This window comes from Pinus tabuliformis, chromosome X (assembly GCF_031772625.1).
Source record: "Pinus tabuliformis cultivar Carrire ecotype Pingquan chromosome X, CPIR1, whole genome shotgun sequence".
Taxonomy (NCBI): domain Eukaryota; kingdom Viridiplantae; phylum Streptophyta; class Pinopsida; order Pinales; family Pinaceae; genus Pinus; species Pinus tabuliformis.
In genome coordinates this window covers 527,141,146-527,213,234 of record NC_142308.1, presented here as the reverse complement: position 1 = coordinate 527,213,234, position 72,089 = coordinate 527,141,146, and the positions used below count along the sequence as shown (strand labels likewise).

The window sequence follows — 72,089 nt, the reverse complement described above, 5'->3', positions numbered from 1 at the left end:
TCATACATCCTCTCAATTTCTTTTTCAATTGCAGTTAATATGATAATATTAATCCTTCTGAGTTTTTGTTTGAAAGGCTTTTGATTCTCTTTTATAGGAATGGTGTGTTGTATGATGTTGGTGTCATAGGATTTGAGGTCCTCATAACTCCAAGCGAAGACATCTTGAAACTCTTTCAATAACTCAATGTATTTCACTTTTTCAGTTGGAGGTAATGATTTTGAAAGTTTGATCAATTTTGGATTTTCATCAGTGCCTATATTACACTCCTCTATATCAAATTTCAAAAGTTCCATTTTAGGTTTCCTAGGAACATCATTTGAATCAAATAAATCTTCCAAAGGGGTTAATCCCTTAGGTAAGAAATTATCTTTGAGATTAATTACTTCGGTGTCTTCACTGATTATTTCATCAATCTCAACTTGCTCTAGGTTCTCTACATCTAACTTAGTAAATTTAGTAGGATGAAATCTATCTATTTCTTCACCTTCTATCTCATTTATTTCTATCTCATCTTTAGTGTTAGGATCTATTGATGTATCAGTATCTATATTGTTATTTACAAATTCTTCTTCTGAGATTAAAAAGTTGTTTATTTGTTTGTCATCAGAAAATATTTGCCAGTTCTTCAAATTATCTGGAATTGCAGGTCTGTGCCTAACTTCAGCGGCGTATTGATTGTTAGGTAGGAAGGGTAACTTACAGGTGCTAGAAAACATTGCTAAACTATGAGCTTGCATATTATGTTTTCTAGGAATTACTGCAAGCTTGGTTTCTAAGAAAGTGTTAAGTATTTCTACAATAGTTCCTCTATAACAACTTAATCTAGGGTCCTTTGTCATATATACAACATCAATCTGTTTTATAACTAGTTCAGAGTCTCCCATGACATAAACTCTTTTAGCTCCTAGATTCCTAACTAATTTAAGACCTAAAATTAATGCTTCATACTCAACCATATTGTTAGTACATTTAAAATCCAATCTGTATGCATCGCCTTCTGAGTGATTATTCTCCAAATTATATATCCACACTCTTGCTCCTGCTCCAAACTTATTTACTGACCCATCAAATTCAAGATGCCATAATATCTCATGCTCATAATTTTCACTATCTGGTGCAACAAACTTTTCCTCATTTATAGCAATTTGGCCACCTTGTTTATTGGAAAGTTCTGAAGTTTGGTTAGTTTCATTTTGTATAGAAACTGCAATTTCTTTTGGTTCTGTATTAATATTGTCTAAAATAGTTTCTTGTGTTTGATCAGCATTATACAGAATAAAAGAATCGATGTCTGAATGTATGGAGTAGATGGGAAAGTTTTGAGGCCGATCCTGGCTACTTACCATATATTTCATTAAGGTTTCTCGATATAGTTTCTTAGGTTGTCCAAAAACGGAGATTGTTGCATATGACATATCTAGTTATAAAGATCCCTGAAGTTTGGCTCCCCATGATTTGGGTAAGAGCATGTCATACTTTGGTGGGATGTCAGCAACCACAATATCCATAAGGATTTTTTTGGCAGGATATTGAACTAAAGTAACACACATGTCTTTAATCAATCCTAGACACTTTACTTGACTTGAGTCAAATGAGAATAAGTCCTTGTAAGGCCTTGTAATGTCTAGGTTTAATTTCTCCATTACTAATTTGGGCATTAAGTTGTGGGAGTCCCCAGAATCCAACATTGCATTATGTAGAATTTTGTCATGGATACTAAGGCTAATGTAGAAAGGTGGCACTCCTCCTTCTAGTGATTTGCCATTAACATCTGGACCAAATATAAGTTCTGGTTGGTCATCAAACACGTTGACCGAATCCTCATTTTCAACAATGTTTAAAGTCTGGTTTATCTGTGACTTGTAGGTTTCATTCTTGATTAGTTATATTAAAGGAACTGAAATATTTAGCTTTGCTACCTCTGCTCCCAGATTGAATGGAAAAGAGGCTTTTTCTGTTTGAGGGTTTTCAATTTTTGCAGCAGGGATTAGAGCAGGGTGGTCTTCTTTTCCTTTATTGGGAACCTCCTTATGTGGATTTTCAAATCTGGTGTTTTGAGCTTTGTCCACTGGTTCCTTAGGGGGAATTGAAGTGGATGGTTGATCATCAAAAGGTTTATTAGGGGTTATATCTACAATGGTGGGGCTAGAAGGATTCTGGTTCTGTCTAGGGAGAATCTGGAGGATTTTTGAAACAGGGGCTTCTTTGATTTTCTTGGGTTGATTTTGCACTGTTTTCTTGGTTTGGTCAGGGGCATCAGTGTTCTTTTTACTTCTTAGGTTATATTGTTTATGCACTTCAAATATGGCAGAATCATATCCTTGTTTAGAATCAAATGACTCTCTAGACTGGATTTGCAATTGCTGCAGCATATGCAATTCTTGCTCATCTTAGGTTAGAAAAAAAGTATCCTCATCATCTAATCCCATTAAATTGATCTATGTATCTTGTTCTGGATCTTCGGGATGGGATGTTTCTACATAACTTTCTTGAGAAGGAGGCCTAATGTTCTGATCCGGTCCATTTTTTCCAATGTTTTGGTTTTGGTTTTTTCTAAAATTTAGGTTTCTAACTGGAGGTGCTTGTTGGTTATCCCATTGAGGTTTCCTCTCCATGTTGTCTATTCTGTCCATTAGTTTTTCCATACTTTTGGCTAAACCATCTATTTTGAGGTCAGATGGTGAAGCTTCATCTTTTGCGGTTCCTCTCCTTTCATTCCTAACTCTAGCTCTTTTAGCTAACAAATTGGCTTCTACACTAACTGCTACACTTTTCATTTCCTCTAAGGTTGGGGGGTTTCTTTCCCTGAGTTGGTATGCCATGTCTGTGTCAAAACCATCAGGGAACTTTATTAATGCTAAGTCAGGTGGGGGTCTAAGGTTAACTAGGATTGCATTATATATATTATTGAATCTAGTGCAGTAATCTTGTACAGTTTCATTAGGTCCCCTTCTAATATTCTCATATTCTGAAAGGATCTGTAAGGGGTTCTTTTTCTTTTCCCATCTATTCAAAAATTGTTGGTAAAATATATCTAAATTATCAATACTATTAGCAGGTAACGCTCTAAACCATTTCCTAACATCACCAGCTAAAGTCTGAGCAAATAGTCTCATTTGAACATCACCAATATCAATTTCATGTAGTTCAAAATAATATGTCATCTTGTTGACATGGTGTTGTGAAGTGTAGATTCATATGCCATCAACTTGAAAATTTTTACTTTGGTGTTCTACTAGCATAACACCAAGTGGGGTAGGTAATACAAGAGGAGCATATCTATTTGCCATGGTTGTAAGTTGGGAGAGGCTAAGATGTGGGGTTGAGGTACTTGGAGATGATGCAGTAGTGGATGACGAACCAGGACTGGTAGGTGGTGAATGAGCAATGCTAGGTTGGTGAGGGAGTGAAGGTATAAATGATGGTGAAGAATGGACTTCAAAAGTTGAAGGGAACAATGGTGAACTAAGAGTAGTGGAGAATTGTCTAGAAAGCTCAGGGGTCTTGGTAGTACTAAGGGATGATTGTGGAGAGTTCAGAATGTATTCATCAATTGACTTGTTGGCCTTTTGGACTTCAAGGTCTGCAATAAACTCAGGGTCTAGAACAATTTTGTCAAGTGCACTTTCGGATTTTGTTCTAAATAATGATAAATCAAATGGCACATCAAAGGGAAGTTCTTCTAAAAATAACCACTCATCAGGACATGAATCTACTTTAACTAATGGTATTTGGCTAACTGAACTTTCTTCTTTTTTAGATTTTCTTGAAATTAGGTTGGGATTATCAACTACTGGGGTAGGGTTTGGATCTGGATTAGCCCTAGTAAAATGAGTTCTCCTTGAATTGAATTGTTTTTTGTGAGATTTTTAAAAATAAATTCTAATAAATTACTTTAAGAGGCTCAAAATATAGATTTAAAATTTCTTAAAGCTTTATTAGGACTGAGGGTTTGAGGTCCCCAGTATGTTCACCACTATGTTATCACTCAGAATTTTTCCCTAGAAGTTATCAGAAGAAGGAAAATACCGAGGTAACCACAAACCAATCTTTTAAGCATAGGCTCTAACCAACCTATGGCTCAGAGAGGGCTCTCTCTATATGATTTAGCTTTGTTTGCTGGGATTTTAGTCTAGTTCTAAATGTTCAGGGGGTTTTTTTATTTGTATTGAAGGTTGGGTGGTGGGATTCTTGGAATAGATGGATAGAATGAGGTCTTTAGGCTATTAGGCTATGGAGTCAACAAATGGATAGAAAAACTGGATCAATTCATTAAATGGAATGTCCACAGGGCAAGCTAGCAAAGTAAAGTGAAAGTTTTCGATCAGAGGGGTGGAATGGTTTGAATCAGGGTGAGAGAGAAATTAAGAATTCTCAGACCGGGATTTAAACGAGAACGGGGGGTAATCGGAAACAAAGGGAAATTAAGAATCCTTTGCTATAGATTATTAAGAAACAACCTAAACTAAGGAGAAATTAAAAATTCCTTACTTAGATATGAGAACAAAACATTCAGTATGCATAACAGTTAAAACAGAGTGCAATTAAGCAAATTCTAAAATATCATTCCATGTTATAGCATTCATATTTTTAGAGATACAATAAATATTGTGGAAAACTTTAAGGAAAATAACATTCAACGTGAGAAAATACTTATTTTCACTTCACTTTACACATGAATCCGGTGAAATATCTGGTCTTTATTCATTAATCCAGCTTGTTGGTCCAGTCAATGATACAATAGATTTACAGACCTAAGATCAAGAATTCTATAGAAATGTTTTGGAATCCACCCTACATACTTTGATTTATACAAAAAAGTATTACAAAATATCTCAAACTAACTTGAGATTTAATCTAGGAAAATAAAATATCTTCCAGCAGGAAGATAGAGACAGCTATTGAACTACTTTGATGATGTCCCCTTTATTATGGTACTGCTGGCCTTTATGGTTGGTTTTAGCCCTTTTAGCTGCCTTGCTGTTTGATCTTTCACGTATGAGAGCCTTATTAACCTTTGACTTTCCTCTGATACTCTTTGACACTGATACACTTTGGCATGTTGACCTGTCTTCACCTGTTTACTTGGTTGTTCCACTTTTCACTGTATGGTAACCTTTTTACTGTAAATTTCTTACAGTAAATCAGTCATTTTTTCCCACCATTCATCGTTAGGTAACTTGACATTCATCATCCTTCGGTATATCTCATCAGCTTCAATGTACTTGGAAAAATTGGGCTCGGTGATGAATAAGTGTTTTGCCTCATGCTGGAGGAAAACAGGTTCTCAAATGTGTTATATAAAACTTTGCCTGTTGGCAGGGCTTTTATTGCTAAAGTGCTAGCTAGTTCTTTAGCCAATTGCCTGAGTCTATTGGCATAGTCCTATTGTGTCTTAAGCTTGTCATTGATGACCAATATACTAGGCAATCCTTTCTCCCTCAAAATTTGGAATTTGGTCATGAATCTATCAATGGCCACCTACATGTTCTTGCACTTTTCCTCCAAGTTTAGCATTAGGTTCCTCTTGGAAATAATCTTTCTTATTTCCAAAATAGTTTCAGTTATGTCTTCTATGTCCAGCTCATGGAGTTCATACCTGTTCTTGATGTTGAGGAAATGGATGAGTCTATTGGCATCCTCAGGCATTTCTCCCAACTCCTCCTTCACTTTCTAGATAGCTTCTGTAGCTATCTTTATTAATTATGTTTGTTCAAAAATAACTTGAATTGATGGCCAAATATCATTAACAGAGTCAATGATATTGGACCATAACAGTTCCTTGGCCTGTACAAGGTGTTTTTCTAATGTTAGGTCCTTTTCCAAGGCTTTGACCCTTTCATTCATCCTGTTGGCCTTCTGAGTTTCTTCTTTTTGCATAATTTGGGAAAGTTTGTAGTCAGTTTCTAAACTTGCCACCTTTTCTCTTAGTCTATTCATTTCAGTGGCATGGATGTACATTTCATTCATGGCCTTGACTAATTTATCTACATCCTCTCTTGGTGTACCTATTGTTGTAGACTCTGCTGTGACTGGAAATGATGTGGCAGGTGGAGCTGTAGATGTCAGTGAAGCTGCCAATGTGGAAGGAACTGATGTAGACACTGTAGGGATGACGTTTGCAGAAGTTGATGCAATGTCAGTATGTTTCACTTGGATTAAACTATCCAATTCTTTCTCGGTTTCCTTTAGTTGATCGTTTAATTGGACGACCAAGTCCATCAACTCCTCATGCTTTTGTTGGGTCTCCAAAACTTCCAGCGTTTGAGGATGTTGCAGCTGGGGAATTTTCAATTGCTTCCTAAGTGCAGCAATATCATCGTTTTTCTTCTTTGTGAGCTACTCTATAGCTTTAATATCCTTGGGATCATGTCCCAATTCAATAATTAAGTCTTCCAAAGACTTAATCCTGGTATCCTTAGCCTGTGAGGAGGCCTTTTCCAACTGAAACTGTGCTGAGATATTATTCAATGAACTTTGTAAATTATGGGCAGCTATGGCTTTACCTATAAGGGTGGAGTATATCATTTCTCCAGCCTATTTATGAAATTCTATTTGGTCTATGGGATGAATATCCCTTGCCAATACTTCAAAGTCAACTCTTTTGAAATTTGATGATGTTTTGGGTTGTTGTGTTGTAGGCTTGATAAAGGACATCTGCAGCTTTCCCTCCTTGATGTCAAAGGCTGACATTAGCCTTGTTTGATTTGTGGGAGTGAGCTTTAGGTATTGAGCATATGTTTGGGCTTTAAGCTTCTCATTCCTCATTTTGATGTCTTTATACCTGTCTTTTAAGTCCTTGTCCTTATCAGCAGGCCTGTTGAGTGAGGACACTTCTAAACTTATCTGCCTTTCCAATAGCTGAGTCTGTGAAGTGGAAGGCTCCTGCATGTCAAAAGAAGGAGAGGTGGCCCTACTTCTATCTATTTCTGTGGTGGTCACCTATACTGATTCTTCTGTATTTTCCTGTTCAGTGACAAGATTGAGTCTTTGCCTCTTGTTATGACCAGTTTCACATTATGCCTCAGATGTATTCATAGGTGAAGTGGAGGCTTCTTCTTTGCTTCTCTTAGGATTTTTCTCCTCATTCTGAGGAGTCTACATGACTAGAGGGGTGCTCATGGATCTTTCTTGCTATATTGGTACATGCAGAAAAGAGCTCTCATCAAGCTGCTTTTCCAAATCAATCAGAGCATTTTCTACATCTACCCTTGTGTTGTCTCTGTCTACTAAGGTATTTTTCACCCAGTCTATCTGATTGGCATATGCCTCTATTTCTGGAATGGGGTGGTGGATAAAATGTTTTAGCTTGACCTTTTGCCTTTTCTTGGTAATGAATTCTAAAGGGTCATATCTCCATACAAAATTCCTTTGGAATTTTATGCTTTGCAGGATCAGGTCCGCCACTTTCCCTGCCTCTCTGGAATTGCATATGAAGGGACCTAACTAGTCTTTGATTTTGAAATAGGCCTTCTTCTTGGCAGTGACAAAGTTGACTTCATCTGCATTGATGATCTGTCTATAATATTCTAAGGCAAACAACCTCATAGGGAGGTATCTTGGCAACTTATATGGTGCAGGAAGGAAACCATATATTCTGATTTCTGTGTGGTTTTGGTAAAGGTACCAATCTACCACTTTGGTTTGCTTGGAAAGTTGGAGGAATCTTTTTATGTCTGGACTTCTCCTAGGTGGAGGATTTCCAGTGAGCATAGTCATGATTGGATACACAAAAGAATCTATGAAGTCTAAGTATGTATATGGTGATCCAAACTCATGGAAAAGTGGGGTCCAAGTGTGGAGTGGTAATGGGTCTAACGTCCATGGTGATAAGGGCAGCCATAATTCAGTTTTTGTGGATTTGAATTAGGCTTTGGGGGTTTTATCAAAGCTTTTGGGACTTTCAGAGGGTTTAGGCAAGCAGCTCTTAAATTGGTAGCATTCTTTAATCATTTTTTTTAAATTAAAACACTGCACATGCTAAAGGTTTCGAAATTTGCAGGGGTAAGAGGTAATTCATGGTGAAATAACTGGAATTGGGTGAATTGGCTCTAAAAATGATGGTTCATGATAGCTGCAGTGGTTGGCGTAGTCCTGTTACAAACTGAAAGGTCAGTTGGGTTGTCTACAACATCTTCTAGAGCGGACTAGGAAGTGTGTTTGGTAAATTCGGCATTTGCATGGATTGCAATGATTCACAAAGTTTACAAAGAGAATGCGTGAAAAAAGGGTGAAAGAGGGCTTCACGGCCTTTTATGGAGAAAATTATTAGTTTTGGCGGGTTCACTTTTGGATGAACACTTGACAGTTTTTTGGTTAAGTGGGGAAGTGGTTTTGGAGGGCCATTGCACCGCTTTTGTAGCACGGGAATTTTTTGGGAGGGGACGCGCGATGTACCTTACAACATGACATGTAGTATTCGGGGGGTCGAGGAAAACCACTTTATCAGGTGGTTAACGTTCAACCATTGGGCACGGCCGATATGGCTATGTGTTGTTGGATGGGGGAGGCGATCATCAAATGGTAGTTAGGCAGAAGAGTTGCGTGGGGGGAATGAACGAGAGTTTATGGGGTGGCCCAAGTGTTTAATCACGGTGGTTTTTGGATTATTTTAGGGATAAATTACATGTTTAACATGATCAGACCAGGCTTAATGAGGAATTAGGAAGTCGGGTGAGGTTAATACCGAGATTAGGTAAACTAAGTAAGGTTATATCGAGGTATGGGTAATTTCTATTAGTTTTTATTAAAACCAAAGGTTGGGGTATTTTATATAGGGATTTAATTATTATATGGGAAAAGGGTTTATAACGGGATTTATATAATAATGTTAGTGATTAATATGAAAATGCGATGGCAGAGTGGGTTTTTTCTTAGTACAAGGGTAAAGTAAAACATTCACGCACTTAGCTTTATACTTAGGAAAAAAAGGCTTTTTTTGTGGGTTTTTTGTGCGAAAGGGTTTTATACGGGGGGGGTATTACTTTTCCTAGGTAAAAGGTGTTTAAACCTTAGGAAAATGGATTTTCTTAGGGTAATGAGGGGAAATGGATTTTATGAAGGGGGAATATGTTTTCATGAAGGGGGTTCTAGTACTTGTCCCCCTAAGTCATTAAGCCGAGGGTCCGGTCCCTCCAGAAGTCAAAGAAATGCTCTGAGCCTTTTTGACTTAAAGGATTTTAAGTACTTAGAGCATCTTGATGGCGAGAATTAATAAGTAAAAGGGGTGAGGTGAGTGGGGGGATGTTAATTAAAACATATTTGAAAACCATTGTGCCTGCTTTGTTTACTGTTTATGCACATTGAAAGATGTATCTAAACATGACATAAGTGCTTTTTATGTAGTGAACTTGATATTTCTGCAACCTTTCTTCTACTTACCCATTCACTTACCCTACCATTTTTTCTTCACTTTATTTGGGTGCATTTAGGCTAGCAAACCCTTATCAATCTTTTTCTTTTCTTTTACAAATTAAACTATTTAATTCTAACCTTATATCATCCAAAAGCTCAGATTAAACTGATGAGCTCTTTTTATTTTCTCTACCTATCTAATAATATGCCAAGGTTAAACTGTTTGGTTAGATTTTATTCTATAACATTCAAAGCATGAAATAGCCAAGTTTAAACAATTTGACTATCATGGATTTTGGCATAAGTAACAAGCTACACACAATCATTATTATGCATAAAATTAAATAGTAGTGGCATTTCGACTTGCTCCCTTTTATGGTCTCTTTTTGTTTTTTGGGCTTCATATATTTTCATTTTTTTGGATCTTTTCTTATTCTTTTGTCCTTTAATTTTTCTTTTAGGACCCTCTTTACATTTTTTAATTTTTTAATATGGAAAACATTTGCAGAAAGCAAAGGTATGTACAATGTTACAAGCTTAACATTAGTCATTCAAAATTATGACTCCTATTGGTATAGGAACCTAACACTACACATTACCCTTTTCCACACATTCATTATTTTGCACACTAAAAACATCTAACCTTTCACATTTGATAAGAAAACGCATATTTTGTAAAATTAAAATTAAAATAATAAAAATCATTTTCATCTTACTAAATATATTACAATATCAAAAAGTAAAACACTAATTCATTTGTTTTGAATGAATCTCCATTGAATAATTGTATTGAAATAATTAAAATTATGCTTTCATTGAGCATGGTACGGAAGTGAGAAAGAAGATTACATAGCATGGAGCATGAAATAAGCACAAAGAAAGCTTCGTTCACATTTATGCACTCTGTACAACGAAATTAAAACAATTAAAAAAAATTGATTTTAACAAAACATTTCTCAAATTTAAAAGATTAAAACATAATCAAAATAATAAAACTTTCCCTACATTATATCTTTTCATTGGATTTTTTTATTGCCTAGTGCAAGAGCTTATAGTGATGGATATTGAGTGCACTGCAGAGCGATTAACATCCATTATTAAAAAATTAATTATGGCTTTCCCCTCATACTCACATAGATTAGAATAATTTTAAAATCCACTTGTGCAAAATATAAGTGGAGGTTAGATCCTATTTATATTATTCTAACTACTTATATATAATCATGGAAAAATAAAGATGGTGTATAGACCTATGCAACATGTGTGTGGAGTTGAAAATGTCTATCGATATTTAGATTTCCAATGTCATTTACATATAATAATAAAAAAAGGAACCATGATAATCTTGCTCATTTGTTAATGTAATAATAAAAAAGGAACCATGATAATCTTGCTCATTTGTTAATGTATATTGACATATGTTGCAAGTGCCTCTACTCAAAAAAGGTTATTAACACTAACATTGGTAACTAAACTCTTAACTTTCATATATAATGTAAAATTCAATGTGATAGGATCTTTTTAAAACTTTAAATCTATTTATATACTGAAAAACACATTTTTAAATAACATATCAAAATAAAAATTATTTTTCCAATTAATCCTTTTATAACTTAACTCTTATCTATTTATAATCCATATAAAATATATCAATTAACACTTTCACAATTTTAATCCTCTATATTTATAAGCTAAATAAGAAGAGTTGTGGTGCAACACGTCCTTGCCCAAATGTCCACTCGCAGCAGGAGGAAAGGATTGTACAGATTTAAACTCGGCCTTGGCATCATTATAAAGATTCTTCTGGCCACGGTATGAATACATGAAGAAGAAAAAAAAAAAAATCACACATGCATGTTATTAATAGGTATTCAAAGTAATCAAAGCACTTGAATATTTTAGAAATGTGTGACCAAGATAGAAGTTTAAATGAGCAAACAAAAGGACGAACGACGGAAAAACGAAACGAGTCTCCCAGGTTTTGATCAAGAGACCTCCGATAATCATGCAGCCTTTCTTCGTTAAGGGTTTGGTTGGTAGAAACAATCGCATGTAGGTTTCTGCATCTCACTGTGCGGCGTCGGACCAGAAGGACAGGCTCCTTGGTCAGATCAAAAATCCCCCGCAGCTTTTGAGGATCATCTGCAGCCCTTCCTCTGCCCTGTCTGTGGAGATCGCCGGCAGGCACGCTCTCCTCTTCGACGATGATTCGACTGTGGTTTTCACCAGTCCACAGGACGCCCTCATGCCATGGATCGGCGACCCTAACCTCGTGATAGACCGTTTTAATGCCAGGTTTTTGCTTCGAGATCTCACCGTTCTCTGGAGAAAGAAGTGCGTCGAGACACCGTCTGTTTCCGTTTTTTCCGATGGTACCCAGGAGGATCTTGATGTAGAGCGCTACAGAGATCTCCCCAACACTAACAATGAACAAGTTAGGGTCGAAAGGCGGATTTCCCAGGTTTCGATTTTGAGACCACCCTTTGTCAAGCTTCAAATCTTCGCTAAGGGTTTGGACGGCAGAACAAAATGCATGCAGGGGTCTACATCTTACCTAGCGGTCTTGGATCTGAAGGACAGGTTTTTCGACCGGATTAAAGTCCCCCTGCAGTTTCAGAGGATAGTCTTGGGCATCCGCCAGATTGCAGAAGACGCCCCTCCATTTGCTGGCCGCGTCGGCTGGTACCCACAAAGCCATCGCTTGAGAGGGGGCAAAGGGGGTTCGGGCCCTATTCAGAGGGGCGCGGGCATGCATGCAGCAGATCTACCCCCTCTTACAACAGATCGGGCCAAATATTGCAGATCCGGGACGGATCTATCCGACCCGTCTAGTTACAGGCAACAGATCGGTGGAAATCGGGACTTGATCAAGGTAGATACAGCGGATCTGAAGCAAATCTTTATCAGATCAACAGAAGGCAGACACGTTTGTGTGCAGATCTGGGAACGGATGAGTGTATTGGAGTTAAAAAAAGAGATCCAGGACAAACTGGGAATTCCAGTTGCATTACAAAATCTATTATCTTCAGGGCTCTGCTTGCAGGATCAATACACACTCCAGCATTACAGGGTTGCAAAGGACTCAACTATTATCCTCAATCTCCGATTGCGAGGTGGATCTAAGGGAGCTTCCTCAAAACCTTCAGGTACCTATCGCGATGCAGCCAAAGGGAAAGAACCCCCAAAGGGGAAAGAATCTACAGCTGCTAATGTACTTCCAGGGCAGTATATCGTGGATCAATCGCCAGAGAATCCCTCCATATCCCTGGATCTACCAGAGGTAAAGTACATATTCTCAGATCTACAAAAAGATGTTGTTATTTGTAGATTTAACGGTTTTTGGCCCAGAACCGATGCATTACACCAGTGGATCCACACGGTCTGGACAGAAAACTGCCAAATACACCTTTGCTCTAAGGGCTTTTTCATAGTAACTTTCCTCGTAGAAGAAGAAAGGGAAAAAATTCTCAATCAAGGGCCATGGTTCTGGGGCAGTGCGGGACTTTTTGTTACCCCATGGTTCCCGGAGTTTGATGCCAATACTATGGTGGTATCAAGGATGCCAGTATGGGTTAGGCTGCATAATCTCTCGATACATTTTTGGCACTCCAAGGCCTTATTAGTTATTGGGAATACCCTCGGGAGAACGTTAAAGATTGATACAGAGAGACACATAAAGGGAATTTTTACTTTTGCTAGAATATGTGTCGAGGTAGGTCTTAGCTAAGGATTACCTGAAAGCATCATTCTGAACTTCAACAACTCACAGTGGAAACAATCTTTGGACTATGAGAATACAGCTTTCAGATGCATGGGATGTCAACAAAAAGGTCATCTGTACAATGCATGTAAAAGCCTCAACAAGAGCAAGCCACAACAAAGGAAGCCCAAAGGATGGCAGAATATAGATGATGTCGCAAAGAAGAGAGCCTCGGAAAAGAAAGCCTCTTCGATATCAGAAGACGAAGAATCAGAAGCAGAAGAGGATGATACCATCATAGAGGAAGCCGAAACAGGGAATCAGAAGGAAAACATATCAGAAAACAAGGCTCCACAATTTCATCCAAATCAGGCAGAGAAGATAAACGATGACCAGAATATGGGAGGGATAAAACGGCACCACCATTCAGACACATCAGATTCAGACAAGGAATCAAGCTCACAGAAAGCTGAAACACAGTTAGTTATAGCCTCGATCGAGCCCACCCAAGGAGAGTGGCGCAAGGTCGAAAAGAAAAAAGGAAGAAAAACCTGAAGTGTGTATTTTTCAGTTTTTCTTGCTTTCATCACTCTTCCTCTCTCTCTCTCTCCCGCTATTTTCTTCTCATCATTTTTTGCACGTTAGTCATGTAACGGTGCGTCGGGTGCCATGGCACTGGAGCCCATTGGGCAGCTTAGGGAAATGCATCATGCATCTGCAATTGTAACTTTTCATTCTTTAATAAAAGGTTACAGATTTTTCCACTGGAAAAAATAAAATGAGCAAACAAAAATCCCAACAAATTTTATGTTTCAATGTCTGTTATAGACCGCAAACACGCAAACACGTAGTACATCGTCAAAGTGTTTTTTAATCCATGAAGCAACCATTACTCTTTTAAATTATTAAACAATTATGGCTTTTAATTTAAAATTTGACAGCCTAATGAAAAATTCAATAAACGCATAGTACACACATTATGTGTTTTTAAGTGAATAAATAATAATGATATATTAAGGCAATCCATGCATAAAGATATGATGCATTACAAACAATGCATGTACCATTGAACACAAACTAATCATCAGCCTCCACAATATTAACAATGATGTAACATTAAACGCAAAATAGTCCTAAACACCTTCAACAATACAAACAGTGATGTAACATTAAAAGCAAAGTAGTACCTAGCACCTTCAAAACAGTATAAAGAATATATTACATTAGCATTTATTGTTGCATCATATTCACACTTTTTTCTTATTTTCTTACAGCCCAATATTGAGTTAGTATGAAAAAAATACCACCAACAAGATTTAATTCACGAAATGTGCTTGCTAACCCAAAGGGTGAATCTAATATTTCATAGAAAAAAATTACGAAAATATTCAATGTTATAAAACTTTACAGGTCTTTTATGGACAAGAATACATATGATTGTTTGCAGATATTAATTACGCCCTAAGGCATTTTTTCTTCGTAAGGCGTTTTTCTTTGAAATCGACACCCTCAGCTGCTACCGTGTAGAATTGTCCACCCTTGATTCTTGATGTTAGACGATAGAACTCTCTTCCGCACAGCGCTTCATGTTTCTGCCGAACGTTGCGTCTCGTGAGTAAATTATGGTTTAAAAGTTTTCATTATACCTTTTATGCATTTTTACAGTATTTTTCCAGTTTCTACCTATCCCCTGGTGTATTGGTTTCTAATTGAGAGCTCCTGTGGTGGCTCCAAAGTTTCATGGTAAAAATGTGTACATTGCCATGGTTAAAATGTGTAACTTGCCACATTTTCTGAACACATAAAATTTTAATATTACACATTACCAGATTTAACGCATAAGATTTTTTGCACACGTATTCGACGGAGGGAATCAAGATATTTTCCTGTAAAACTTATCGGTAGGTAACACTATTTATAACAGAGGTTTCAATTGATTGGCATGATCAACAGAGGAGGAATATTTTCTCTATGGAATATTATTGTCATAATTTTCCTCCATTTCTCAGTAATATTTTCTCTATGGAATATTATTGTCATAATTTTCCTCCATTTCTCTACATTCCTCTTCAACAGAAGAATGCTTAAGAGCTTCTCGCAATCCAAGAGATTTAACAAGGGAAAATTATCTCTGCATACATGTGGTGATTAGATGATTCCTAAAACCCGTGTTCGAGAAGGTGAATTTTTGACGAGGAATTCATCGAATAGGGGGATTTGAGATGGTGTCTACAGGCAAAGAAATGGTGGTCCACTATGGCCTATTAAACCAGCGAGCTCGTATCTTCCCTTATCTTTGATGAGGACCAACGATAAGTTTTCTTCAACAATGCACTTCACTCATATGACACATCACCTATAAAATTTTGTTTAAAAAAATTATTAGTTTATTTTGTTCAATGAGCTGCAAGATTATATGATTAACGGTTATTAAATAAATATGTGAAAAGGTTTATGATAGTGTTAAGTCACATTCATTAAAATTTAAAAAAAAAAAAATATATTTGTTATTCATTTGTACTTTTGTTCTTAATGGAGCAAAGTGTTATGCCTAAATTATATGTGAACTCACTCTTTACAAAAGTTATTACTATTTGTAAATCATTAATAATTATAAATTTTTAAGTTTCTATTATTTGTAAATCATTAATAATTATAAATTTTTGTTTTTGTTTTTAACATTGCAAACAAACATTTAAATTGTATGTGAACTCACTGTTTGTAAAAGTTATTACTATTTGTAAATCATTAATAATTATAAATTTTTATTTTTGTTCTTAATGCCACAAACAAACATTTAAATTGTAGGCGAACTCACTGTTCGCAAAAGTTATTACTATTTGTAAATCATTAATAATTATAAATTTTTATTTTTGTTCTTAATGTCGCACACAAACATTTAAATTGTAGGCTAAGTCACTGTTCGTAAAAATTATTACTATTTGTAAATTATTAATAATTATAAATTTTTATTTTTGTTCTTAATGACGCAAACAAACATTTAAATTGTAGGCGAACTCATTATTCGCAAAAGTTATTACTATTTGTATATCATTAATAATTATAAATTTTTACTTATGTTCTTAATGCATCAAATAAACATTAAAATTGTAACTCACTGTTCACAAAAGTTATTACTATTTGTAAATCATTAATAATTATAAATTTTTAAGTTAATACTATTTGTGAATCAGTAATAATTATAATTTTTTTCCTTTTGTTCTTAATGCCGCAGGGAAACCCACTATTCGCAAAAGTTATTACTAGTTGTAAATGATTAATAATTATAAATTTTTGCTTTTGTTCTTAATGCCACAAGCAAAAATTTATATTGTAGGCGAACTCACTCTTCGCAAAATTTATTACTATTTGTAAATCGTTAATAATTATAAATTTTTTATTTTTGTTCTTAATGCCGCAAACAAACATTTAAATTGAAAACGAACTCACTCTTCGCAAAAGTTATTACTATTTGTAAATCATTTACAATTATAAATTTTTGAGTTATTACTATTTGTAAATCATTAATAATTATAAATTTTTAATTTTGTTCTTAATATCGCAAACAAACATTGTAATCATGCTAGATGAGGTTATTGAATATGTGAAAATCAATTAGAAAGCAAAAGTTATTACTATTTGTAAATCATTTATAATTATAACATTTTTGAGTTATTACTATTTGTAAATCATCAATAATTATAAATATTTAATTTTGTTCTTAATGACGCAAACAAACATTGCAATCATGCTAGATGAGGTTGTTGAATATGTGAAGATTAATTAGAAAGAAGTCCAAGTATGTAGTTTGTTGTTGTTTTTCAATTTTATACATTTACAAATCTTTAGGTTTGGCAATTACCTCTTTTGGTTAAATTATCCAAAATCTAGTTTGTCTACTTGATGATATTGAACGTATGCTAGATGAGGTTGTTGAATATGTGAAGATATTTTAGAAAAAAGTCCAAGTATGTAGTTTGTTCTTGTTTTTCAATTTTTATACACGTGAAGGGAAATTTAAAATGAAAATCGTCATAAAAAATTCCCTAATTGCAAGCATGCTAGATGAGGTTGTTGAATGTGTGAAGATCAATTAGAAGAAAGTCCAAGTATGTAGTTTGTTGTTGTTTTTCAATTTTTATACATATACAGATCTTTAGGTTTGGCAATTACGTCTTTTGGTTAAACTATCCAAAATCTAGTTTGTTTACATGATGGTATTAAATGTATGCTAGATGAGATTGTTGAACATGTGAAGATATTTTAGAAAAAACTCCAAGTATGTAGTTTGTTCTTGTTTTTCAATTTTTATACATGTGAAGGGAAATTTAAAAATAAAATCGTCATAAAAAATTCCCTAATGGGTAGGGGGATGGATGGATGTAACAAGCATGCTAGATGAGGTTCTGGAATATGTGAAAATCAATTAGTAAAAAGTCCAAATATGTAGTTTGTTCTTGTTTTTCAAATTTTATACATTTACATATCTTTAGGTTTGGCAATTACCTCTTTTGGTTAAACTATCCAAAATATAGTTTGTTTACATGATGATATTGAATATATGCTAGATGAGGTTGTTAAATACGTGAAGATCTTTTAGAAAAAAGTCCAGTATGTAGTTTGTTCTTGTTTTTCAATTTTTATGCATGTGAAGGGAAATTTAAAAATAAAATCGTCATAAAAAAAATCCCTAATGGGTAGCAGGACCCATCAAATTTAACGAATTTAACCCTTGGATGGATGGATCAAAGATGAATGAAGTAATAGAGACTATCTACATTCACTATTTTCATGTGAGAGAAATTATGAATATAATTTACATAAGTTAGTTGAAATTTGACCCTTCGACTTTTTCGTGGAAATGGTTGCTATATACAGAGAGCAATTTCTTCAACCCACTTCACTCATATGACACATTACCTATAGAATTTTGCTCTCTCTCTTACCAACATGTGTAAAAAAAATTATTTGTTTATTTTGTTCAATAAAGTGCAAGATTATATGATTAACAGTTATGAAATAAATATATGAAAAATTTATGATAGTGCTAAGTCACATTTATTAAAAATTAAGAAGAAAAAAAAATATTCATTTTTACTTTTGTTCTTAAATTGTAGGCGAACTCACTGTTTGCAAAAGTTATTACTATTTGTAAATCATTAATAATTATAAATTTTTAAGTTATTACTATTTGTAAATCATTAATAATTATAAATTTTTGCTTCTGTTCTTAATGCCGCAAACAAACATTTAAATTGTAAGCAAACTCACTGTTAGAAAAAGTTATTACTATTTGTAAATCATTTATAATTATAAATTTTTGAGTTATTACTATTTGTAAATCATTAATAATTATAAATTTTCAATTTTGTTCTTAATGCCAATGCAAACAAACATTGCAATTATGCTAGATGAGGTTGTCGAATATGTGAAGATCAATTAGAAAGCAAAAGTTATTACTATTTGTAAATCATTTATAATTATAAATTTTTGAGTTATTACTATTTGTAAATCATTAATAGTTATAAATTTTTACCTTTATTCTTAATGCTGCAAACAAATATTGCAATCATGCTAGATGAGGTTGTTGAATATGTGAAGATCAATTAGAAAAAATTCCAACTATGTAGTTTGTTGTTGTTTTTCAATTTTTATACATTTACAGATCTTTAGGTTTGGCAATTACCTCTTTTGATTAAACTATCCAAAATCTAGTTTGTTAACATGATGATATTGAATGTATGCTAGATGAGGTTGTTGAATATGTGAAGATATTTTAGAGGAAAGTCCAAGTATGTAGTTTGTTCTTGTTTTTCAATTTTTATACATGTGAAGGGAAATTTAAAATTAAAATCGTCAAAAAAAATTCTCTAATTGCAAGCATGCTCGCTGAGGTATTTGAATGTGTGAAGATCAATTAGAAAAAATTCCAAGTATGTAGTTTGGTCTTGTTTTTCAATTTTTATACATTTACATATCTTTAGGTTTGGCAATTACCTCCTTTGGTTAAACTAGCCAAAATCTAGTTTGTTTACATGATGATATTGAATGTATGCTAGATGAGGTTGTTGAATGTGTGAAGATCTTTTATAAAAAAGTCCAAGTATGTAGTTTGTTATTGTTTTTCAATTTTTCTACATGTGAAGGGAAATTTAAAAATAAAATCGTCATAAAAAAATCCCTAATGGGTAGGGGGACCCGCCAAATTTAACCCATGGATGGATGTAACAAGCATGCTAGATGAGGTTGTTGAATATGTGAAGATCAATTAGATGTAGTTTGTTCTTGTTTTTAAATTTTTATACATTTACATATCTTTAGGTTTGGCAATTACCTATTTTGGTTAACCTATCCAAAATATAATTTGTTTACATGATGATATTGAATGTATGCTAGATGAGGTTGTTGAATATGTGAAGATCTTTTAGAAAAAAGTCCAGTATGTAGTTTGTTCTTGTTTTTAAATTTTTATACATGTGAAGGGAAATTTAAAAATAAAATCATCATAAAAAATTTCCTAATGGGTAGCAGGACCGTCAAATTTAACAAATTTAACCCCTGGATGGATGTAGCGATGGATGGATGGATGGATCAAAGATGAGTGAAGTAATAGAAACTATCTACATTCATTATTTTCATGTGAGAGAAATTATGAATATAATTTACAAAAGTTAGATGAATTGGTAAATGTAAAATATTAAAAGTCATGTGAAAGGAAATCTAAAAATAAAATAGTCATAAAAAATCCCTAATGGGTAGGGGGGCCGGTCAAATTTAACCGTTGGATGGATGGATCGAAGATGAGTGAAGTAATAGAGACACGATGACACTTATAACGTAGGTAGGTTGTATGAAGGAAATGGGAGGGACAGGATTGAGGCAAGGGGAAGAACGACCTACAACATGGTTTCTATATAAGATAAAAAAGAGACAATTCATTCTGGTTGAGTGAAAATTTAAGGATAGAAGGTACAATAGAACTTCAAAGTCACACAGGATAGAAAAAAGACTTAGAATCATAATATGGTAATGGAGGGGAAAAACAATCTTATTATGGAGTTTCAAATTAGTTGGCCCATTAAAATTAACAAGTTATTTAAATACTCTGCAACTGGGTTGTGATATATTCACAGATTAGGATTCATTCATATTAGTCCAAATGAAATATGGGGATATAATATGCCCATTGATTTAAATGCTCTCTACATATCAATCTCAGTTTTGAAGTTTCCAATTTGTTGTCCTCATTAATACTAACAAGGATTCAAAACCTTCCAACTTAGCTAACATGGGTATGCGATAATGAATATAATTCGTGCAAAATTTGATGGATACAACAACTTTTTGCTATATATTTTGGGCAAATTAAACCCATATTTAAAAGGGACAACAAGGTTTGAAAATAGTTGTTTAATTCTGTATTAACCTCCTGAAAGGAGACTCAGTAACAAACACTGCATGCAATGGGTTGCTACAACAATAACTTTGGTCACTTTAAAATCCTCTTTTAGGAGTTTGAATCGAATTGGGATTTTATTCTTCTTAATATACTTTGTTTCTCTCCTGCAAGGAGGCCACAAACCCTCTTTAGAAGCATCCGGTGCATATCAGCTTGAAGAGGATTACCCGGTAGATGGGGCCTGAGATTTGGCATTCCCGTCATGACCATGGAAATAACCTTGTTTATCTTCTTGTGTGGGACGAGATTTTACTGACATAAAATACCCTGTGGTAGTCCTCTCCCTTGATTTATCCATGTCTTTGTCGCAATGTTTCACAAGTGGAATGCTTCTACTTCTCATCAAGAAAAAAAGAAAGTAGTTGCCGATGTAGAAATGGAAGTTTTGTAGCTTGGGTCAAGAAGACAATATTTTCCTACTAATTAGTTTAGTTAAGCTCTCAATGGTCATGGCTACTTTGAAAATTGAATTTATTGGAGTCGCAGTTGCTTTCCCATGTGGCATGGTAATTTCTGAAACTCTTGGTGGTTGAAATAATCATATTGTAGGATGGGATGTACTCGAAATTTATATTTTGGCAATATAGCATATAATATCTCTACATCCTCACAACAAATAAGGTGAAATGAGTCCTTAAGTCCTATTTTTCTTTCATTTTAGTCTTGTTATTTTAGTTTTTTGCTTGTTATTTTTTATAATTCATTCAAAACTAATGTGTACCTTACTTTTCAAGGAACAAATAGTGTCTCCAGAAGCATATTTTCTCACATCACTACAATTTATCAAATGCACTTCAAAGAAAACTCTCAACAAAATTATTTTGATATAAGTTTCAGCAAATAGAAGTGATCAAAGAGATAAAACATGGACATCATCATATCAAAGAATATTTAAAATGCAGCCTTGAAGACCAACTGCAATTGAAGCAACTACACTTCAAAGAAAACTCTCAACAAAATTATTTTGATATAAGTTTTAACAAATAGAAGTGATCAAAGAGAGAAAACAGGGACATCATTATATCAAAGAATATGTAACTTGCAACCTCGAAGATCAATTGCAATTGAAGCAACTGCCATAATTGCCATTCTAGTAAGAAAACAAAAAACCATTCCAAAGATTGCATTCATTTTCCCAAATGTTACAAGTCAAGGTTTAAAATCTATGAATAAACCTATCATCCAAAAAATTGTGTGATTCATTTAGCTTTGCATGTCTTCGTCAAGAAAAAGTTAGAAGATACAAAATTTCCATAAGCTACAAACGCCTTAATCTATGTGATATATTGTCCATGGCATGCTAGAACTTGTGTCAATAAAGATGCGGAAGACGTACATGGTCATTTCCTGATCAACTGTAATTGAAGCAACTATCATAATGTTGGCATTATGATTCTGGTATGGCTCTATGATACAGATGTTGTACTTGATGGCAACACTCTCAAGTGGCAATGCTCTGATCAGGCCCTCAAAATGTTGGAAATTAAGAGGTACGCAGGAGTATAGTTCAAAAGGTGCGTACCCGCAGATACGCCGTGAAGGGACTGCGCTCATACACGCAGGTCACCCGTGCATGAGGTGCGTACCCCCAGTGCACTTACTTGAAGGTAGAGAAGTGCGCTCACGTGGGGTTTCTTATGTTTGGCCCGTGGTATTTAGCCGGCCGTTCTTGATTCTATGGTTTTGGCCCGTGGTATTGTTTTATATTATTATTATTATTGAGCCCCATGTTTTTGGGCCCCTTGTATTGGTTATCTATGGTATTGATCCATGATTTTAGGAAGAGCTTGCCTATATAAAGCAAAGGAGATCACTTGGCTAAGTATCTTTTGCAAATTGAATATCTTAAGATCTGAAATACTGGGCTATTGTTTCAAAAGCTTGATCTATATAAAAGTGAAGTTGAAAGCGAATCTATGAAGGGTGATCTCTCGAGCGCATGATCAGATCTGGGCATCTAACGATCTGTAGCACACTGGTGGACTGCCAATTCGGCCCTAACCAGAGGTACGCAGGTGATTAACAGTGCAAGTGCATGGGTACGCAGAGCAGAAGAAGGCGCACTGCGTGGGTACGCAGAGTAGAAGAAGGCGCACTGCGTGGGTACGCAGAGCAGAAGAAGGCGCAGTGCGTGGGTACGCAGCGCGACAGAGGATCAGGTGCGTAGGCACAGGGAAAGTACGCGGCGCTTCAGAAGCCACAGGTGCATAGGTACGCGGCGCGATAGCATCTGTGGGTGCGTGGCTACAGTAGCAGTACGCGGCGCGATAGTATCTGTGGGTGCGTGCCTACAGTAACAGTACGTAGCGTGATTGAAGAAACGGTGTGGTGGTACGCGGTGTAGCAGAAGGGTCCCTGCGTGTATACGCAGGGGAGCAGAAGGTGAAGTGCGGAGCCACGCAGGCCAGATAAAGAAAAACTGCGTATCTGTCTTAAGATCTTTTGTTGGCTGACTTTTCTCTGTTGATAAGGTGTTCTGGGTTTAGTTTACTGTCATTGTGGATCTGGTTACTGCAGTTGACTGGGTGATTTACTTGTACTTGTTGATCTCTTGATGTTTATGGATCCAGTTTGAAAATTTATGAAAAGTGGTCCTTGAAAGAAAAGAAGTAGGGGGTTGTAGCTCCCTTCCAGGAGAGACTGGAAAACGAGAGAGAGTTGTAGCTCTCTGCAGGTTGCAGCCTGCGTACTGGTAAAGGACTGCACCAGTACAAAACCATTGTAAAAGGAGTTTCTAATTTGAAATAAGATAGAGACATATTGCAGCAGGTGGTTTTCACCCACATTGGGTTTCCACCTTACATCCGGTGTTCTTTGGTGTGACTATCTGTTTTCTTTGTTCATGCTCATTATTTTATGGTACTGACATGCAAAAATAATTCAAAGTATAAATAAGGAATATTTATTAAAAAAAACTTGATAATACTGATTCATCCCCCCTCTCAGTATTATTTCCAACAATTGGTATCAGAGCAGGTCCTTCAGAGAAGCTTGATCGCTTGGAGGAAGATCATTCATCATGAGCAACTACGAGAGGGAAGCATCAATCAGGCCACCAATCTTTGATGGGACAAACTTCAATTATTGGAAGGTAAGAGTTACTTCCTATCTTCAATCTCTTGGTACAGAAGTTTGGGATATCATAGATACAGGCTACACTTTTCCTTCAGCTACTCCTACAGACTCGGCCGAGAAGAAGAAATATGAAACAAATGCTAAAGCAGTCAATACTTTGCTAGGATGCTTATCTCAAACAGAATTCGTAAAGGTTATGCAATATAAATCCGCAAAGGAAATATGTGACAAGATTGTCTTGAGCTATGAAGGAGATGAACAGGTAAAGCGTGCTAAACTTCAAACCCTCAGGATTCAGTATGAGAATCTCAGAATGTATAATGATGAAAGTGTGGCTAACTATTTTCTTCGGGTAGATGAGATTGTTAATTGCATGAAAAACTTGGGTGAAGAAATAAAAGAGGCTATTGTGGTTGAAAAAGTTCTAAGATCATTGTCCCCCAAGTTTGAATCTAAAGTGTCTGCAATAGAAGAAAAGGAAAATCTACAAATTCTTACTATGTCTCAGCTACACGGAATTCTAATTGCTTATGAAATGAGAAAGGGAGGTCCATCAGACAGAAGAGAAGTTGCTTTCAAGGCTTCAGGCAAAGGAGACTATTATGAAGCAAGTCACGTGCCAAAAGAAGAAGAAGAAGAATCAAATTTTGTCAGAAATCTTCAAAGGGGTATTGGAAGGTTCAGAGGTAAATTACCTTTTAAATGCTTTTCTTGTGGAAGAGTAAGTCATTATGCTGCGAAATGTCCTTATAAGGATAAAGGAAAGGAACCTGCTAGATGGAACAAGAAACAGATTGCAAATAAGAAAAGCTACTACACTCATGAAGATAGTGATGGTCTATCAAATAGTGATGAAGATGAACGAGGTAATGACTATAAACTTTTAATGGCATTTGAAGATGATGATTACATGGATGCTATAGATGTGGATAGCTTTTATGAAGAAATTTCTAGGCTCAAGACATGTATAGAAGAAAAGAATAGGATCATTGATACTCTACAACTTCAAATTGATGAAAAGGAAAAATATCTTGAAAAGTTAGAAGGTGAAATTGTTGGTCTTAGAAAAGAGATTGAGAAAACAAAGGCTATTAATCTTAAGTTTGTCAAAGGATCTGAAACTCTGGATGAGATCATCAATGTACAGCGTTCTCCTCTAAACAAGACAGGTTTGGGCTATAATGGAGAAACTTCTCAAGCATCCACCTCAAAGAGTTATCTTGATGCAGCAAGAAGGAATGAGCAAAAGCACAATGGAGATCACCAGGTAAAGCAGGGACCAATTACAAAAAAAGACTATCAGGCAAATCAGGGGCAATCCGTCTTAAGGATGAACAAAAGCTACAACCAGCCACAGGTAAAATCCTCTCAATTTGCTTCAAGAATGAATGACAATAGAAATTACAATCGTTTGGCCGAAAGATTGGATAACTGCAGAAGTTTCTTCAATGGACAATGCTTTTCTTACCATAACTTTGGTCACAAAGCAGCTCAATGTGTTGCATATAAAACGATCATGACTAGAGAAGCTCAAAAACAAAGAAGTATGATCGGGATTACAAAAAGGACCTATAAAAACTTTTCGGTTCTTGAAAATGAAGTTGAATGTTCTATTTGCAATAACTTTGGTCATGAAGATTCTGAATGCAGGAGCAGGTTTCAGCAGACAAAGGAACAAGCCTCAAGCACCAAAACATGGAGAATAAAGGAACCACAAACAGAAAGATGTGGAATAGCATTTTATGCAGAGGGACAGGAAAATCTATGGTACATTGACAGTGGATGTTCGAAGCATATGACAGGTGATAAAGAAAAACTTGAATCATATTCTGCTCTAGAAAAGGGAAAGAAAGTTTCTTTTGGAAATGATACTCCTGCAGCTATAAAAGGAAAAGGCACTGCTCAGTTAAAATAAAAGGTCAAACCTGGAAATGTTTTGTATGTTGATGGATTGAAACATAATCTTCTAAGTGTGATCAAGGAACCGAGGTGATATTTAGAACAAATGGATGTTTTGTTCGTGATCTTGATACAGGTAAAATGGTGATCAAAGGTAAAAGAACTCCAAATAATCTATACATATTTGAAGAAGGAAAAAAACAATGCTATCTAAGCAAGGATGATGAACATTGGTTATGGCACCGGAGGTTGGGGCATCTAAGCTTTTCACAAATAAGGAAAGCATGCAAATATCAGGCAGTTCGCGGTCTTCCAGATATCAAAATTCCAGACAACACCATATGAAAATCATGTCAGTTTGGAAAGCAAACCAGAACTAACTTTCCAGAGAAGGAAGGATCAGCTAGCATGCCTCTTGAGCTTGTACATACAGATGTATGTGGACCATTCAGGAAAAGGACACCTCGAGGAGAAGAATACTTGATATTATTCATTGACGATTTCTCCAGGTTTGTCTGGTTAGGACTTATGAAGCACAAAGATGAAGCATTCAAAAAATTCAAATCCTTTAAAGCCTTGGTTGAAAATGAATCAGGATACAAAATTAAGTGCCTCAGATCCGACAGAGGTGGGGAGTTTACCTCAAATGAATTTTTCGATTTCTGTGAAGAACATGGGATAAGAAGAGAATTCTCTACAGCTAGAACTCCTCAGCAAAATGGAGTAGTGGAAATAATGAAAAGAACAGTCCAACAAATGGCTCGTGCTATGCTTGAGGAGTCTGGAACTCCCGCAACTTTCTGGGGTCAAGCTGCATATGCTGCAGTGGTTATTCTCAACAAAACACATGTCCGGGTGAACAACACTCAAACTCCTCATGAGCTCTGGTATGGTGAGACTCCTTCGGTAAAGCACTTCAAAATATTTGGGAGCAAATGCTATATTAAGAATACTGATGAGCAACTTGGCAAACTTGAACCTAGAGAAGATGAAGGCATTCTTCTTGGTTATTCTCCACACAGCAAAGCATACAAGTGCTACAATAAAATACTTGGAAGAATTGTTGACAGCATTGATGTAGTGGTTGATGAGAAGGGATACATTCCTAGGCAAGTAAATCATGAAGATATCGAAGAAGAAGAAGACTACCCTCAAAGACAGAATGATGAAGAAAAAGAACCTCAAGAAGAACCAGAGGAGCAGATAAGGATAGAAGAGAAGACTCCATCCAGATATGTTCAGAAGAATCATCCAGAATCTCAGATTTTGGGGCAGAAAGAAGCAGGTGTACAAACAAGAAGAACAGTTGCAGAAGCTTCAAGCTATTTGGCATTACTCTCTTCCACTAAACCACAAAATGTGAAAGAGGCATGCAAAGATGAATGTTGGGTGAAAGCAATGGATGAAGAACTTGAGCAGATCGAAAAGAACAACACTTGGGAGCTGGTTCCTAGACCAAAGGATAAGAATGTTATAGGGACAAAATGGGTCTTCAAAAATAAATTGAATGAAAATGGAGAAGTAATTAGAAACAAGGCCAGACTTGTTTGTAAAGGGTATGCGCAGCAAGAAGGAATAAATTTTGAAGAAACCTTTGCTCCTGTTGCAAGACTTGAGGTCATCCGAATGTTCCTTGCTCTCTCAAGCTTTCAAAACTTCAAATTATTTCAAATGGAGACTTGGAAGAAGAAGTATACATTGAGCAGCCAGATGGTTTCATTCTTGGAAATGATCCAAATCTTGTATGCAGATTGAAAAAGGCTCTCTACGGTCTCAAACAAGCTCCAAGGGCTTGGTACTATCGTTTGGACAAATATCTTCATCAACAAGGTTTTTCAAAAGGATCAGCAGACAACAATCTTTATATAAAAGTTGAAAATGACAAATTGCTAATACTTGTTGTGTATGTAGATGACATTATATTTGGCAGCAATGAAGAAGCTATGAGTCAAAGCTTTGCCTTGGTGATGCAGAAAGAATTCGAAATGTCCTTGCTGGGAGAACTGACATATTTTCTTGGTTTGCAAATCCAACAAAAAGAAGGAGGGATATTTTTGTCTCAAACCAAGTATCTCAAGCAGATTTTGAAGAAATATGGCATGGAAGATGCAAAACCAGTATGTACACCCATGGTCACAGGATGTAGCCTTAGTGCAAATGATGAATCAGCAGCAGTGCATCAACCAACCTACAGATCTATGATTGGAAGTCTACTTTATTTGACAGGTACCCGACTAGACATCATGCATGCAGTGGGAATAGTTGGAAGATTTCAAGAAAATCCGAAGGAAACTCATCTTCAGGCAGTGAAGAGAATCTTTAAATATCTTCAAGGGACTCAAAATTATGGCTTATGGTATCCTAGAGATACAGATCTCACACTTCATGCTTATACAGATGCAGATTGGGCAGGAAGTGTGGATGACAGGAAGAGCACAAGTGGTGGTGCTTTCTTTATGGGTTCTAGACTAGTATCTTGGTTCAGCAAGAAACAGAGTTCGATTGCCTTGTCTACAGCTGAAGCAAAATATGTTGCTGCTGCATCTTGCTGCACTCAACTCATTTGGATGATGCAGACCTTGCAGGACTTTCAAATCACTTGTACACCACCTATCTCCATCTTATGTGATAACACAACTGCAATCAGCATTTCAAAGAACCCTGTCATGCATTCAAAGACCAAGCACATACCGATCAAGTATCATTTTCTCCGGGAACAAGTACTTGAAAAAAAGGTCAAGTTGGAGTATGTTCCTTCTAAGGAACAAGTTGCTGATATACTCACCAAACCACTGCCCAGGGAGACCTTTGAATACCTCAGGCAAAAGTTAGGGGTTTTTGATGCATCATCGTGTTGAATCTCTTCTGATGGTTGGTTGTACGTAAGGCTCATTGGTTGAAGATCGAATGGCACAGGTTCAGGGGGTGCATATAATGCATTGTTGGCATTATGGAGGACGTACAGAAGAAGATCATGGATGTTGGTCTGAATATTGCTGCAATATGTCTCTATCTCTTTCATGGTCATTTATGGTGTTTTGGTGGCTTATGGTTCTTATTTGCAGATCTGGTTTATATTCACGGGGGGCATGTTCTTAGGGGGAGCATAACCCTTTGCCCTTGATGTCAAAGGGGGAGAATGACGTTGAGGATCTTGAGGTTGCCATCAAGTCCAAAGGGGGAGATTATTGGCATTATGATTCTGGTATGGCTCTATGATACAGATGTTGTACTTGATGGCAACACTCTCAAGTGGCAATGCTCTGATCAGGCCCTCAAAATGTTGGAAATTAAGAGGTACGCAGGAGTATAGTTCAAAAGGTGCGTACTCGCAGGTACACCATGAAGGGACTGCGCTCATACACGCAGGTCACCCGTGCATGAGGTGCGTACCCCCAGTGCACTTACTTGAAGGCAGAGAAGCGCGCTCACATGGGGTTTCTTATGTTTGGCCCGTGGTATTTAGCCCGCCGTTCTTGATTCTATGGTTTTGGCCCGTGGTATTGTTTTATATTATTATTATTATTGAGCCCCATGTTTTTGGGCCCCTTGTATTGGTTATCTATGGTATTGATCCATGATTTTAGGAAGAGCTTGCCTATATAAAGCAAAGGAGATCACTTGGCTAAGTATCTTTTGCAAATTGAATATCTTAAGATCTGAAATACTGGGTTATTGTTTCAAAAGCTTGATCTATATAAAAGTGAAGTTGAAAGCGAATCTATGAAGGGTGATCTCTCGAGGGCATGATCAGATCTGGGCATCTGACGATCTGTAGCACACTGGTGGACTGCCAATTCAGCCCTAACCAGAGGTACGCAGGTGATTAACAGTGCAAGTGCGTGGGTACGTAGAGCAGAAGAAGGCGCACGGCGTGGGTACGCAGAGCAAAAGAAGGCGCACTGCGTGGGTACGTAGAGCAGAAGAAGGCGCAGTGCGTGGGTACGCAGCGCGACAGAGGATCAGGTGCGTAGGCACAGGGAAAGTACGCGACGCTTCAGAAGTCGCAGGTGTGTAGGTACGCGGCGCGATAGCATCTGTGGGTGTGTGGTTATAGTAGCAGTACGCGGCGGGATAGTATCTGTGGGTGCGTGCCTACAGTAACAGTACGCAGCGCGATTGAAGAAACAGTGCGGTGGTACGCGGTGCAGCAGAAGGGTTTATGCGTGTATACGCAGGGGAGTAGAAGGTGAAGTGTGGAGCCACGCAGGCCAGATAAAGAAAAACTATGTATCTGTCTTAATATCTTTTGTTGGCTGACTTTTCTCTGTTGATAAGGTGTTCTGGGTTTAGTTTACTGTCATTGTGGATCTGGTTACTGCAGTTGACTGGGTGATTTACTTGTACTTGTTGATCTCTTGATGTTTATGGATCCAGTTTGAAAATTTATGAAAAGTGGTCCTTGAAAGAAAAGAAGTAGGGGGTTGTAGCTCCCTTCCAGGAGAGACTGGAAAACGAGAGAGAGTTGTAGCTCTCTGCAGGTTGCAGCCTGCGTACTAGTAAAGGACTGCACCAGTACAAAACCATTGTAAAAGGAGTTTCTAATTTGAAAGAAGATAGAGACATATTGCAGCAGGTGGTTTTCACCCACATTGGGTTTCCACCTTACATCTGGTGTTCTTTGGTGTGACTATCTGTTTTCTTTGTTCATGCTCATTATTTTATGGTACTGACATGCAAAATAATTCAAAGTATAAATAAGGAAGATTTATTAAAAAAAAAACTTGATAATATTGATTCACCCCCCCCCTCAGTATTATTTCCAACACATAACTGCCAGTCTAGTAAGAAAATGAAGAACCATTCCAAAGATTTCATTCATTTTTTCCAAATGCTATAAGTCAAGGTTTAGAAGCCATGAATAAACCTGTCATCCAAAAAATTTTGTGATTCATTTAGCTTTGCATGTCTTCGTCAAGAGGAACTTAGAAGAGACAGAATTTCCACAAGCTACAAACACCTTAATCTATGTGATATATTGTCCACGGCATGCTATAACTTGTGCCAATAAAGATGCAGAAGACGTACATGGTCATTTCCTTTACAATTTATCAAATTCACTTCAAAGAAAACTCAACAAAATTCTTTTGATATAAGTTTCAGCAAATAGAAGTGAGAAAAGAGAGAAAAATCATCAAACCAAAGACAAAAAAAAAGACTCAACCTACACAATTGTAATATGAAAAATGCGGCCTCGAAGATCAGCTTCAATTGAAGTAAAGATCAACTTCAATTGAAGAAACTACTATAAATACCAATCCAGTAAGAAAACAAAGAACCATTCCAAAGATTGCATTTGTTTTCCCACATGCTACAAGTCAAGGTTGAAGACCCATGAATAAACCTCATCCATAAACATTTACAATACATCTTGTTCAGAAAATGAAGATAATTTTTTCTACTAAGATAACATTACTCTATAGACCCGTTGGGTGTTCTTCAACAGATTAATAGGTATTTAGAATACTTATTTGATTTTTCTTTATGTAGCTTACATCCAGGTTTCCAGTTTGTTATTACAAGGCCAAGAACATATGTCGGGCCAATCCTATTAAAAGAAAAGACATGGCTAAGAAATCATACATTGATGACATTTCACAATGAAGATAAGTATTTCAAAACAAGTATCTGGATTCATTGAACTAGGCGAGCAACTACTATAAGCCAATGCACGGAGTTCAAATTTAACTCATCTAAGTCTTCTTTCACAACTTGAAAGCCTTCGATGGACATGAGTTGGTAAGATTCCAGCCACAAAACTTTGCATGTACATCTGAGGTATCATAATAGAATAGATGAAAATTAAGAAGATACAAATTCAATCAAACAAATTGTTATAAGTTCTTTGAAAATGACAACTTTGAACATGAGTTGGTAACATTCCAGCCATAAAACTTTGAGGTATCAGAATAGAATAGATGAACATTAAGAAAATAGAAATTCAATCAGGAAAATTGCAATAAGTTCTTTGAAAATGCAGCCACAAAACTTTGCATGTACATCTAAGGTATCATAATAGAATAGATGAAAATTAAGAAGATACAAATTCAATCAAGCAAACTGCTATAAGTTCTTTGAAAATGACAACTTTGAACATGAGTTGGTAACATTCCAACCACAAAACTTTGAGGTATCATAATAGAAAAGATGAAAATTAAGAAGATAGAAATTCAATCAAGAAAATTGCAATAAGTTCTTTGAAAATGACAACTTTGAACACTCAATAAAAAGTAGTTACCAAACTGGGGAAAGTAGAACAAATATTATGGACTATCATTTATAGTGCCAACATTGGTGTACAAGCATGTGCAATAATTTCCCCCTGTCACTACACCTTTGATCATAATGTCACTAAGCATCCCAATCAAACATGATAGATCATGTGTGCTTTACACAAATGAAAACGATTAAAAGTTAACAACCACTTGCCATCAAATCATAAACGTCCCATCAGGAAAATATGTTGAAGTGTATGTGAGTCATAAAAAATTGAAAAGTATGAATTGCTTTACAATCAACAACCATAAAACTGTGAGAACAACACAACAACAATTTTTCTCTCGCACATCCATACGTTCCACATAGAATACACTAAATGACCAAAAAGAGAGAACCTGACATTGTGTATACTCCTGCCATGTTAATGATGTAATTCTTGAGACCCCCCTCTTTAACTAGGATCTAAAATTCTGCTTACACCCTTTGGGAACAACCAGTGATACTTTCATTGTCATTATGAAAGAGTAACAATTTAATGTTACTATTTCTTACACTACTGCCTTACTTTCATTGTCATCATGGAAGAGTAAAAATTTAATGTTACTATTTCCTACACTACTGCCTTACGGCGTTTCCTTTCCAACATCTAGTGCAATTGCTAGTTTTATAACTTGCAGTTTAAGATCATCATCTTTGTAGTTAATTTCCTATTTAGCTTACAATGTTTAAGATTAAGAGAAACCACTCTCTTGTCATTGTACAGACTAATGTTTAGCTACATCCATCGCCATCGTTCGCATGAGTCACGCTGGGGTTGTCATCTCAATATAAGTCACTGGCATAATAGATAAGCAAGTGAGAGGGTGGCATCGATGCAAGCTTCAGGTAACAAGCAATGTCGATGATGACGTAGCTAGCAATGCTGATGTTGATTACTTTACACAAATGTAATGTCAAGCTCTATTGAAAAAATATATTTTATTGAGTTATAGTCAAAACCCCTAGTTTACACCTTTCAATACTAGAAAATTATAAATAAATGGACACCTTGTTCATAATTCCCATATCAAAAAAAGCGTAAATAAAATTATAAATAAATGGAAAGCATTCATTCTAATTTTAAGTTTCAATGTAACACACTTTATTATACATTTACTTTTCTAAAAACATAATCTACATATATCTAAGAAAAAGGAATAGATGAGGAGCAAACATTATCTATCATTTCTTTTGTTTTTTCTGCTCATGTTTTGAATTTCCCGTCAACATCCACACATTATAGTATTTGATTATGTTTATCAATAAATACTTCTTGTTTTCAATGTAAGTAGTTGTTTTGGGTTGCTATTTTTTTTCCCAAATCAATCTGAGGTATCGTCAAATTCTTGTTTCTAGCCCACCCACCTTCCTGTTGTTAAGTTGCCTCCTACTATTCGATTAATGATAAAATTTTAAATTCAACCCTCTACGGAGTGAATGTCTAATTTCATAATTAGACCCTTATTATTTCATAATTAGACCTTTATGAAATTATTAGTTAGATGTTTAATGATTAATTTTGTAATTATTTTGGCAGAATTAATAAATTAGGTTTTTATAGAATTAATAAATTAAGTTTCAATACAATTAATAAATTAATTTTAGAATAAAATATTCGAAATTTTAATTCAATTATTAAAAAATTTAAGTGGATAGTAAAGATTTAATATTTATAAAATATTTATGATAGTATATACAAATTAAATGGTTCTAATTTATTTTTAATTAAGTTAGAGATTTAATCTACATGAAATATTTTAGAACATTCTTAATAATGTTCACAAATCAATGGTTCAGATTTATTTAAAAAAAAAAAAAAAAAAACCATCAACAAATGAAACGTGTAATAATTTTTTGGGTTGTTCCATAATATTATAACAATTCCTATTTACAAATTAAATATATTAATCATAAAGTAAAGATAAATTTCTATGATTTTCAAATTATATATATATATATATATATATATATATATATATATATATATATATATATTCTTAATAATAATAATTTTAATTTTATGATTTTTAAAATTTTAACAATATAAAATTATAATAAATTAAATATTTTAATTAATTTCAAATTTATATATAAAATCTATTATCAATATATTAATTTTTTCTAATTTAACTATTATATATAATGGTTCCCAATCAAGTCAATCTCCAATCAAATTAATTTTAAATATATATAAATTTTATAAAATTCATTATCAATATTTAAACTTTTCATTTTTTTTCAATGGCATATTAAATTTTTCATATTTTTTACAACATATTAACTTTTTCATATATATAAATATTTCTTATATTAATCATCTCTTTTATTATTTTATCTTAAAAAATAATAATACATATAATATTTAACCTATAAAATTTAAAAACATAAATATACATATACGTATAGTTAATCATTACATTTACTCAAAAAAATTCCATGGCATCACCCTCCATCACCGACCCACTGAATATCCTATTGACATTAAAACATAATTTCACATAATGCCTACCATCAATCTTTAAACTCTCCTTGCGTACAGAGACAAAAAGCCCAACGGCCTCGTTGCTCGTTTTGTTTGTTCTCATATCCTCCAATATCCACGTGTTAGCAATCCATTGTGCCGAAGAGTTTGTAGTTATTTCTAATTCTTTCGGACTGTTGGCCTTTAGACACGCCATCTCCTTTTGCTCCACGTATGAAACACGTGTCATCGTCGAGGATCTATGCATTGCCCAAGTTTTTCCAGACCCCAAATGGCAGAGTAGCAGTGCAATGGCAATCAAGTCGTTACAGTAATAAAAGCAATAAGCTGTACCTGATTTCTCGTGGGTTTTAATGGTCATAGTGCACCGTGTGTGTGGGTGGAGCAAAAAAATCAGTTTCCGGGTGAATGAGATTATTTGTTTTCTCGGTGGGAGGAATTACAGGTGATGGCATCGTCGTCGGAGTACAGATGGTCATCAGAAATAATAGAAGTAACGAAGGATCCAGCATCAACGGCATGTGGTGCTTTATGTCCATGTGTTTTGTTTGCACGCAATGTTCATAGCATTACTGACGGCGAGGTCTCATTCTTAAGGTAAGTTTCTGATTTCTTAGCTGTTTCAGGAATTTTCAAAGAAATAATTCCCCTTGTCCTTTAACACCAACTTTCAGAGTTAAAACGCTGGTACTTTAAGATTTCGTAATGAAAAGGCTGGTATCTTTACATCTACTGGGTTGTGCTGGGGAGTTTTCCCTCTTTTACAGGTTCTATAGATTCCAGGAATTGAAAACTTCTTTTGGTTGGTTAGTTGGTACTTCCCAATTCATGGGTTTTGAATTCTGGACGTTAACATCATCAGGCAGTAATCTTAACCAGGAAGTGATGTTAAGAAGTTCCTCCGCTTTGGGGCTGGTTTTGAACTTATCAATCATCAAGAAGTGCCTTCGCTTTGGGGTTTTGAAACCTTGACATATCAATAACATAAGCGATGTTAAGAAGTGCCTCGGCTAACATCATCAAGAAATGCCTGGGATTTAGGGTTTTGAATTCTTGATTTTGAACTCTTGACCTTAACATCAAGGCAGGTCAAGAAATGCCTGGGATTTAGGGTTTTGAATTCTTGACCTTACCAGAAGTGCTTGGAATTTAGGGTTTTGATTTCTTTGACCCCAACATTATCAAGAAGTAAGAAGTAAGTGTAGAGGTGGGTGGGCTTTAGGGTTTTTAATTCTTTAAATTCTTGACCTTGAACCCTTAAGTTTGAAGTTTTAGGGGAGCTTCAAGCAAACGTACGTTGGGCAAATGCCAAACATATGTTTGGGACACACTTCTCCAGAAGTCATCATCAAACATATCACACACTTTTCCAGAGGTCCATATCATCAATCATCAAGAAGTGTTTGGGTTTTAGGGTTTTGCACTATTGACCTCAAAATCATCAAGAAGTGCCTTGCCTAGGCTTGTACACTTAATCACTACCTATTCAAAACTCCTTGAGTAGGAATAGAACTTGATTACGAAGATGGAGAACAATATTAACCATCTTATTCCATCCATCTTTTCCAACTTTTTTTACCAACCTTTTACTTTTGTTGGAAAGTTTGTATTCGGTTTGAATTCCATGTTTCTATGCTCATACAAAATTCCTCCCCGAAAGTTGTCCAAGGTATAAAATTTAATATTTAGTTTTTCCTATTTTGAAGGCAGCTAGTCCTACTCCTTTGCCATGCTAAAGTTGAAGCTATCAATGTACGGATGACAAGTGTAATTTATAAAAGACGCTGCCTCCCCAGTATGGGTAGACTGAGGGGTCAACGAGGTGGGTTGTTACCTTCATCATTTTGTTGTTGCCTTCCTCACTCGCCACCACTTGATTCTGGGAATTCAATTTGATTCCCCGAAATGACATCTCTATCCATGGTTTCAACTATGGACGTCTCCACTCCACCATAGTCAATAAAGGACATCTCCACTCACCATAGTCAATAAAGGACATTTCCACTCCGATGTTTTTTTGCTTGGGTCATCTCCACTCACCATAGTCAATACAGGACATCTCCACTCCGATTTTTTTGCTTGGGTCATTAGACCCACTTCCATCTTCCATCCATATGGCGAATTGGAAGTGACCAAGTCGACTTTGACATCTCCACTCCGATTTTTTTGCTTGGGTCATTAGACCCACTTCCATCTTCCATCCATATGGCGAATTGGAAGTGACCAAGTCGACTTTGACTTTTGCTTAGGCTGTCATTGGGTAATTATTTCTCAATTGGGTCATTAGACCCACTTCCATCTTCCATCCATATGGCCAATTGGAAGTGGCCAAGTCGACTTTGACTTTTGCTTAGGCTGTCTTTGGGTAATTATTTCTCAATTGGGTCATTAGACCCACTTCCATCTTTCATCCATATGGCCAATTGGAAGTGGCCAAGTCAACTTTGACTTTTGCTTAGGCTGTCATTGGGTAATTATTTCTCAATTGGGTCATTAGACCCACTTCCATCTTCCATCCATATCGCCAATTGGAAGTGGCCAAGTCGACTTTGACTTTTGCTTAGGCTGTCATTGGGTAATTATTTCTCAATTGGGTCATTAGACCCACTTCCATCTTCCATCCATATGGCCAATTGGAAGTGGCCAAGTCGACTTTGACTTTTGCTTAGGCTGTCATTGGGTAATTATTTCTCAATTCCACTTCCATCTTCCATCCTTATGGCCAATTGGAAGTGGCCAAGTCGACTTTGACTTTTGTTTAGGCTGTCATTGGGTAATTATTTCTCAATTTTTGAGGAATCACTTCTCAATTTTTAATCATATGGTCATTACTTCCATTACTTCTATTTTTTTGCTTAATCGTATGGTCATTACTTCAATTATTTCCATTATTTCTATTTTTTTGCTTAATCATATGGTCATTACTTCCATTACTTCTATTTGATTTTTTTTTTTGTCTATGTCTAATTTTTTCTGCTGGGGTCATTAGACCCACTTCCATCTATAATCTATGACTCACTTCCATTTATATCTATAATTACTTCCATTACTTCTATTTTTTGCTTAATCATATGGTCATTACTTCCATTACTTCTATTTGATTTTTTTTCTATGTCTAATTTTTTTTGCTTGCGTCATTAGACGCACTTCCATCTATAATCTATGACCCACTTCCATTTATATCTATACCTTGTATGGCCAATACCATCTATATCTATAATTTATATGGCCAATTCGACTTTAACTTTGCCTTTGCTGAGTCATTGGGTCATTACTTCTCAATTTTTGCTTAATCACTTCTCAATTTTTGCGTAACTTCCATTTCCATTTGATTTTTTGTCTAGGTCTAATTTTTTTTGCCTGGGTCATTAGACCCACTTCCATCTATATGGCCCATTCGATTTTGACTTTTCTTTTGCTTAGTCATTGGGTCATTACTTCTCAATTTTTGCGTAATCACTTCTCAATTTTTGCATAATCATATGGTCATTACTTCCATCTGATTTTTTTGCTGGGGTCATTAGACTCACTTCCATCTATACCGCCAATTCGACTTTGACTTTACTTAGCCATTGGATCATTACTTGTCATTACTTCTCAATTTTTTTGTTTGGGTCATTAGACCCACTTCCATCTATCAATTCGACTTTGACTTTGCTTAGCCATTGGGTCATTACTTATCATTACTTCCCAATTTTTGCGTAATCATATGGTCATTACTTCCATTATTTCCATACATATGGTCAATTAGGTCAATTACTTCCATCCATATGGTCAATACCATGCATACTTTCATCAATATGGTCAATTACTTCCATCCATATTTCCATCAATATGGTCAATTACTTCCATCAGTATGGTCAATACCATGCATACTTCCATCAATATGGTCAATTACTTCCATCCATATGGTCAATACGATCAATTACTTCCATCCTTGCATACTTCCATCAATACGGTCAATTACTTCCACCATCCATATGGTCAATATGGTCAATACTGTCAATTACTTCCATCCATATGCATACTTCCATCTATATGGTCAATATGGTCAATTACCGGTATGGTTTCCATATGATCAATACGGTCAATTACTCATATGGTCAATACGATAAGTCTCAACCATGGTCAATAGTAAATTCCGGACATCTCCACTCTTTGGTTAGTCATTTTGGTCATTACTTTAAACGCGGCCTCTCCTTATCCCGTTTGACCAGGTAGCCATATGGTCATAATGGAAGCCTCAACCATGGTCAATAGTAAATACCGGACATCTCCACCCTTCGGTTAGTCATTTGGTCATTACTTGAAACGCGGCCTCTCCTTATCCCGTTTGACCGAGTAGCGAGAAGTTAACGATCTGTCTCATTCAAACCAGCTCCTAATTATACGAAAGGTCTGTATTTTCCAGTTGTATGTTTAAATTTGTATGTTGAACACGAACGGAAGGAAAACCAAGTCCAATTGTATTTTTGGAATTGTTATTTAAGTTTTAAAACCACCCTTTACCTCCAGATATATAAAATACCTCTAGGCACACCCTAAAACACCTCTGGATCTGACTGTAGGGGTTACTGGGAAATGGTTTCTCATAATGTAAAATCTTGTATCAAATTCAGAATTTTATCCCAAACTCACATCCATCGATCAAATTCTCCAATTTTCTTTAAAAATACTACTATCAAATTCCATCTAATTTTCTATAAAAATACGAGTAAAATCTAGCATCCATCTTACAAATTAATTATATCTATTAATCTAAGTAGAGACGAACATGCATGTTTTATTATCCCTCCATCACCTTTTAAGCTGTTCTACGTAGATTTTCTTAGTAAACGCGTTGGTGCTCGGCAAAAAAACATTGTTGATCGGATTTAAGATGATTTTCTGTTTTTTTTTTTCGACAGAAAGTAACAAACTCTCCTTTCATTAGGGTAAAAGTAAAAAGTAGTTTACATATCCAACTCCCTCCATTATGGTAAAAGTAGTTTACATATTCAATGTTCATGGATCTGTATCCTGTTGACCCAGAGTCATTATAATACAGCGTATGGTAAAATGTTGGTTTGGAGGATAGTAATAATATAGTCATTATAATACAGCGTATGGTAAAATGTTGGTTTGGAGGATGGTAATAATATAAGATGATGTTTGAATTAATTCTTACTTTAGAATACAATACAATACCTAATTGTATTGTATTGTATTTAATTAGGTATTATATTTAATTTTTAAATTTAAATGGAATCCCACAATACAATACCTAATTGTATCGTATTTAATTTAAAATTCTAAATTTTTTATTGTATTTAATTTTTAAATTTAAACGGAATCCGGGAATCCCACAATACAATACCTAATTGTATTGTATTTAATTAGGTATTGTATTTAGTTTTTAAATTTAAACGGAATATGTATCGTATTTAATTTTAAATTCTAAATTTTTTATTGTATTTAACTTTTAAATTTAAACGGTATCCGGGAATCCCTAATACCTAATATCGTATTTAATTTTAAATTGTATCGTATTTAATTTTAATACCTAATTGTATTTTAATATCTAATTGTATAGTATTTAATTTTAAATTCTATTTTTTTTATTGTATTTAATTTTTAAATTTAAACGGAATCCCACACTACAATACAATTAATGTATTTTAATGGAGTTGTCTATAATGCGACTTTTTGGAGATTCCGGTGATGGAATCCGGCGGAAGAAATTGAGATTAAATCTTGATTTGTTGCAGTTAAAATGGTTTTTTAACTGCATATTTGGATTCAGCGCCCTGAAAAACCCTTGGGACGCTTTCATTGTGCAGAAACTAGCTATCAAACTTGCGATTCCAATAAATTACTGCCGGATTTCGACCAGAAAAACCCACCGGAAAGTCTTTCAAAAAGTCGCATTATAGACAACTGCTATTTTAATACCTAATTTTATCGTATTTAATTTTAAATTCTAAATTTTTTATTGTATTTAATTTTTAGATTTAAACGGAATCCTACAATACAATACCTAATTCTAATTGTATTTAATTTTAGATTCTAATTGTATTTAATTTTAAATTCTAAATTCTGAATTTTTTTTACTGTATTTAGTTTTTAAATTTAAACGGAATCCCACAATACAATACCTAATTCTAATTGTATTTAATTTTAGATTCTAATTGTATTTAATTTTAAATTTAAAAATTTAGAATTTAAGGGAGGGCCTATGCCAAGGTATTGAATCTCACAATACAATACCTAATTAAAATTTTAAAAATTTAGAATTTAAGGGAGGGCCATGCCAAGGTATTGAATCTCACAATACAATACCTAATTAAAATTTAAAAAATTTAGAATTTAAGGGAGGGGGCCATGCCAAGGTATTGAATCTCACAATACAATTCGTAATTGTATTGTATTAAAAAATTGATTGTATTGTATTTAATTTTTAAATTTAAATTGAATCTCACAATACAATACCTACCTAATTGTATTGTATTTAATTTTTAATTTAGAAATTTAGAATTTATGTTTTATGTGTGTTCAAAATATTGTATTTTTTCATTTTGAAAGTTCCAAGTGTAACTCCCTTTAGGGAAGGCCCGTGCCAATATGGGTTGTATTTCATTTTTATTTATTTAATTTTTAAATTTAGAAATCTAGAACCAATGTTTTATTAATTTTCCATTTTTAAAGTTCTAAGTGTAACTCGGTCCAAGGAAGAGCCATACCCATAAATATGTCACAACTGTGACATTCATCTTCATCGGCAGGTGTAGATGTGTGCTTGCAGAAGTAAAATTAGATGAAATTAGCGTAGATGTGCGCTGGCCTATTTGCTACAGTTTAGCTGGGAGCCAAATCACAGTATGCACAAAGGAACCCTGAAAATAAGTAGCCTGCTAACTCTTCTAACTCTCAATTTAGCCTGCTAACTCTTCTAACTCTAATTAATTGAGTCTGGGATTGGAACGCTGAAAATAAGTAGCCTTAGCCTGCTAACTCTCATTAAATGAGAGTGGGATTGGAAGGTTGAAAATAAGTAGCTTACTAACGCGTGGCATGCCCATAGTTTTAAGCTAAGGCGCTGCATGCTCATAGTTTAGAGCGCACAGTTAGATTTCGGCAAGCCTCTTATCTAATAAGAGTATATACAGCCTCGCTCATTTAATACCTACGAGTAAATACATATAAGAGTGTATATAAGTTCCCGGATGCGGGTGACAATGGAGGACAGTGAGGTGGCTGCCAACTGGGTTGGCGTGTGGCGAGTGCACAAGGCCTCCCGCAAAGCGGCACAGTGGTCAAAAATGGCATTAACCATCGCTATAAATGCACCTCGAGTGAGCGCTGCCACCATTCCGTTAACCGCCATCAACCTCGGCTCAAGGTAACCATGAACTCTTGGGAAAATACCACCTCTGCTCCTGCCAATCCTCCCCTGCAACCTCGGCCCTTGCAATGCCTCTGCCCTCATGCAGTGGCGGCACCCAGCTCCCGCACAACCACTGGGAGACGCTGTAATCTTTATTGCTGCATCGATTTTGGCTCGGGCATCCACTTCACCCACAGCCTGAATTTTCAATTTATCATCCCTTCGGCCCTGGTTGCTCATCCCTCTGCTGAATTGCTTGCTAGCTCCACTGCAACACTGCATCCCATTGTGCCCAATTCTAAACGAAACTCGCCTCCAATTGTAGACAGCATGGTGCGACATAGGATGCGCAGCCGTAGGGGTGGGAGTCGAGGGAGCCTGAGTCGCTCCCAGCGCTCTTCTGCTTCGGAGACCACTTCCTCTCTGGCTGAGCAGAACACTGGTCATTACCCATTTACGCGCAGTGGAAGAGGTCGCTTCCACTCGGTGGCCTCTGCTACGCCTCCCAGCAGCTTCCCCTCCACTTCCAGTGCATCTCCCAAAAGCACTCCACCAGCTCCTCAACTGCACTCCCAGATTGCCCAATTCTCCTTCCGCTCCGCCCTAAACTAGCCCTAATCATTGCCACCATCACCATTAGCTTTCACAAGGAACAACAAAATTCTGAGGCACAAGACTCCGAGGTTGGAGGACGACTCATGGCAACTAAGGAGCAAGGAGCAATGGGAGGTGGCCCCACCAAAGCAATGGGGCTCTCGAACATTGCTGATGGCAGACACACCACAGTGGGGAGCAGCCAAACCAAAGCCAAAACGGATCTGGCTCAAACGAGTCTTCAGGGCGCAGAGGAGCGGAGCCAGGAGCAGCAGACCAGACGCACAGGGAAGGAAGTGCAAGTGGCTCCACAAATGAACTGGGTCATAGACGAATACTGTTGCCTCATCGAGGAAGAACAACCGGAGTTGCAGGCTGGCAACACGAAGACTTCGCCGTTGGCAAGTGGCGACATGGACGAGTACAGATGCTTCATCGTGGAGGAGCACCCTCTGTCGCCGCCACGTCCCTAGCCCACCACCTCGATGCCGTGTGTTCGCTGCCTGGTCTACCACCTTGCTGCCACTCAACGTGCCACATGCCTGCCTAGTAGACTGCCACTCAGCATGCCACTTGTCTCAGGTTCATTAGGACTCTGTTTTTTAGTTTATGCTTTCACTGGGGTTTTTTGGGGAAAACTTAAAATTTTAGGCTCTTCAGTTGGGTTTACTTTTTCTAGTCTCCTTAGATACAATGATACAAACTGGATAATTTGCTGGTTTCCCCTGCGTGGGCAGCAAGATAATTTTTTGAGACACTTTGGTTAAGAACTGGTTTCCCTTTTGGGCAGTTCAATTCTAGTTTTTTTGCTGGTTGATGCCTTTCCTCTGGCATAGATAAGTACAGGCTTCGGCCTCATTGTATAATACTCTTTTTACCTTAATAGAATTAGTATATACACAACCCCGCTCATTTAATAACCATTGCTCATTTAATACCCATTGCGACACCACATCTCTTTTATCTCTTTTCTGTTGAGACACCACATACCCCTATCTCTACTTTTCTTGAGACACCACATACCCTTTCCCTTTTAGAAAGGGAATCTTCAAGCTTACGAAGGCGTTTTAATTGATTAAGCCTGCGCGTGGAGAACCTTGGTCCGCAATATTGGAGGCTTTGTAATTGATGAAACCTGCGAGTGGAGAACCTTGGTCCGCGAGATTGGATGGTACAGATTCAATTAAAACAATGCAGCACTAAGATGAAATTTATCAGATGAAATCAACCCACGTATGAAGCCCATGAGCTCTTCCCTATCTAGGATTCGTGAGTGTTATTAATGTTATATAATACTGCACTAAGATTAAATTTATTAGATGAAATCCAACCCACGTTTGAAGCCCGTAAGCTCCTCTGTATCTGAGTAGAGGATTCGTCAGTGTTATTAACGTTATAATCTGCTGCTCCGAATTTTTTTCAGAGGGATTTCGTTTGGAGCAAAAGCGGTCTGGGCGTTTTCCTTCGAGAAAGAAGCAGACGTTTCCTGCTTTCCTTTGAGAAAGCAGGCGGTTTTTCTTTACTTTTCCACCTTAGCCACCACACATATTAGAATGTGTGCAGCTTACGTTATATTTATTTTATACATAAAATTATACTTATTTTATCAAAAAAAAATCACGAAGTGTAAGGAGGCTGCAAATTTGCTAAAAAAATAAAATCTGGTTAAATTTTTTGGAAATCTTGGTTTCAGCCATTAAGATTTTGGATTTTGAGTTTAATGGGGTTTTTCATGGTGCTGAATCTATTTTTATTACTATCAAAAATATGATTCAATGTGGATTTTGGGTGTCATGGGATTTTTCATGGTGCTGAATCCATTTCTATTACTATCAAAAACATGATTCAACCACACCTACCATCAGAATTTTTAGAAATCCATTTCTACTACTATCCAAAATTATGAATTTTTAGAAATCCATTTCTATTATTATCAAAAATATGATTCATCCACACTTACCAGCAGAATTTTTGGAAGTGTGCTAGTGCAAAAAAAGGCCAAAAATGAGAAAAAAGAGATAAAAAATGATTCAGCCACACCTACCAGCAGAATTTTTGGAAATCTTATCAAAAGATTGTGTGTGCTGGCGCAAAAAAAGGCCAAAAATGAGAAAAAAGAGATTAAAAAAATTCTGTGTGGAATTCTTAGTAAAAGAACTCTTGTGTGCCAGCCCCAAAAAAGGCCAAAAATGAGAAAAAGGGTTATAAAAAAATCTGTGCCAAAAATGAGAAAAAGGGGTTATAAAAAAATCTCTGCTCAAAAAATTAGAAAATTGGGTTATAAAAAATCTGTGTGGTCTTTTAACTTCTTTTCTCATTTTGGTCGAAAAAAAAAAAAAATTAAAAAGAGTTAAAAGAGAAAAAAAGTCAGACTTATCTAAAATTTTTACTCTAAAATTTTTAACTATTTTTTTTTTAAAAAGAGTTAAAAGAGAAAAAAAAGTCAGACTTATCTAAAATTTTTACTCTAAAATTTTTAACTATTTTTTTAAAATACAATTTCAGCAGAAATTTTAACTATTTTTTTAAGATACAATTTCAGCAGAAATTTTAACTATTTTTTTAAGATACAATTTCAGCAGAAGTTTTGGAAATCTTAATTTCAGTAGTCAAGATTTTGGATTTTGGATACCATGGGGTTTTTGATGGTGCTAAATCTATTTTCATAATTATCAAAAACATAATTCAACGACACCTACCATCAAATTTTTAAGAAAAAATGCACAGATTCCACCAGGCTTGGGCTCTGCTACCAACAGACAAATCCAAAAAATTATACGATCGAAAAGTTAATTTAATCTGGTGGCTCGTGACGTGCTTCCGTGTCTCAACCTATCACATGGTTATGGTTATTGTGCGAGAAGAACGTATCACATGATTTAATTACGTTTATTACATCTATACATTACTCTCTTATTTAACTCTCAGAATAGTAGTTACTATGTTTAGAGAGATGACATGAATATAGGTAAATAGAATGATTCAGTATTTAAATAATAATAAAAAAATTAAGTAGGTCATTTCAAAAGTGGATAAAAATGCTGATGAAAACCACACCAAATAATGAAAATTTTTGTACTTTGATATGTTTTTTATCTGATTTCCATCCGTATTTTATCTACTTCTGAACTAATGAAAATTTTTGGACGTTGATATCTTTCTTATCTGGTTTTCATATGTATTTTATCTACTTCTGAACTCGCGTAGATTATACTTTTTCTCCGCCATTCACTCTGACCTGCCACTTCATTGCTTTAAGATACAATTGCTTTTAACCATCAATAACATAGATTTTTTGACATAATTCCATCTCTGAAAACATAAAGAACTAATTGATTTTTGACATAATTCTCATCTCTGAAAACATAAGAACTACTATTTTGACACGTAGTCTGGATACTACTGATGTCCCGTAGTCTATCATACTAACTTAATCCTTTTCAAAGTTATTAGCTCTGGGCGTAACTCTGTCAATTTTTTTCAAAGTTGGTAGCAATTGGTGTATCTCTGCCATGGGAGGGCCCAGAAATATCCGAGATTAATCAGAGCACTGTGAGATTTATCAGCATATCTAGATTAGATTAGCGTAGATAGTTAATCTCCATTAATTTTTATGTTCTTTAATGTAGAGTTTCTTCATAAATCGGATTTTGAGATTTAGCATGATTTACTTGGTTATGGATACGGGTGGGGCTAGATTTGATTTAAGATACATTTATCTAAAATTTGGAAAAAGATGGATTTACTTGGTTTTTGAAAAGATGGATTTGCTTGGTTTTTGATAGCATTACTTAATAGCTCGCAATGAACTTAATAGAGTCTGGTTTAAGATGGTTTTAAGTAGTGAGTTTAAGATGATCTATGCTAAAATGGTGATTTTATTTTCTTCTATCAGAAAAATATAAGATCTTTGGCTCTGCAGACAATCGTCGTCCTCTTGTTGTAAATCACAGACTACTGTCTCTGCAGACAATCGTCGTCCCCTTGTTGAAAATCACAGATGGCTGATTAAAGAAACAAAAGAGATACTCTGTTTTTTTGGTATTTTTCAGTGTTTTTCTCTGTATTTTCAGTGTTACACAGAGTAATGATGATATCCCTTTAAGTGTTACATAATACATAGATCTCCCCTACCAGGAAGTGTAATGTAATACACGGATCCCACAGATCTGGAAGTGTTGCATGATACAGAGGGAAGATAATACAGAGAGTGTGGAGGATCGCCCCTACCCGGTATGTTAGCACCTCGAAACTCTAGGTACAATACTCCAACCGAGGCTGTAATCATCTCTCTTCTCTGGGTATAGTTGCATATGATTGAATAATGCGGAAACAGGGGAAAAGGATCCTTACAGGTATTTAAGGACTCATCAGACCAAAATATCAATTTTTTTAACGATTCAGGAAACAAAATCATAAATTGGCTACTAAGGGGGTTCATAAGTATCTTGATCTATCATTGACATTTACTGAACTCTGCTAGACTGCTGAGTGCTCTTTTAGGTGAGAGAAAAGCCCAAAATATGCGCAAAAAATTCCAATCCTGCTGTGTTTTTTTAATGGTGAGGTGAAATATGTCCTTGCTTTTGAGTTTGAACTAGTGGTGGAATGGCTGACAAAGTATGGAGTAAAGAGTGCATAGCTTTCTGACTTTTTCGGGAGGGCTTCCTGTGCCTGGAAACATTTAGGGTCCCTGAAACACGTTTCCTACCCCTGGGAAACAGCTTCTCAGATTCATAGCTTCTGAAAAACGTCATTTCTTGTTTCAGCTTTCTAACAAACAATAGGTGTAATAGTCAAATGCCAATGCAGATTGCATTTCACACCATAGATGTAAGAGTCAATGCCAATGTAGATTGCATTTCACTCAACAATACCGAAGAGCTTCACTTACATGGTCCCCTATTTCGTATGATACTCTCTTAAACAAGAACTGCTCCTCGGAAATGGGAAACTCGTTCCATTGCTTCCCACGCTCTTGGAAGCTTTGAAACTGTATGGGAAGGTTCTCTTTACAGTGGGAGTTGCAAATGGGAAACTCGTTCCATTGCTTCCCACGCTCTTGGAAGCTTTGAAACTGTATGGGAAGGTTCTCTTTACAGTGGGAGTTGCAATGGGAGCTTGGGAAAATTTCGAGAGTTTTGCAAACTGGTTTTTTTTTTAGTTACGGCATTCTCTGGGGTTGGGGAATACAAATGCTGACAAATATGTTGAACTGTCCACAAAACATGAGCCTTTGTTGAAACCTCCCCGGGAAAAAAGGCCAAAGACATCCTTAAAGACATCCTTAACACTGATATCTTTAATTGAGAAACTGGAGAATCTCTTGATGAGTTAAGGAAGCGTGTGGCACCTCAATCTAAGGGCGATATCAGGGATGTCATTGCTGATGAATATTTATTTTGTTCTTTGTCTCTATATATCATAGAAGATTGTGTGCATATTGTATGTTGCAGCCAATGCTTAACCATTAGAGTTGCTTTACTTTTTCTCTTAAAAATAACTAGAGAAACATAGGTAAAATTGTTCCTTTGTATTTTTAACGCAGATTGTCTCAAAGACTAGTCATGTGTCAGAACTCATAATTAACTTGACATTTTAATATTTTATATATATATATAAGAGAGTGACATTTTAATATTTTATATATATAAGGGAGAGACTCAGGGAGAGGAACAACCAGAGAATATATTTATATATAAAAAGAATATATTTATATATAAAAGAGATTATATATTTAAATTGATTTTAATATTTTGATTTAATCTTAATTTTAATTATTGTATAAATTATATAATTAAAAATATATTTTTTATATTTTATTTTTTATTATATAATATTACCGCTTTTTGATTAGCCGTTTCCTGTAAATTTTGGGAAACCTCTAGCTGTTCCCGACACCCGTACCCAAGTTCTCAACATTCCCACGTTCCAAAAACTCATTCAACATAGGTATAATACTAATTGTGTCAGTTGGAAGAAGATCAATTGTTTAAAGATAGAATTTAACACTGACTACTGAAAGCGAACTGTCATAAACGGAACGTGTGCTCTGTAGCCTATTATGTTTTAATGCCAACAATAAGTCCGGAAATGGACCTGGATTGGATTCTCAGTCAAAGATGGAGCTGCACTTGTTTCCCTGCACTTAAAATCTTCACTGGGCATCCTTTTTTACTATAAGTCGCTGAATATCCTGCTTGATTTAAAGAGTTATTTTCTCAATATCCTGCTTGATTTAAAGAGTTATTTTCTCATGTCCTAGTATTTACCATTTTGCCTTTTAGATAACCTTTTTCATTTTCAAATTCTTTACAGTTCCCAAAGTCTCCTTTGGTTTCTGTAGTGTTGTTGTGCTCTTGATGAACAGTGAAATCTAAGTCCCAATCCCCTGAATGATTCATATAGCCTATATTACTTGGCTATGATGTGCTTTCATGAATTGTTGCAGATTTATGGAAGTGATTTCTATAATTTCACCAACGGATAACAGAATAGCTTAGCTTCTGTACTGATATGTAGTGAAACTCTATTGTTATGTAGAAGCTGGAAATCACAACTACTTTGGCTATGATGTGCTTTCATGAATTGTTCCAGATTTATGGAAGTGACTTCTATAATTACACCAATAGATAATAGAATAGCTTAGCTTCTGTACTGATATGTAGTAAATCTGTATTGTTATGTAAAAGCTGGTAATCACAGTTGTCTGATTAAGTTTAGATGTTTCTTGTTTGGATGCAGAGCATGCATGACCCATCTTCTTCTCGGTGGATGCTGGGGAGCAGCTGCTTGTTTAGTGTGTGGACCAATTGGGTACTGGTTTACATGTTTGCCATGTTATTCAGCTCCATATAGAAGTCAACTAAGGAAAAAGAACGGGCTGCCTGAGATGCCATATTCCGATTTTGCAACTCATTTTCTTTGCCACCCTTTTGCAGTGTGCCAAGTACTTACTACTTCCTGCCTGATCTTTATTGCAATGATTTAATATTACACGGCCTTCTTGGTTGTTTTGTGCCTCTGTTGTTTTCCTTTAACAAACTTATCCCTTGGATAAAGGATTTGAAAGCATATAATAGTTCTAAGATTTTTGTGTGGCATTTTGTTCTCCAGGAATTCAGAGAAATAAAATATACTCAGTCGCAGTGTATACCTGGACCAACTGAAAGCACAGTCGACAGGGGCCCAGATGAAACTGTAGCTCATGTGGAAGCTGTCCAAAAAATGGAAAGATGAGGTCATGTGGAAGCTGTACTAAATAATAGCTATCTTCTTTTCTACTAAATAATGTTGTTAGTCATTTCACTTTCTTAGCATAGGTTAATGGTATCTATCTTTTGTTGTCCTATTTTATTAACCTATTAACATAGGTTAAGTCAATTTCAACCAATTTTTCAACTAGATATTTCCAGTAGAATTAATCCAGTTGTATAGAGTCATAATCTTTCCAAATTCATGATCGTAGGCATTCACAATCTGATTAATCAATCATGGTATGGACGAACAGAACTTTCTTAGCATAGGTTAATGATATCTTTTGTTGTCTTACTTTATTAACCTATTACCATAGGTTAAGTCAATTGTAACCAAATTTCAAGTGAATATTTTCCAGTAGAATTAATCCAGTTGTGTAGAGTCAATTCTTTCCAAATTCATGATCTTAGCATTCGCAATAAACAATCATGGTATGGACGAACTGTAATTCTTTTTAAATCTTAGTGTTCCCTCAGCTTTCAAATTTTAACAACAATAATCGGAATAATTATTCACTTGCATGTAAATATGACAATTGTAACCATTTTATGGCGTGGGATGATTATCATATTTATGCTCAGTCTTCTGGAGATTAATTAAAGATAATTATATCATGTATTGTAATTTATTCTAAGTTAGTCGGGATAATATATGTTGTAATTTATTCCAACTTAGTAGGGATAAGTTAGTAGTGATAACATATTTGTGTATAAAGAAGGATCAAAATCTTTAAATCCCTAGGCTGCAGGGAGTAGTTGTTAAGTAGGAAATTATTGTGTATCATAAAATGATTCATGACAATTAGAATATTTTTTTAAGTTATCTTTTAATACATAAAGAACGATGTATATATTAAGTTTATTAAGCTCTCATGTGGTAGAGTATCCTGTAGAGGATAAGTGGAAAGTAAATATTAAATATTTAATTTAATTATAAAAAAGAAACATGGTTCCTTGTAAAAAAAAATTCGGTGTCTTTGAAGTGTTACTTTTCATTAATATGTGATACTTTCCGTTAATACAATATCTATAGTCTTACTATAGAAATGGAGTTACAAAAAAAATTTTCTGAGAATAATATATTTCCGAGAGTCGGCACATAATCTAATATTTTTCCCAAAATTGACACATAATCTCCACAATGCCCAACAGGCTGAGGCTAGGGGTGGGGGCGGCAGCGTGTTACCCATGTTACTTTCCATTAATACAATATCTATGCTCTTACTATAGAAATGGAGTTGCAAAAAAATAATGTCTGAGAATAATATTTTTCCGAGAATTGGTCTGCCATCTCCACAGCTGAGGCTAGGGGTGGGAGCCGTGGCAGGTTAAAAGTATTAACTTTAGATAATATTCTCATGTTTAGTTCGTTGAGAGCTTTTAGATAATACTATCATATTTAGTTGGTTGAAAGCTTTTTGATAATATAAACTATCATATTTAGTTGGTTGAAAGCTTTTTGATAATATAAACTTTCTCATTTGTTGAGAACTTTTTAATGATATAAATTTTGCAAAGTTTATTGCAAATGTCAAGATCAAAAGTTATTTTCAAGTTGCTCATTTGAACTTTGTTTCTCAAGTATGTTTACTTAAGCAGACCTCTAAACTTTATTGCAATTAATGTCAGGATTAAAAGTTATTCTCAAGTTTGCTCATTTAAACCTTCTTTCTCAAGTTTTGTCATTTAAGCAAACCTTGTTTCTTAAGTTTGGTCATTTAAATTTAAACCTTGCCACAAGTTTGGTCATTAAACCTTTCCACGAAAACAAGTTTGGTCATTTAAGCACACCTGTAAAGTTTATTGCAATCAATGTCAACATCAAAAGTTATGCTCAAATTTGCTTATTTAAACCTTGTTTCTCAAGTTTGGTCATTTAAGCAAACCTTGTTTCTTAAGTTCAGTCATTTAAACCTTGCCACAAACTGGTCATTTAAACCTTGTTTCTCAATTTTGGTCATTTAAACCTTGCCACAAGTTTGGTCATTTAAGCACACCTGTAAAGTTTATTGCAATCAATGTCAACATCAAAAGTTATGCTCAAATTTGCTCATTTAAACCTTGTTTCTCAAGTTTGGTCATTTAAGCAAACCTTGTTTCTTAAGTTCAGTGATTTAAACCTTGCCACAAGTTGGTCATTTAAAGCTTGTTTCTCAATTTTGGTCATTTAAACCTTGCCACAAGTTTGGTCATTTAAGCACACCTGTAAAGTTTATTGCAATCAATGTCAACATCAAAAGTTATGCTCAAATTTACTCATTTAAATCTTGTTTCTCAAGTTTGGTCATTTAAGCAAACCTTGTTTCTTAAGTTCAGTCATTTAAACCTTGTCATGCCACAAATTGGTCATTTAAACCTTGTTTCTCAATTTTGGTCATTTAAACCTTGCCACAAGACCTACCATGTGGCAGCCCCATTTCGACTTGGTGGTTCTACGTCATCTCAAATATTGTACCTATGTCCACATCATCCCTCATCCCTACCACATCAACCATCTTAAGGACCTCTTTGATTTGAGCCCTTCCACATAAATCAAAGACCTGGTGGTTCTACAATATTGTACCTATGTCCACATCATCCCTCATCCCCACCACATCAACCATCTTAAGGACCTCTTTGATTTGAGCCCTTCCACATAAATACTTATGTCCACATCATCCCTCATCTCCACCACATCAACCATCTTAAGGACCTCTTTGATTTGAGCCCTTCCACATAAATCCTTTGATTTATGTTATATATGGATTGTAATGAAATATGATGTTTCCATATATTGTACATATGTCCACATCATCCCTCATCCTTGCCACATCAACCATCTGAAGGACCCCTTTGATTTGAGCCCTTCCACATAAATCCTTGCCACATCAACCATCTGAAGGACCCCTTTGATTTGAGCCCTTCCACATAAATCCTTTGATTTATGTTATATATGGATTGTAATGAAATATGGTGTTTCCATATATTGTACCTATGTCCACATCGTCCCTCATCCCTGCCACATCAACCATCTTAAGGACCCCTTTGATTTGAGCCCTTCCACATAAATCCTTTGATTTATGTTATATATGGATTGTAATGAAATATGGTGTTACCCCTTTGATTTGAGCCCTTCCACATAAATCCTTTGATTTATGTTATATATGGATTGTAATGAAATATGGTGTTTCCATATATTGTACCTATGTCCACATCGTCCCTCATCCCTGCCACATCAACCATCTTAAGGACCCCTTTGATTTGAGCCCTTCCACATAAATCATTTGATTTATGTTATATATGGATTGTAATGAAATATGGTGTTTCCATAAATTTCCACTTGACAAAATTTATAGTTCTCCCAAATGCCTCCGGTCCATCAATAGTTATCACAATATGCCATACCTCTGGTGCTTTCATTGCTTCTACCACCCCTAGATTGGTTCTGCTAGTCTAGCCCATCCAACTCTAAACCAAATGTGTCATCTCCTAGATATTCAACATCGCTAGGTTTCAAACTAGGCCTCACCCAAGATATATTCGACTCGTCCCTTTTTCAATTCTATCTAGCCCAATAACAACATATTAATTGTGATTTCTCGTGGATACCTAGATTACCAAATATATATGCACAACCCAAATCTAGCTCAAATACAATGGATAGCCCAAATACAATGGCAATTTATGCCTTAGTAGTTTAGAATGACTTCCCAGTGTTTTAAGGACTTAACCAAGGTTCCTCTAGGAGCTTGGGTCTACCCAAAATATGCACTATTATAGGAATACATTTAAGTTAAGTTTTTTGAATGCTATCTAGTGATCAAAATATTTTTCGAAGATATGAATCAAACTATTAATATTAATTATAACAAGTTAATCCATGGTCAACAATATTCATTACAACAAGTTAATCCATGGCCAACAATGCTCTGTATTTACACAATAGTACAAGATCCTTAGTTAATCCATGGTCAACAACATTTATTATAACAAGTTAATCCCTAGTCAACAATGCTCTATGTTTTAAGCGACAATAGCACAAGATCCCTTTGTAGAAGGAATTTGAACCTTTCTATTATATATATATATATATATAATAATGAGTAAAGAAAGCAATAATCAACCGTGTTAGCGCTTGAAATTTCACCTCAGGCTGAGAAAGGTAAACCTCAAGGCAACATCAAACCACTTCGCCTCGTAGCTAGCCCTACGGGGCGGGAGAAGGCTCTCTCCGGTCTATCTCGGTGAGATCTTCAATGGATGAGATGACCAATAGGGTAACACTGATTTTAGGCTAGTAAACTGATCAAAAAGGTTGATTTGGGGTTTTTAGGGTTTTCGGTGGCAAATTGAGTGGATGGCAATTTTGGGTGCGGGGATTGGACACAGTTTCTGCAGGGGGTTCTTTGGGGCGAGGCGGGAGACAGTATTGATGCCTTTGATTGAGGTGGATGGTCAGGAATGACAGGTGAGGAGCTAAGGAGAGCAAACAATAACTTTGAATTCTCCTTAAACAGTAGAAAACATTGAAATTAAACAAACGTAAAAGCAGAGCATGACAGTCATGAATTCTTACTTTAACACTTCGTTTGCTTAATATGCAGAAGGAAAATAAAGGAAATGATTGACATAACACACTTACAAGTACATAGAGAAACACACCATCAATACATGTAACCACAAGAATCCCAAAAAGGACTGCAAAACCCTGGTCTTCCTTAGCCAAAAATTGCAGAGATACAGTGAATAATACAATGATAGTTTCTCCCTCAAGAGTCCAACCATGAAAATGAGCAAGAAAGTACATAATATAGATCATCTAACCTCTTTCCCTGCCTCCATGGGTCGAGCTCACTATCCTAGGAGCTGTTTCAACCACTTCTAAACTAAGCACTACAAACTAGGCAGTCAAAACAACTTGCCTCTATAAGCTAGGAAACCAATTCATTCATTTAATTTTCACCTTTTTCATGAATGAATCTTCTAGAAGAGGTACATAAGAGTAAAAGTGTCAATAAAGTACAATAATTACATCAAATAAGATAATAATCCACCCCAAAAAGTCAAACAGGGTCAAACTGTGTTTTTCTGAGCTGTACAGTGAAATCTGGAGAAGTTTGCCTGACGAGTCGCGCGCCTCTACCTGACGGGTCGCGCGCCTTTGGGACCACATTTGGGGCACTTCCAGGTGGCCAAATTGAGCAAGAGTAGGCTTGTTGGAAAGGTCTGTGAATCTACTTTCCAACCCAACTAGAATTTCTGAATTTGGTGGTCATTTGCCTCTCCAAAATTGCAATCTCCCAAGATTGCTTTCTGCAACTCAAAAATGTGGCAGAAAGTCAATTTTTGCTTGTTTTTTGACTTTCTGGAGGCCCAAAACTTCATAAAATCTCAAGTCCATTGATGAGCATATGTAACTTCTCATGAAAAATCTGGAAATGCTAAGTTTTTGCAAAATAGAGTTGCCATGATGTAGGGTCGCGCGGGGGTGAGACCCGTTAATGGGGAAAAACCTGTAAATTGCCTGAAAAACCAAAATTTACCCAAAATGCTCAAAATTTCTTGGGATTTGTGCTGTGGCTAGGCTATTTAGTGCCTTGGTCCTTCAGTGAAGCCTCGGCCAAGATATGAAGGGGATCAGGCCTCTTTCTCCCTTTTTGTGCCTTGGCCAATCGCCTTTGGAACATCTTCATTTTTGCCTTGCACACGTGCATTCTTGCCCAATAATGGTTCTTCATGTTCCTCAACAACTTCTTCTCTTGGTTGGCCTTAGCCAACAGCCTCTCTAAGTGTGCATTTACCCGGATGAGCATGGACTCTCGCTCAGCGGGCAATAGATCACCGGGTCTCCTCCGGTTCAAAATGCGGTCACTACGAATCCTCCACAGCTCATCAAGAGCTTGTTCATCCTCCAACTGTTTGTTGCGCTGCTCAAGATATGCGATGGTCCATTGTGCCCCCTCTAATCTCCTCTGCAAGGCATCATTTTCAGCTCTAAGGTGCTGAATGATCTCCTTTGACTCTCGGCTAGGAGAACTGACATCAAGATCAATAAGCTCTATATCCGGAACACCTGATGGTCCCTCATCAATCTTGGGCTGTTTGCCCCTCCCTGGTACCTGTGCTGCTGAAGAAAGCGAGGCCCCTTCCACCTGATGTGGAGATAACACTCGCTGAGCCGATGAAGAAGGCGAGACCCCTTCCACCTGCTCTGGAGAAAGTACTCGCCGAGCTGCTGCAAATAAGGCCCTCTGGCCTCTCTGATAAGTAACCACAGGTGAGGAGCTGACATGTCTAGTGACGGGGATGTCATGCTGCTGTGATGGTCCTCCCTCCTCATGAATAGCCTCAGGATGTGGTGGTGGTGGTGTGAAAAACTCACGAGAGATGAACTCCTCCCATGAGATGCCCTGCTGAGCCAACTGATGTAATACCACTAGCTGAATCAAACCATAATGGTAAAGGCTCTTGTACTGCTATGCCGGGCTCTTCCTCTGCATCATGGACACCATCTTCTCAATGTTCTGATAGAAGAAAACAGGGATGTTCATCATCCTCACTCGGGTGAAGTGCATCAAGAGGCGAATATGGTATGAATATACCTGTGAAAATCTGCCCTCACAAGTAAAATAGAGCATGATGAGCCTCATCATGGGAGCATACTCACTCCTGAGAAATCTGAAGGGAAACACTCCTGTCAAGTGTCTCATGAGTGCTGGTCTAACGAAAGGCTCAAAATGAACATTGTCCAGCATCTTGTGCTTATTCCATACCTCTCCTACATTAGGTATCCCTGTGGCCTGTGCAATCACCTCAGGTGTCAATGTAAAGTCCACCCCGACAAGGTTGACATGTCCATCATGCAAGTGTAAAACAAACAGGCGAGCCAACTCTCTGTGGTGCTGAATCCGAGAGATCCTCTCACAAAACTCATAGCAAGACATGTACTGGAAACATGAGACTGCCATAGGACAAGCTTGTAAATCTGTCAAAGAGGTGGGCTCCTCTCGCCTATGATGACCACCCTTTCCACCCTTATGAGGCCTCCTCTGTATCTCAATCTCTAAAGCTGATGCCTGGTCATCACTCTGCTCATAGGTTTCGGTTTCTGACATTGTTTAAGGAGCAGAGTGGACAAAATGTATTGTTGTTTCTGCTTTGTAAAATGCTGATTTATATGCTGTTTCAAGGGGGACAAGGAGCATGAAGGGAATGTTAGGGGAGGGACAATTTTAAAGGGAAAATGGGAATAAATATATAAAACAGGGATTTAAGGGAAAAACCTTGCAAAAATCATTGCACATGCATCATTATTTACATTGTTTACATGAGTAATAAGAGGTAGGGTTAGGGCTTAAGTTTTCATTTTTTAGGGAAGAGGGGTAGGGTTTGGATTTTTCTTTACAAATTCAAAAGAGAAATTTATATAGAAAAACAAGGAAATGACATGGGAAATGGGGAAAATGATTACAAGGGGAATACCTTCAAACAGCATAAAACCCTAGGCATATTTTACAAATTTAAAATGCAGCAACATGGAGCTTTTCTCTTGCACATGGAGATCCTTTAAAAATTCCATTAAGATTCCCATTTACCATAACAAGCAACCATTCTTAAGTTTGGAGAACCTACCTTGGCAATTTGGCGATTTCGGAGGGTCCTTGGATAAACTTGCAGTCGATTTGGTAAGGAGGGCGTTGACGGGTCGCGCGCCTCACCCAACGGGTCGCGCCCATTGAAAAAATGCACTACCGGAACGCTGCTGACGGGTCGCGTGCCTCTGACGGGTCGCGCACCTGGTCTGACGGGTCGCGCGCCTGTCCAGCTCCCAAATTCACTCAAACTTTCACTCAATCGCTCTTGCAAACAACTTGGATGCACAATGAGGGTCGATGGAGGGAGATTGGGCCTTTATAGCTTTGATTTGAAATAATTTCATGCCCAAACCCACTTTATAATGTTTTACTTTGACACTTTATAAAATTGACTTTTTGGTTTCCTTTGTCCTGAAATTGACTCATTTAATGCTTTTGCTTGATATTTTTTGCAGGGACAACATCTGAGGGATCTTGGCAAGGGAGCCAGGGTTTCATACTGTCCTTGGAAGCTTTTTGAAATTTCATCACTTTTTACAAAAATTTGAAAATGACCTTGGCTTTAAAAACAGAGTTTTTAAATCCAAGGTGAACATTAACTGTACAAGATTGAAGTTTGCGAAGAAGCACCTTTAAAATCATCCCTCTGGCTTGCTGAGCACTTATTGACCTTCAGAGACATGACCTTGTAAACCATCTTGACCAAAACCCTAGACCTAAGAATTTGACCTCCAGACAAGACAAGACAAGCTTAAAAGTGACTAAGGACTGAAATGACTTGATCCAGCAATGCCAAGAGGGGGACAAAGACACCAGCTCCTCCATCAGGGTTATGGCATGCCTAATGGGATGCAAAAAATTGACACTGATGAGACACCTACTTATGCAAATGCAAAGAGCTTTGATCGCTGATGGAGGGCAACAAGACCGACTCTAACATTGGCTCCAATGGGGATGGTAGCTCCTTGGAGGTACCAAGAACCTTAGACCTCTGGGAGAGCAGACCAGTGCTTTATCATCATTGGGCAATGGAGTCAATATTTACATATGTGACCCAAAGTTGGACAACTTTATTGACTTTGACAATTGACTGAAATTTAAATTAACTTTGACACAAACTGACTCACTTTATGCAGAAAAAAGACTGACTAAAACATCTCGAAAAAGTCACACCAACTAATCACCATCTTCAGAAATATAGCCTTCACTGCGGGCCCCAGACTAAAAATGGAAGATCAGTTCACACTTGCTGCAGAATGAAAGTAAAATGGTAATTACAATGAGAGTGATTAGAGCAGAAAATGCTCAAGCATGATACCTTTTGAGCAGCCGGCCATTCACCGACCCACCGAGACATTCATCACCGTTCATTTCTTTGAGAAGGAAGGCATTTGGACCACGGTATGCTGCAATTTTGTAGGGACCTTTCCACAAGTTGTCAAATTTTCCATGTTTCCCTTTGTCTTCATTTCGGGCATCCCATCTCAAAACAACATCATCTATCTGAAAATCATCTGATTTGGCCTTTTTGTCATAGATTTTCTTTATGCGCTCCTGCAACTTAAGGGAATTTTGATGAACCTCCTCTCGTGTCTGCTGTAAATGAATCATTTGACTAATCCGCCGTTGCATAGGATCCTCCTCGCCACCAGCTTCTTGAAGCAACTTTGCCACTGGAACACTAAGTGAAGTAGGAAACACTGCATCTATCCCGTAAACCAGTTCAAAGGGTGACATACCAATTGACTTCTTTTGACTTACCCGATCAGCCCATAATGCATTTACTAACTTTTTGTGCCAGCTCTTCTTATTTATTTCCAGCAATTTCTTTATGATGTTCACTAGAGATTTGTTCGAAGATTCGGCCAGCCCATTTCCTTGCGGATGGTAGGCGGTCGAATGCCCCAAGCTGATGTTATATTTGTAGCAAAAATCAACCATTTTCTTCGACTTAAAGGCTGTTGCATTATCTGTAATCAACTTATGTGGACAGCCGAAACGTGACAATATGTTATTCTCAAGAAAAGAAATAATTACCGAGTCCGTGGCTTGCCGAGTGGGAATGGCTTCAATCCACTTCGTGAAATAATCTGTGGCGGTCAAGATCCATCGATGCTGCCCGGAAGATGCTGGGTGGATTTCGCCAATAAAATCCAAGCCCCATTGCTGAAATGGTGCGCTGATTTCAACGGGCTTGAGAGGCAACGGCTGTAATTTCTGCTTTCCTTGAAAAATTTGACATTCATGACAACTCTTAACTGCTTTATATACATCAGAAAATAAAGAAGGCCAATAGAAACCAGCTCTTAAAATCTTATTAGCCGTGGTTTTCCAAAACAAGTGACCCCCACAGTCACCTTTATGAAAATCCTCTATTGCTGTCTTGGCTTCACTTTCGACTAAACAATTCAGCAATATGCCACCGGGGTCTTTCCAATAAAGTGCAGATTTAATGATACAAAATTTGGCAGCCTTTAATTTCAATGTTCTAGCTTTGTTTCTAGGCATCCCGGGGGGTGAAGACATATTTTGAAGCACATATACAATATCAGCATACCAAGGAGAAGAAACAAAGATATCTGATACCTGTAGAGCTGAATTTTCTTCGTCTTCATCGGATAAGGCAGCAATCAAATTGATGTCTAAGACATGAAGATTTGTTTCAGCCATCAACTTAGCAAGTCCCTGACCTTTAATCAACTTGGTAGGCTTAATTTCCACATCATATTCTAATAGTGCAGCAATCCACTTACCCCTTCTTCCTTCCGGTTCCGTTTGTACTAAAACATCCTTAACAGCTGCATTGGGAACATATGCCAAAATATGAGAATTCAGTATGTATACCCGGAAATCTTTCAAAGCTTTTATCAGCGCCAATGCTTGCTTCTCAATGATATTATAATTCAGCGCTCCGTCCCTTATGATGCGGCTGAAAAAAGCTATGGGCCTCTCGACTCCATCTCTCTTTTGCATCAACACGGCTGCCAACGTATGCTCAGAAGCAAATGAAAACAAAATAAAATCTTGTGTATAATCTGGACTGATCAAAGTTGGGGCTGAAGATAAAATTAACTTTACCAAGTTGAAAGACTTTACCGCCTCTTCGGTCCATTTGAGCTCGCTGTCCTTTTTGAGCATGTTGGTTATCTCTCTAAGATGTTCGGCAAGATTGGGAATAAAGCGACGCAGAAAATTCAATTTGCCATTGAAGGACTGAATCTCCTTCTTGCTTCGGGGTTGCTCTAATTGCTGAATTGCTTCCACCCGTGCAGGATCGATACGAATGCCATCTTTTGAAATAATATGGCCCAGCAGCTTGCCTTCGCTCATAGCAAAAAGGCTCTTCTTCGGATTCAACGAGATACCATACTTTCTGCACTTTTGAAACACCTTAGTTAAATGAAACAAATGCTCTTCATCAGATTTAGAAAACACGGTCAGATCATCAAGATAAACGACCAAAAAGACATCCTTCTCATTAGCAAAGGCCATGTCCATTGCCCGCTGAAATGTGGCGCCAACGTTCTTCAATCCAAACGGCATCTTGGCATAATGAAATGTACCCCATGGAGTAGTAAATGCTGTCTTGTCACGGTCATCTTCATGTACCAAAATCTGATTATACCCGGAGTAACCATCAAGCAATGACATCCTTGATGCCCCCACTACCCGCTGCAATATATGATCCATTTTGGGCAGCGGATAATTGTCCTTTAATGACACCTTGTTCAGATTTCTGAAGTCTATACACAAGTGAATCTCACCGGTCTTCTTTCTCACAGGCACCAAGTTGGAAATCCAATCAGAAAATCGGATTGGCACTATGATTCCAGACTTATATAACCTGTTAACTTCCTTCTCAATCAATGGCAGCAATTTTGGATTAATTCTTCTCAACTTCTGTCGGAAAGGCTTTTGATTTGGCTTTATGGGAATGGTATGCTGAATGATACTTGTGTCATACGTTTTCAAATCTGAATAGTCCCATGCAAAAACATTAGAAAACAAAGACAACAATCTGATATATTCCTTCTTTACCTTGGGCGACAATGCTTTTGATAGCTTCACCATCTTTGGACTCTCAGTTGTCCCGAGATTCACTTCTTCGACACCTTCCTCTGTTGGCCTCAAAGTTGGCTTGCGGGCTACATCATCTTGATCGAACAATTCTTCCAAAGGAACTAATCCTTTAGGAATGTAATTGTCCTTGAGCTGCAACACATCCATCTGATTTACTCCTTCAGCTTCCGTGTCTATTGAGATGTCTTCGAATTTACCCTCAATTTGCAAAAAATCTTTGATTTCTTCGTCATCTTGGAAAACTTGCCAACACCTTTGATTATCTGGAACTGTAGGACGATGCTTCACATATATCTCAACAGGGAAAATTTTAAGAACCCCCCCTAAATTTATAAATATAATAAATGGGGGAATCTCCATGGTATATAAGAAAAATGGAAGGCGATTTTATCAATAATATAATATGTATATATAATTTTTTGGCGAATCTCTCACCAGGCATGGCGAATATTTTATTCAATTATAAAATCTTGTAAGATCTTGGCGAGTCTTTCACTAGATAATAAAACTTTGTAAAGTCCTAGTGAATCTTAGCATAGGCAACATGCTGGTTTAATTCCCCCATTTAAATAGGCTACATTCCAGGTGAATGCCATGGGTCAATACCGTGTGCCATTTTGGTGAATACCATGGGTCAATACCATGTGCCATTTTTATTTTTATTAATTCTAATATTAGGGTTAATAATGGTTTTTTGCATGGTATTAATAACAATCTAGTCCATGGTATTTGTCCCATAGTATTTTGGCCATAAGTTTCACCTAAATATAACCCATTTTTGAGTGTTCGTAAATATAAGGTGACTTATGGAGTAAATATAAAAAAATGTTTTATTTGTTTACCATACCTCTCGTTTATTTATTCTTTTATTAATTTACCATACCTCTTTTACAAATATGGTATTTGGCCCATAGGATTCACTTAAACAAAACCTCTTTCTTGAGTCTTCATAAATAGAACGAGGGTTATGGGTTATGGATTAAATATAAAAAGAGGTTTTATTTATTTACGATACGTCTAGTTTATTTATATTTTTATTTATTTACCATACCTTTTGAGTATTTATATTTTTATTTATTTACCATACCTCCACTTTACTTATATTTTTATTTGTTTACACTCTTACATGTATATAAGGTGACTTATGGAGTAAATATAAAAATGTTTTATTTATTTACCATACCTCTCATTTTATTATATTTTTATTAATTTACCATACCTCTTTTATAAATATGGCATTTGGCCCATAGGATTCACTTAAATAAAACCTATTCTTGAAAATGGGCGAATGGATTCACTTAAATAAAACCTATTCTTGAAAATGGGTGAATGGAAGGTTGTAAGTCCTAATTTCAAGGGCTAAATTTACCTTTTTTACCCTCTCCCTTAAAATAAGGTGGGCTATTTGAGGTGATTTGTAAAAATGTACTATGATACAAAATATTCGCCCACTAAAAATTTAAAACCCCTTAATTTCGCCAAAGGGCGAACATTCGCCCCTAAAATTATCCTTGTATCTCAAACTTATAGCTGGAATTCATGGGTATTTTCAGATTACTTGCTGCCTTTGCCAATGCATCCGCAACACCATTTTGAATCCGGGGCACACAAGTCAAAGTATGTTCTGAAAACAGTTTTAACATATCTAGGACAGCATTCCGATATGCTCGCATACGAGGATGTTTGGCCTGAAATTCACCTTTCACCTGCTTGATAACCAACTCGGAGTCGCCATATACCGCTATCTTCTTTGCCTTCAACTTCCGAAGGATTTTCAGACCAGCAATAAGAGCCTCGTATTCCGCCTCATTATTTGAACAATCAAATGCCAATTTGTATGAACATACCCTTACCTTACTTGGAACTTGGTTTTGGACTGAAAATGGGCTTCGAATCCACACACCTATACCAGCACCATCGCTGCCCACCGCACCATCAAAATCCATGGTCCAAAGACCATCTTCATCATCCTCTAAGTGTTGAAAATGTGATGTCGATGCTTTCTCTGTTTGCTGCCCATTTATTCCAGCTGTTGGCTTTATGACAGCAGACCTTTCTTCACTTTCCTTCCTCAAAACTTCTCTAAAATTCTCTGTAATAACTGGTATATCTTCTACTTGAACTAACTGACTATCTATCTCATTGAAATTATCCGCAAACAAAACAAAAGATTCTAAATCTGTTTGTACATAATTTACAGGATGATTGACGGGCTTTTCCTTACTAGTGATCATATATTTCATCTTTTGTTCCCGATATAACTTCCTCATCTGACCAAAAACTGGAATTGTAGCATAGGAAAAATCGAGCTGAAGTGTACCTTTGAGCTTGGCTCCCCATGACCTCGAAAGCAACATGCCAAATCGCGGAGGAATATCTGCCACCACCACGTCCATCAAAACATTCTTTGCTGGGATTTGATCTAAACTCACCACCAGGTCCTTGATCAAACCAATACATTTCACCCAGCTGGAATAAAACGAATACAAATCATGATACTTCCTTGTGATGTCAAGTCACAGCTTCTCCATAATCGCTTTGGGCATCAAATTATGTGAAGCTCCCGAATCAAACATGGCATTGTGTAGCACATACTCATGTAATCGCAAACTGATATAGAACGGAGGAACATCACTCTCGGGAGACTCACCATTTAAAGCGGGCCCAAAGATCAGCTCAGGCTGATCATCTTCTACATTCACCGTGTCTAGCATTGGATCGAAATTCAGCAACTTGGAAATTTGGCCTCGGTAAGTGTTGTTCTTCATGATTTCCGTCAAGGGAATAGATACCTTCAACTTTGCAATCTCATTCTCCAAACTGAAAACTGAAACCTTCTCACCTTCTTTGGCCGGATTATCTCTTTTTTCACCTCTATCTCTTGGTGCATTTGATGGCTGGTCTATTTTGCTTGCTGATAATGATTGGCCTGCTGGAGGATCGCTTATTTCTTTCCCTTTTTTCTGCGGGACAGCAGAACCATTCTTTGCCGAAGCTTCTGTTCTCTTCTGGATGGGATTTATGGGAATCACTCGGTTTCTCAATTGTCTTTGCTGACCTTGCTGTGCTGATAAAGCATGCAAATACCCTCTTTGGTACTCTTCGGATTCTTCTTGAAGTGCTGCATCGTTTGACAAAATATAATGCTCATCTTGGGGAATGATGGAATTAGTCACCAACTCTTCCTCTTCTGTAATATAAGTGGGCAGATCATCAGGAGTGAAGAAGTGATTTTCCTCTCCAACATTATCACCTTCATCCTCTGATTCTTGGCTAACGAAATTCTGCTGAAAAGGAGGTTTCATTTGCTGCTAAACTGCTGCCTCTTGTGCCTTTGTTTCACGCTGCTTGATTCTATATTGTAGCTGTTGTGCACCTCGGAAATTAGGATTATGGATCTGCGGTTCCGGCTTGTCGAGACGAACATTTTCAAGTACCCTCTTTATCTGTTCAACATCACGAAGAAGCTGATTTGAGGTGGATGCTTCCTCTTTGATTGTGACTCGCTTTTCGGCCTTCATCCTTGCTCTTTTATCATTCAAATTTGCTTCAACACTAACAGCAATTTTCTGCATATCCTCCAAGGTAGGTGGATCTCTGTCTCTCAATGAGTAGGCCATCTCCGGATCAAAACCATCTGGGAACTTAAGAAGTGCTGATTTTCTAGATGGCCTCAAATCATCGGGAATAGCATTATAAACTATATTAAATCGGATTATGTAATCTTGAACAGACTCACCCGGATTACGCTTGAGGTTGTTGTATTCGGCATTAATCTGAAGCGGATCCTTTCTAATTTCCCATCGATCTAAAAACTGATTCTGAAGTGCTTCCAAGGTGGCAATACTTCCAGCTGTCAACCCTCTAAACCACTTTCTAACTTCTCCTCCAAATGTTTGCACGAACAACCGCATGGTAACATCTTCTTCATCTATCTCATATAGATCGAAGAAAGTTGTCATTTTGTCAATATGTTGCAGAGCAGTAATACTTTGTGGAGTGCCATCAAACATGGGGATTTTACTTTGATAATCGGTTGGCATATCATGAAGATTTTGGGGAAGAGCAAGTGGGGCAAACCTGGCAGCCATTGCTTTAGGAGGGGGAGTAGGATGAGTATGAGGAGGAGGAGCTGTGATAGCAGGGATTATAATAAGAGGAGCTGAAGTTTGAGGAGTTGGGGGAGTCGGAGGGATAGGAGAAGTAGGAGGGGAACCGACTATGGATTCGGGATAAGTGATTATAGGCGAAACTGAAACATAAGGAGGATAAGATTCTTCGTGAGCCGTGATAGTAGATCCAATATGATCAGAGATATTCTCAACAAAATCAGCAAGGGTAGTAGCTTGAACACGTGTCTGGAGATGTCTCAAGATGAAATTTTCAACCAATTTGTTATGTCTCTCAAATTCAATAGCAGCTGCAAAATCAGGGTCAAGGACTAGAGAATCGAGCGCACTTTCGGACTTAGCTTTAAACAAGGACAACTCAAAGCTTTCGTCAAAATCAATATCTTTGAGATAATCAAAAATAGCTGGGCATGAATGAGATTTGAAAATGGGTCTAGGATCAGTAGCCAGTTTGTTTTTCTCAAAAGACTAGGAAAGAAAAACCATTCAGCCTATGAAAACTCTCAACCTATCATCCACAGCTCAGAGTTAACAATTATACTGGGATAAAGTGTCAATGAAGCGCTATGTTCACCAGCTCACGGAGATTGACTGAAGCAGCGTTTATCTACTAACGCTGATGTAAAACAAGAGCGTTTTCGAAGGCTACCTGGCGTATCTTCAGGCTCCGTCTAAGACTTGTGAAATAACACGTCAATGAGCAAACGATTAGTTTGTTCTCCCCAGTATGGTCGCCAGTATGTTAGCGCTTGAAATTTCACCTCAGGCTGAGAAAGGTAAACCTCAAGGCAACATCAAACCACTTCGCCTCGTAGCTAGCCCTACGGGGCGGGAGAGGGCTCTCTCCGGTCTATCTCGGTGAGATCTTCAATGGATGAGATGACCAATAGGGTAACACTGATTTTAGGCTAGTAAACTGATCAAAAAGGTTGATTTGGGGTTTTTAGGGTTTTCGATGGCAAATTGAGGGGATGGCAATTTTGGGTGCGGGGATTGGACACAGTTTCTGCAGGGGGTTCTTTGGGGCGAGGTGGGAGACAGTATTTATGCCTTTGATTGAGGTGGATGGTCAGGAATGACAGGTGAGGAGCTAAGGAGAGAAAACAATAACTTTGAATTCTCCTTAAACAGTAGAAAACATTGAAATTAAACAAACTTAAAAGCAGAGCATGACAGTCATGAATTCTTACTTTAACACTTCGTTTGCTTAATATGCAGAAGGAAAAGAAAGGAAATGAGGAAATGATTCACATAACACACTTACAAGTACATAGAGAAACACACCATCAATACACGTAACCACAAGAATCCCAAAAAGGACTGCAAAACCCTGGTCTTCCTTAGCCAAAAATTGCAGAGATACAGTGAATAATACAATGATAGTTTCTCCCTCAAGAGTCCAACCATGAAAATGAGCAAGAAAGTACATAATATAGATCATCTAACCTCTTTCCCTGCCTCCATGGGTCGAGCTCACTATCCTAGGAGCTGTTTCAACCACTTCTAAACTAAGCACTACAAACTAGGCAGTCAAAACAACTTGCCTCTATAAGCTAGGAAACCAATTCATTCATTTAATTTTCACCTTTTTCATGAATGAATCTTCTAGAAGAGGTACATAAGAGTAAAAGTGTCAATAAAGTACAATAATTACATCAAATAAGATAATAATCCACCCCAAAAATTCAAACAGGGTCAAACTGCGTTTTTCTGAGCTGTACAGTGAAATCTGGAGAAGTTTGCCTGACGGGTCGCACGCCTCTGCCTGACGGGTCGCGCGCCTTTGGGAGCACATTTGGGGCACTTCCAGGTGGCCAAATTGAGCAAGAGTAGGCTTGTTGGAAAGGTCTGTGAGTCTACTTTCCAACCCAACTGGAATTTCTGAATTTGGTGGTCATTTGCCTCTCCAAAATTGCAATCTCCCAAGACTGCTTTCTGCAACTCAAAAATGTGGCAGAAAGTCAAATTTTGCTTGTTTTTTGACTTTCTGGAGGCCCAAAACTTCATAAAATCTCAAGTCCATTGATGAGCATATGTAACTTCTCATGATAAATCTGGAAATGCTGAGTTTTTGCAAAATAGAGTTGCCATGATGTAGGGTCGCGCGGGGGGTGAGACCCATTAATGGGGAAAAACCTGTAAATTGCCTGAAAAACCAAAATTTACCCAAAATGCTCAAAATTTCTTGGGATTTGTGTTGTGCTAGGCTATTTAGTGCCTTGGTCTTTCAATGAAGCCTCAGCCAAGATATGAAGGGGATCAGGCCTCTTTCTCCCTTTTTGTGCCTTGGCCAATCGCCTTTGGAACATCTTCATTTTTGCCTTGCACACGTGCATTCTTGCCCAATAATGGTTCTTCATGTTCCTCAGCAACTTCTTCTCTTGGTTGGCCCTAGCCAACAGCCTCTCCAAGTGTGCATTTACCCCGATGAGCATGGACTCTCGCTCAGTGGGCAATAGATCACCAGGTCTCCTCCGGTTCAAAATGCGGTCACTACGAATCCTCCACAGCTCATCAAGAGCTTGTTCATCCTCCAACTGTTTGTTGCGCTGCTCAAGATATGTGATGGTCCATTGTGCCCCCTCTAATCTCCTCTGCAAGGCATCATTTTTAGCTCTAAGGTGCTGAATGATCTCCTTTGACTCTTGGCTAGGAGAACTGACATCAAGATCAATAAGCTCTATATCCGGAACACCTGATGGTCCCTCATCAATCTTGGGCTGTTTGCCCCTCCTTGGTACCTGTGCTGCTGAAGAAAGCGAGGCCCCTTCCACCTGATGTGGAGATAACACTCGTTGAGCCGATGAAGAAGGCGAGACCCCTTCCACCTGCTGTGGAGAAAGTACTCGCCGAGCTGCTGCAAATAAGGCCCTCTGGCCTCTCTGATAAGTAACCACAGGTGAGGAGCTGACATGTCTAGTGACGGGGATGTCATGCTGCTGTGATGGTCCTCCCTCCTCATGAATAGCCTCAGGATGTGATGGTGGTGGTGTGAAAAACTCACGAGAGATGAACTCCTCCCATGAGATGCCCTGCTGAGCCAACTGATGTAATACCACTAGCTGAATCAAACCATAATGGTAAAGGCTCCTGTACTACTGTGCCGGGCTCTTCCTCTGCATCATGGACACCATCTTCTCAATGTTCTAATAGAAGAAAACAGGGATGTTCATCATCCTCACTCGGGTGAAGTGCATCAAGAGGCGAATATGGTATGAATATACCTGTGAAAATCTGCCCTCACAGGTAAAATAGAGCATGATGAGCCTCATCATGGGAGCATACTCACTCCTGAGAAATCTGAAGGGAAACACTCCTGTCAAGTGTCTCATGAGTGCTGGTCTAACGAAAGGCTCAAAATGAACACTTTCCAGCACCTTACGCTTATTCCATACCTCTCCTACATTAGGTATCCCTGTGGCCTGTGCAATCACCTCAAGTGTCAATGTAAAGTCCACCCCGGCAAGGTTGACATGTCCATCATGCAAGTGTAAAAAAAACAGGCGAGCCACCTCTCTGTGGTGCTGAATCCGAGAGATCCTCTCACAAAACTCATAGCAAGACATGTACTGGAAACATGAGACTGCCATAGGACAAGCTTGTAAATCTGTCAAAGAGGTGGGCTCCTCTCGCCTATGATGACCACCCTTTCCACCCTTATGAGGCCTCCTCTGTTTCTCAATCTCTGAAGCTGATGCCTGGTCATCACTCTGCTCATAGGTTTCGGTTTCTGACATTGTTTAAGGAGCAGAGTGGACAAAATGTACTGTTGTTTCTGCTTTGTAAAATGCTTATTTATATGCTGTTTCAAGGGGGACAAGGAGCATGAAGGGAATGTTAGGGGAGGGACACTTTTAAAGGGAAAATGGGAATAAATATATAAAACAGGGATTTAAGGGAAAAACATTGCAAAAATCATTGCACATGCATCATTATTTACATTGTTTACATGAGTAATAAGAGGTAGGGTTAGGGCTTAATTTTTCATTTTTTAGGGAAGAGGGGTAGGGTTTGGATTTTTCTTTACAAATTCAAAAGAGAAATTTATATAGAAAAACAAGGAAATGACATGGGAAATGGGGAAAATGATTACAAGGGGAATACCTTCAAACAGCATAAAACCCTAGGCATATTTTACAAATTTAAAATGTAGCAACATGGAGCTTTTCTCTTGCACATGGAGATCCTTTAAAAATGCCATTAAGATTCCCATTTACCATAACAAGCAACCATTCTTAAGTTTGGAGAACCTACCTTGGCAATTTGGCGATTTCGGAGGGTCCTTGGATAAACTTGCAGTCGATTTGGTAAGGAGGGCGCTGACGGGTCGCGCGCCTCACCCAACGGGTCGCACGCCACTGACGGGTCGCGCCCGTTGAGAAAATGCACTGCCGGAACGCTGCTGATGAGTCGCGCACCTGGTCTGACGGGTCGCGCGCCTGTCCAGCTCCCAAATTCACTCAAACTTTCACTCAATCGCTCTTGCAAACAACTTGGATGCACAATGAGGGTCGATGGAGGGAGATTGGGCCTTTATAGCTTTGATTTGAAATAATTTCATGCCCAAACCCACTTTATAATGTTTTACTTTGACACTTTATAAAATTGACTTTTTGGTTTCCTTTGTCCTGAAATTGACTCATTTAATGCTTTTGCTTGATATTTTTTGCAGGGACAACATCTGAGGGATCTTGGCAAGGGAGCCAGGGTTTCATACTGTCCTTGGAAGCTTTTTGAAATTTCATCACTTTTTACAAAAATTTGAAAAATGACCTTGGCTTTAAAAACAGAGTTTTTAAATCCAAGGTGAACATTAACTGTACAAGATTGAAGTTTGCGAAGAAGCACCTTTAAAATCATCCCTCTGGCTTGCTGAGCACTTATTGACCTTCAGAGACATGACCTTGTAAACCATCTTGACCAAAACCCTAGACCTAGGAATTTGACCTCCAGACAAGACAAGACAAGCTTAAAAGTGACTAAGGACTGAAATGACTTGATCCAGCAATGCCAAGAGAGGGACAAAGACACCAGCTCCTCCATCAGGGTTATGGCATGCCTAATGGGATGCAAAAAATTGACACTGATGAGACACCTACTTATGCAAATGCAAAGAGCTTTGATCGTTGATGGAGGGCAACAAGACCGACTCTAACAAACCGTATATAGAAATTCATGATAATTCTTATCAAGTCATATTCAACTTCCTAAAGGGAAAAATACTCAAATATAGATACCCTTTGATAATTATAGCACTCAAACCACAGAATTTCATTATTATTTTCACACATCATAGTGGTTAACTCGATTCTTTAATAATGATCAATAATCTTGCAAGTAGTTTTGCAAATCAAAAAGTATATCAACAACTACAGGGATTTGTAAGTCCTTCACATCATGAGAATAACCACACAAACTACACAAGGATGCATATTAATCCATAATCAGTGTTGATATGCCCATTTTCAACTCTCTCTTATCAATTGTAGATTAATTGCACTGATGTTTTTTTCTTGTAATTAACTACCGCCCTGCCAAATTTACATCATGAGGAGTGAAGCGCTCAAGGAAAATTTGTACTAGTTAAAGTTTGTAACCCCATGGGAATCTAGAGTGCATAGTGCCCCCATTGGTTAGCCATGAGTCCAAGTGCATAGTGTTTCCACCCAACAACACTTCAAGGAATCCAGAGCACACAATGCTTCACCCAGTAAATCACTTTAGGGAATTTAGAGCACACAATGCTTCACCCAATAAATCACTTCAGGGAATTTAGAGCACACAGTGCTCCACGCAATCAAACACTACATGAATTCAAATTTCAAAGTATCTATGTCTAAAATATCTCCACCCACTTCACATTTCCAGATTCTAGATCCCATAGTGCCTCCATTTGTCACATTCAATAATCTAGAGCACAATATGTTTCCACCTAATAGGGTTCATGATAGCAAGCCACTGACCAGATTCTAGATCCCATAGTGCATCCACCTATCACATGCAAGAATCTAGAGCACCTTGTGCTTTCACTTGATAGGATTGATGATAGCATTCCCCTTTGGTGGCTTGCTCTCCTTTGCCCAGGATCCTTCCTTTGGCCAAATAACACAACGGTGGTGTGGTTTTTTTTTCCTCAAAATTTTTAAACACAAATAAAAACTCAAGAAATAATTATGGGCTTCTCGTCTCCTTGCGATTTATACAAGGAAAATATCTCTCCTTAGACCTCTATTTTTTTTTCTTTTAAAAAAACTAAAGTGAAAAACCTTAAGTGGAGCAACCAACACATAACTCCTAAACATTACACAATCTCTGAGACAGATATGTTGTTGAACCTTTCCCAAACACAAGGCTCGACTATATCGAGTTCTCGTAGGATGGTTAGTCCAGACCTAGAGTTGGGGTCATTGAATTTTTAATTGGATGGGGCTTATGCTCGGCTACCTTGACTACCAATTAACTAGCAGGAACCATGGCACAAGGTTGGGGTCGGGGGCTTGAATTGCGGCTTCGGAGTGTGAAGGGGTTTAGACAGGTCTAACCTCGGACCTTATGGGATTTATATGATAATCCTCACCTATCTCCACAACAACAATGGTTTTTGGATGTTTAGGGTTTCTAATTGTTTCTTCATGATAAAAAGGTTTCAAAGCCTCATTGGAATTCAATTCCTAAGGCATGTAGCCATCACATCTCTTCTCAAGGATAAGCCACCATCATCCAAGCTAGTTTATTTCTTTTTCGTATGTAAACAGTTTTCAGCAATTTTTATTTATTAATTGAGTTTTGTTTTACTTTATCTCTTTGTTTTTGTTTAAATATGTATTTCATTTTGTTCCTTCATAAATCTGGATCAGCAATT

At 37.0% G+C, this 72,089-nt stretch overlaps 1 protein-coding gene across 1 annotated transcript; it reads left to right on the top strand.

The window, feature by feature from the left end:
* The first annotated feature begins 34,500 nt into the window (after positions 1 to 34,500).
* LOC149141025 (cell number regulator 5-like) lies at positions 34,501 to 49,642 on the top strand. The gene is made up of 3 exons (XM_089449547.1): positions 34,501 to 34,827; positions 48,932 to 49,136; positions 49,304 to 49,642. Exons 1-3 carry the CDS (start codon positions 34,679 to 34,681, stop codon positions 49,424 to 49,426), a joined length of 477 nt encoding a protein of 158 aa, XP_089305673.1. The 5' UTR covers positions 34,501 to 34,678; the 3' UTR covers positions 49,427 to 49,642.
* Positions 49,643 to 72,089: the final 22,447 nt, after the last annotated feature.

Coding starts and splice junctions, on each gene's coding strand:
- LOC149141025 (XM_089449547.1), top strand. CDS start 34,679: ATGGCATCGTCGTCGGAGTACAGATGGTCATCAGAAATAATAGAAGTA. Junction 34,828..48,931: donor GGCGAGGTCTCATTCTTAAG/GTAAGTTTCTGA, acceptor GTTTGGATGCAG/AGCATGCATGACCCATCTTC. Junction 49,137..49,303: donor ACCCTTTTGCAGTGTGCCAA/GTACTTACTACT, acceptor TTTGTTCTCCAG/GAATTCAGAGAAATAAAATA.